Source organism: Physella acuta, unplaced genomic scaffold (genome assembly GCF_028476545.2).
Source record: "Physella acuta isolate Inbredline_101_S28 unplaced genomic scaffold, ASM2847654v3 ptg001770l, whole genome shotgun sequence".
Taxonomy (NCBI): domain Eukaryota; kingdom Metazoa; phylum Mollusca; class Gastropoda; family Physidae; genus Physella; species Physella acuta.
The window spans coordinates 1-72,089 of NW_026733280.1; the positions used below are offsets into that span (position 1 = coordinate 1).

Sequence of the window (72,089 nt, forward strand, 5' to 3'; positions counted from 1 at the left end):
AATCCATATTAAAATTAGATTACCGTTTGAAATGTTCGAAATTTAAATTACGAACTTATTTAATCGTTTTCTACATCAATTATGTGACACCAAATTAAAAAGGCATAGTGACTGGTAAAAAGCGCCCATACCTTTCCAAATTAGGTAGGTGGGGTTGCATTTTCACCAACGCGAACAAATATAGACCTATATAGACCTAATATTGGGGGTGGTGGCGCAAAATTGGTAGTTCGTCCTGAGCGCCGAAATATATCGCTACTCCTTTATAAAAGTTATTAATTATTACTTTTTGATAATAGCGATTAAACATTTTGCGCATCCCTAGGGATGGCGCCCTAGGCGACAGTCGAGTTCGCCTTATAGGTAGCGCCGGCTCTGGATATCGTCGTTCTAGTATTTCATGTAATTACCTGTATATAAAAGTGTAAGGTTTCCATTTTTATATGTTTATCGAAAAGGGTATGGTTTTACGTTGTATATGTGTATAGAACAGTACAAGGTTTCAAGTTCCATAACTCACCAGAAAAGTTCATGGTTTCAAGTTCCATAACGCACCAGAAAAGTTCATGGTTTTAAGTTCCATAACTCACCAGAAAAGTTCATGGTTTCAAATTTTGAAACGAATTCTGTAAGCTATACTCATCGATTATTTCTACCATGTGGTATTCTGGCTTAAGAGTCGGATTAGAATTAGGATTATATTCAGATTTAGAGTTTGTGTTTAGTTGGGATTCCATTGCACAGCTGTCACTGTATCGTGATGTAATCTGTGTTAAATTGCGATTAAGATTAGTACGTGTAAGTTTTATTTTTTGTTTACTTTTTGTGACGCTAGTTGTAGTAAATTAGGGTATGTGTAATTGAAATATTTTCTGGTTTTTGGGATTTAGTGAGTTTAAACGTGGGTGTGTCTATTTGATAGGCACTACAACGTGAATTAGGTGTGACCGTAGGTGACGTTTTTTTCCTTGAGGGGAGGGGGGGTGGGTGGGGGGAAATGTGAAATATTATGCTTTAATTAAACAAATACTTTTAAAATTAAATTTGATTTTTTTACATGATATATACTTTTTTTTTTACATAGACGATTAATATCAATATAACCTTAACCAAGCTAAAATAATATCGTGGTATTACATAATTGTTGCACTAAACAAGATTTTATTTAGGGAAGGAGAAAATAGGCTGAATTGTAAAGTCAAAATGGGTTTCTACCAATGCGATAAAGGGTTGGGGATAAAAAGTCAGTAAAAATGCAGGACTTCATTTAAGGACGACCCCATTTTTACAATCTCAGTCTTTGTTTGGCTGAGAAAATAATGCACTCCACTTCACATACCCGCGTATAGCAGTAATCTAGCGCAGTCTGTGCGTCCTTGGATAGCGGCCTTCATGAGCGCCGTCATCCCCAGCCTGTTGGGCTGATCTATGCGGATTCCCTTGAAGTCTTGCAGCAGTATGCGGACAGCGTCAGTGTGACCTGATGATGAAAACTTGGATTGGAACATTTTTGAAAAATTGTGATTTAAAATTAGAATACAAAGGAAGTGACCTGATGATTAAAAATTGGATTGGAACATTTGTGACGACGTGATTTAAAATTAGAATACAAAGGAAGTGACCTGATGATTAAAAATTGGATTGGAACATTTTTGACTTCGTGATTTAAAATTAGAATACAAAGGAAGTGACCTGATGATTAAAACTTGGATTGGAATATTTTCGACTTCGTGATTTAAAATTAGAATACAAAGGAAGTGACCTTAAGATTAAAACTTGGATTGGAACATTTTTTGAGGTCGGTATTCAAATTAGAATACAAAAAAGTAGAAGAAAGTGACCTGAATATCAAAACTTGGATTGGAAGTTGAACTGGTTTTTAAATATGAAACACAAAGATTAAAAATTAGTTGGGAAACTGAAGTGGTTAAATAAAATAAAATACAAAGAAGTGACCTGAAGATTAAAAATTGAATTGGAAAGTCGCGTTGTTATTTAATTTAGAGAAAATTGAAAGTGATCCGAATTTTTTTTAAAACTTGGTTTGGAAAATGAGGTTGCTATTTAAATATAAAATACAAAGAAGGTGAATCGAAGATCAAAACTTGGATTGGAAATTGACGTGGTTATTTGAATTAGAATACAAGGAAGGTGACCTTCTTGATAACTTGGATTGGGATCGTTAATGTGGTTTTAGTTAGGAGACAAGGTTCGGTATTTAAAGAAACATAAAAGCCTTTTTGTTATTTTGAGTTTGGTAAACTTTTTTTCCCGATGTCTAAATTTAGATACGAATCGATATTTTGTATTTTTAGGTTATTGTTTTTATTGTTTTAAGAATCTGGTCAATTTTTGTATAACTTTATCGATCAGTTTGTTTATGGAATTCAAACAGAAATACGCATAGTTTTTAATGCATTTTTAAATATTAACTCTAAAAAAGTGCTCTGAAATATATTTTGTATTTAAAAGTTGTCTCTTTCCCTTAAAATGAACTTTACAATGGAAAAATAGTTCTATGATTTCAGCCTTGAAAGTGATTGTACGGTCGGTACTAAGCCCAACCACGTTTAACATACACAATGTATGTCTTTTCCCCATCTAGACTCATGTGAATATAAATTCAACTGGGTGACACTAAAAAAATTACTAACCTAACTAATTCAACCTGTGATGAACCCAAAAAGTTAGGTTTATACAGCTGCTTGATATATAATAAACATAACCCTAACTTATTCAACCTATAATATTATTTGAAAGTTAGGTTTAAGAAGCTACTTGTAACGTCTACCGTTACCAGAAAGATAAGTTGATACATATATATGTAACCTCTGCCGTTGCCAGAAAGGTTAAAAAATAAAACGCTAACTTTTTCAAACTATGATCAAATCAGAAAGTGAGGTTTACATAGCTACTTGATAATATACAATAAACATCACCCTAACTCATCCAACCTATGATATTACCAGCCAGTTAGGTTTAAGTAGCTACTTGTATCCTCTACCGTTACCAGAAAGGTAAGTTGATACATATATATGTAACCTCTGCCGTTGCCAGAAAGATATGTTGATACAGATATATGTAACCCCTGCCTTTACCAGAAAGATAAGTTGATACAGATATATGTAACTCCTGCCGTTACCAGAAAGGTAAGTTGATACAGATATATGTAACATCTGCCGTTGCCAGAAAGGTAAGTTGATACAGATATATGTGACCTCTGCCATTACCAGAAAGTTAAGTTGATATATATATATATATATATATATATATATATATATATATATATATATATATATATATATATATATATATATATATGTATATATATATATATATATATATATATATATATATATATATATATATATATATATATATATATATATATATATATATATATGTGTAATCTGCCGTTACCAGAAAGGTATGTAGAAACAGATATATGTAACCCCTGCCATTACCAGAAAGGTAAGACCTACTCTAGAACCCACCTGCCTGTGCCGCCAAGATCAATGGCGTGTTTCCCTCCTTGTCAGGTAAGTTCACATCTAGCTCAGGTACGTCAATCAATAGTTCCAGAGCGGGGGTCAGGCCGGTGGAACACAGGTGAGATAAGCCAGTCTGCGCAGGAAAGAAACAAGGTAATTACAGGTGTTTCTCGTCATTTACATCCATTAGTCTTAATTAGCTTGTATGCAGGTATAGGGCAAAAAAAAAAATCAATAACGATGAAGAGAAAAAAGAAGAGTGATGCATGATGATGTATTAAAAGGGAATTTGTTTTTGTTTGCCTATTTGATTGCCTGTGTCTGGCTTTGTTTGAAGGTTGAAAAAATGAAGAGGTAGCTCGGAAAATAAAGATATTTGACACCATTGAATTTTTTAAAACAAACAGATAAGAATCCGTAAATGCCTGGAGTTAAAACATTCACCGAAAACAGATATTCAGCATTTCAGAAAACGTTGACAGTCATTGCAGTAGAAATTTTAATGTCAAGAAAGGTTATCAGAGCTCCCAGTAAATCTAGCGAGACAACACCCACTCTCCTCCGGAAAAAAAGTCGAGTGTGAGTTCACTCCCTTACCTAGAAATATCCAGCATGATTTCTCTCCCATATTTAGAAAATCTAACATCTTCCCTCCCTTACCAGGAAAATCTATGACTGCCTCTTTTACACGGAAAAAATCTAGCTAGACTTCTATCTCCTATCCGGAGCAATCGAGCATGACTTTCCTCATTTAATCGGAAAACAAATCTAGCTACAACACCCACCACGTGCATATACCCCTAACTCCCTCCCCCCCACCCTTCACACACTGCCCAAAAAGTTCTCAGGTCACCCACCCCGGCGTCTTGTGACCTATACGCTTTCTTAGAGATGTCCTACATTTCACAGCCAGTGTTTCTTCCAGACTTTTTTTCTCCGGCAGGGCGGGGGGGGGGGGGGGGCACTTAATATTTTCGTGTGGGGGGGGACATTTTCCCGTGGTGGGGGGGGGGGGGACGGGGACACTGGTAAAATTAAATTTTCTATATAAATTCCATTTCGTTCTCAGGGAGGGGGCGCTTTATCCCCCCCCCCCCCCCCCGAGAGATGCCTGGAAGAAACTTTCTTCACAATTTACCCAATAACTTGCACAACATCTGATAAAAACCGCCATAACAAAACCACTCGTAAAATAACCGCATCATTATAAAAACTATATTAGTAACGCTTCTAAAACAAATATCTTTCTTTTCCGTAGAAAAAAAAAATTAAAAAAAAAGAAAAACAAAATCCCTAATCTGATTGTGAAGTCTCATCATTCATGGAGCTTAACTTTACCTCTACTCTTAACATTTATCACTTAATGTAAGGACAACTATTAGCTTAATGCAACTTTTGCAATAAACGTATTTTGCATTACAGCACACATTAACACTCTTATTTCCCCTACTGTGATTAATTTAGAAAGTTGGAATAGAAAACAAAACTACGCAAACCACATTCAGTAAAATTAAAATTATAGACTAGAAGAAAATCAACAAACCTACCAATCACTTTACAATCAACAAACCACCCATCTCTTCAATGAACCACCTAGCCCCCCCCCCTACAATCGACAAACCTACCACCCACTCTATAACTAAAAAACTTACCCCCCACCATTACAATCGACAAACCTACCAACAACTCTATAACTAAAAAAAACTTACCTCCCCCCATTACAATCGACAAACCTACCAACCACTCTATAACTAAAAAACTTACCCCCCCCCCACCATTACAATCGACAAACCTACCAACAACTCTATAACTAAAAAAAACTTACCTCCCCCCATTACAATCGACAAACCTACCAACCACTCTATAACTAAAAAACTTACCCCCCCCCCACCATTACAATCGACAAACCTACCAACAACTCTATAACTAAAAAAAACTTACCTCCCCCCATTACAATCGACAAACCTACCAAACACTCTATAACTAAAAAACTTACTCCCCCTTACAATAAACCAACCTACCAACCACTTTACAATTAAAACACCATCCCCTACCCTTACAATCGACAACCACCCCCCTCCCCCTTACAACCATCCAACCTACCCGACCACAGCGATCCCTCTCATTAATCTCCTCATCCGTCGGGCTGTCCTCCACTATGGATGCTATAGCATCCAGGTCGTTATCCATACAGGCCTCCAGGAAGGTCAGGTCCTCGTATCCATACTCAGGCTCCAGGAAGTAATCGTCGTCATCGGTCTCCATGATCATGCGACCTCTGGGATACAAAGGTCAAAGGTCAAACGTTGGTAAGGTACATGCTTAAGTTTCTTATCTATTATGATTCATATATATATATATATATATATATATATATATATATATATATATATATATATATATATATATATATATATATATATATATATATGTCGTGCATGGCGAACCAAAGCCCTGTGTTAGCTAAGTAGCGTTATTTTAGATTTGTATTAGGGGGGTCGTCCATAAATGACGTCACATTCGTAGGGGGGGGGGGGGAGGAAGGGGTTCGAAATTTGTGGCGGTGTGTGATTAGGGAGGGGGGGGGGGTTCAGAACGTGCGACGTCACACTTTTGCATTATAAAAAAGCAATGTTAGAAAACTAGTTTAGCCCTTATTTCGCGTTTTAGAAAACTGTTTTAATAAATGGTAACAGGAATTGATTAAAATACTCTATTTTGACAGAGTTCAGACAAGATTTTGGAAAAACATCGATGTTTTAAGAAAAATTCAACCGCAATTTTAGGGGGGTTGTAGACTGAGATGTGACGTCATTTTAGGGGTGGGGGGTCTGGCTTTTTGTGACGATGTATCACTTAGGGGAGGGGGGGAGGTAAAAAATCGTCAAAAAAGCGTGGAAAAAACATCTGGATGACGCCCTTAAAGTGAGATTTTCAAATCTTTTTACCAGGCGTTATCAATCTAACGTTGACACTAATGTTCGAAATGTAAGATTATATTGATGTAAAAATAATGTTAATGCAAAAATATTTGACTTTCACGTCGTTAGCTTTAGGAAACTGACTGGGATTTTTTTTAAATTTCAAGTTGTGTCATTGCATACTCAATACATAAATCAAAACAGTTCTGACTGATGTTGAAATGTGCATTAAACTGGATGTGAACATATAAAAAAAATCCTTGCCCCATCAAGACGTCAAATAGTAAAAACAACCCGGACAAATAGCCACTGACATGTTAGTCTTCGACAAAAGGAAACGGTCTAAATAGCCCCACCACTCCCCCCCCCCTTCACCGACAAAATAAGCTTAAGTGAAAATGTCGGTTGTATAAGTGATTGTAGGGGTGCGTAAGAAAAGATAGTGTAAGCTGACATACAATGTATGCAAGGTTCTCTGCCCGACATTTCCCCTGGGGAGTGTGTGGGGGGGGGGGGCTATATTTTTCCCCGAGGGAGGGGGAAAATAAAACAAGGGGGAGGGGGTAGGACACTGGTTAATTTCAATTTAAGTAAGCTATTTTTGTTTTTTTCTATTTCGCCCCATTGGTGGGGGGGGGGGGGGTGGTTGCTCCCCTCCGGTAGATATGCCTCAAACTGAATGTTAGGACACTTCAGTTACACGGAGCAAAGTGAACACAAGGGCCTCATAAAGACTCGAACCCTCGGTCTAATCCCAAGCCTAATGAGATAGCAGGGGGTCTATGACTCAACCACGTCTTAAAAATATTTTTAGCGAATTAATATTTAATATATTTTTTATTAATTTCTGTTATCCTTAATTAACCCAATTACACACACACACACTTCAACCATCAATTACGAATTAAAATAATGTTCCATTTTATTTTTAAAAATATATCCTTCTCCCTCAGACGATTTCTAATATAAAAACAACATTCAAGTTTAGATCCTTATGTCGAGGGCCCTAACATCAGAACTTGCTCAGGCCGAAGCTGCCCAGCGAGTGGTTAAAATTATTAGCCAGTAATGATTCCATTAACCCCTGATGGGCTGCCTAATGCCGTGAAATATTTCCTCTGGAGCATACAGGAAATGACAATGACGTCATCACGACAAAAAATGTCCGCAGCTGAACTATGAATGTTCCATTTCAAGTGTAAAAAAATATTTAATTAATAATATGGCGTTTTCTGGAAGTTAAATAAAAAAGACAATGCTAGCTAGGCTATTTATAGAAATATTTTTTTTTTTTTACATTTTTTTTCTTGAAACATTGTGTAACTGATAAAAATGAAGTATTTTTTGCATTTAATATGTTGTTATTATCGTAAAAATATAGTAGATATGCTCCATCATTAGCTGAGGTGTTCAAATTGTTGATTCAATTCACCGAATTTTTAATCCCCATTTTTTAAAAGTATATGATAGTCAATTACTGTATTACTATGTGATAAAATATGACGTTGTTAATTGTATGACAGTACACACAGTCGCTGATTTTAACATTATAACAGGGTAAAATTATTGCGTCATAAAAGATTATTCACTCGGGGGAGGGGGTGCGCACTGGTTGGTAAAAGTTTATATTTTCTATATAATTTACATTTCGTTCAGGGTAAAGGGGGGGGGGGGCGATAGACGTTCATTCACAACGACTGAGCTGTTTACTCAATACCATCTAGCCAACCAACCCCCTCCAGCCTCCCCATTCTTCGAGCTTAATTTAAGTAAGAAAAGTTAAATTTACGAACTTGGCGGTTTATAGGGCATGTAAAGTAGAGTCAATCTTTTTTTTACCTCGGCTTAAGAAAGGATAATGTCATCAGCAGAATACCCAGCCTTAATTTAAAGATAACTTTAATTACCGCAACTCGTACGAGCCACCTATCTTTCAACTTGTAAACAACTTCTACTAATCAAAGGGAAATTCCGATTGTCTCCGAGTGTGATTAGCAAAGATTAACTCTATAGATCCCAGGTAAGGATTTTAAACCTGGCATAGAAATCCCAGTCTAGTACAGGGTAATGGAAGGTTAACATAGTCGTACCATAAAAACTGGGATATTTATTTTCGACTTGCTTTCAATTGAGAGAGATTTATTGGACAAAGTTCAAGATGACGTAATTAAAATCGTGTGCTTATAAAAATAACAGTGAGCTTAGTGTCACTATATACATAATTTGTATGTCATTTTGCACCTTCTTTTCAATCAATACCTATTTTCATAACCTGCTCAGTTTAAAAAAATATTTGTATGATTTATTATAGATCACCAATACTCAATCCTATCTGATAGTATTCCTCTAGGTCAGTGATTTTTAACCTATTAGCGCGCCTAAATATGTGCTTATGTATAATAATGAAAATTGTAACAGAGAAATATCACACCAAAAACACGAAAATAAATACGTTCAGTTTTGCTCTACATCTGAAATAAAAAACCAATCTCCACTGTAGATAAAGTAGGCAGATGTTAAACGGCAAAAACTGTTGAAATTTCATTTTTTTTTTTGCACGATTGCAATACTTTCTATATAGGCCTACTCTGTATAAGAGAAAGTAATTTTTAAAAAAAAAAGCAACATAAAAATACATACAAAGGAGAAAGCTTTACAAAAAAGAAATAATCAGAAATGCCAAAAAAAAATTAAATGACAAAACGGGCTTCCATAACACAGCCACAGAATCTGACGGGGTAAACAAGTACACAATATTACCCCAGATCAGAAAAGGGTCTGACGTCATCCGCATAACGATGGATCAACAACTAGATTCTACATAAAATAAGATTTTTTTTTTCTTCATAGACACCCCATGAAAAAATGTTTTCTAAATTTACGTGCTGTATAGCTTCGCTTAATTGCGTGGTTCGTTAAGAAAATGTATTCGTAATGCTGGTAAAGTTGATGTGTTCGTAAAAACTAGAAGAGAGGAATGTATAAAATATGTTGATGGGGGTTTACAAAGACATTATACAATACTGGTGTTGCTTTTCTGCAAGATTTATTTTTTGTTAATTTAATTTTCGATATCTTTGTATGAAGTAAGTTTTTAGTATGGTGGTTTGGTTTGTTGAGTGTGGTTAATGCCCGATACAGAGGCGTAGGTAAGGGATAGCGGGTGGGGCGGCCGCCCCGGGCGCCGAGCATAACGGGGAAGGGGGGGGGGGCGCAAACGGGGTAGAAAGAAAAATAAAAAGCTTTAAAAACAATAGACTGCGCATGGCTATACATACTTATTTAACTGTATCTGTTATGTAACACTAATATAATAACTGTTGAGGGGGGTGTCTTTCCAGCCAACGTGATTAACTATTTATAAATTGTGTTTAGTGCGCACAAAATGATAGTTCACCATGGGCGTCGGAATGGACCGATGGTGTTTAAATATGGTTTAATTACACGTTAATTACCATAGAAAGCGTATTGTTGCTCACGTCTTGTGAAAAAGTTTATTCTTGTACAAAAAATGAGTTAGGGAGCATTAGGGGCTAGCTTGAAAGTAGCGTCAAAATGCGAAATATAGTAAACGAGTGCTAGCTCAAAAGCCTCTAGTTCGGATCCCAGGGCTTCGTTTGTATGCCATCCAGAGGCGTAGCGACGGGGAGGGGGGGGGGGGGTACATATGTCCCCGGTCGCCAACCCTAGGGTCGCCAAAATGGGTTGTGAAAAAAAATTAAAAGCTCATTTTAGCTACAGTTTTGAATTATAAATATTAAGAAAACATATAGGGGGGCGCCAATTTGAAAGTATGTCCCCGGGCGCCGGGAGGGGTCGCTACGCCTCTGATGCCGTCCCAGATTACACCCAGCTGAGACAGATAAATTGCTCTTATTAGGAAAACTCGGTTAGGCATAGTGATAACCACACTATTCATATGTATACACACGTTTTTTGAAACACACGAACTCTACTTCATCTGTCTGGCACTCACACGGGAACAGATGATGATAAAAAATAAACCGGGAGTGATCTCCCCTAAACTTTCTCGAATATTCTTATATAAAATAACAGGGGATGGGAACTCGGGCTATAGACATGATTTTTATTCCATTTTAAATACTTAAAGTTTTAAAAATAGAATAAAATCTCGTAGACAAATTAATTGCACACCAAGTGAACGCCAAATAAAAAAGCGCATAATAGTGCGCAATATTATTAGTACTTCTAAAATTTACATTAGTTTTTTGAGAAATCGAAAGTAGCGTAAATTACTACTTCCAGTCAACGGAAATTACTCAAAATTTAACAGAAGGTAGAGAATTAGATCTTTTACTTACATGTGAAATTTCATGTATCTATCTGAAATAGTACTCAAGTTATAGGCTTTTGAAAAATTCAAAGTAGGAAAAGTACCACTTCCGGTTATCGAAAATCGCTCAAAAGTTGATACGGATCTACGATTTTGATAAAATACTTATATATGAAATTTCATCAACCTAGCTGTAACGGTACTCAAGTAATCGTGTTTACACACGGACACACAGACACACACACACACAGACATACGGACAAGATTGCAAAATTATGTTTTTCCGTATCAGTGAGGTGTAAAACGTCGAGATTTGTAAAAATCTCGATTTTTTTTTGTGCACGATTACAATACTTTCTCTATACTTCGTATATACGAGAAAGTAAAAAAGCAGGTTGAATAGGATAACTGTCAGGTACTTTTTACAGTAAATAATAAAACGTCTTATTTTGTATGGGAGAGCCATTATATTAAAGAATCTACATGATTATATGATTCTGTCATAGATTTTAGCAAAATGATTTGTTATATATTAGCAGAAGAAATGAATACAACAAGGAAAAAGTTAAATATACATGTAAGAAGTTATAGATAGTATATGTATTATATATATATATATATATATATGGATGTGGGTGTGTATGTATGTGTGTATAATATACCGATTTTAATGCGTGTAAATAACGCAGTTTCCTTCAAAAACTTACATGCAACAAGCGAAGTCCATTCCTTAGCTACATTTAATGGAAATACACATCAACAATGTGTCCAGTCTTATGTTGTACTAGCGATTTACGATTGACGTCCATTGAAATCAATTGAAAAAAAAATGTCAATAGAAATCGCCCATGCAAATGTCTATAAAAGTATGCAAAGGAATGCCCATCACAGCGTTGTAAAGATTCGTCCGTGTATTGTCCAGCCCTCGCCGATATGAATGCTCGTCAACTTTGTTGGGATACTTGACAACGCGAGAACGGTGGACACACGCCCCCCCCCCCCCCCAACTCCCCCGGGCCGGACACCATTGCGAGACATGTAAACAACGGGGTGTGGGTGGGTGGGGGGGGGGGGGGTCTACCAGGGGAAGGAACTAACTCTTTTAGCGGGAGTTGTCTTTGTCGGGTGATGTCTTTCTTAGATCCAAGGTGGGGGTTGAGGGGGAGGGGTAATGGTTTGATAACGGGGTAGGGGAGGGTTAATGGACTGATAATGGGGGAGGGGAGGGTTAATGGTCTGATAATGATATATGAGTCTGCCAGTGCCGGCTAAGTAACCTGATAGTGTTTTGTTTAGAGATTAAATGCGTTTTTGAGTAAAAAAGGAAGTACTCTCTAAGAATTACCTGAAGGTCTACTCGTGTTTTAAATCATGCACTTCTAAATCACTAAAGTACGTATGTATAACGGGAACCATTACGTTGAAGCATAAACCATAAACCAAGCTCAATTCAATGACTGAAGAACTAATGTATATACTGAAGTGTATAAGTGTATACGTGTAACCGTTACGTATAAACCATAAACCATAACTTAAATTGTTACGTCTTAAACCAAAATATTCTGATTGGAACAAATACAAATGGAATTATTTTCTCTAATTCCCTTTTCTTTTAACCTGATTGTTCATGGGGGCAAATGAAGTAGAGTACTCTTGTTTCTGCGACCTCGACATATTATGGGATAGTTTTGTTAGCCCTTAGCCCGCCAATACTTTCCGTAAAGTGAGTTAGGTACTCATCAGAGTTGGGTGGACTCAGAGACGGTCTGCTGACTTTAACCCGGATTCGAATTCGAGACTTACGGGCTAGCAATCCAGCTATCTACCGTTAGGCCACTCCGTCTCTTTAAATACTTAAAAAAAAACAATTTTAAGTTTTTAAAATGATGTTGAAATATGTATTATTTTAGTATTTTTAATAGTTTTATGAAATTGAACTACTTGGCTACTTTTTCCAGGCAGGGTTAAGTGGGTATACTCAGATACTATGCAAGTCTTAACTCATTTTTCGGAAAAAAAGTGTAACTCAAGTACTTGAGTTTTTCAAATAGAGTTCAGTTTTAATTAATATTTCAACAACATCCTCACGGTTCAAATGTTAACTGCACATATAAATTCACTTCAACCTTAACATTATTTCTAGGACATCCGCACTTCTTTTCTCAACCAGGAAATCAAATATTAAAACAAAAATACATCTTTAAAAAATCCTCTGAAAACGTAACTGTATACTTTTAACATGGAATCCTATTTCTAAATCATTTAGTAACCCTAAACCAGCTTGTTTTTTTTTATTATTATTATTTTACACTGTTTTGCTTATCAATCAAAACAAAACAGAAAATGTTAGAAAGCAAAGGGATATAAAAGTTATAGAACACCCTTGATGGCTTCTCTCCCTTGTCAGTATCAGGGGAGATAAAGAAACAAACCCGGGCCAAAATTCGACAATGTTGACGTCCCACCACCCCTCTGGGAGGGGAGGACGCACTCGCACACCATTCTCTGTGTAATCTCGTTTTGTTTCTCTACTTCCTCGTGTTTTCAAATCTCGTAAGCAAGGAATGTCTCAAAAATATTTTTAATGCACTTGAAACTTCTTGAGTTCCGGGTACCTTCTTCTACATAATTAAAATGTTTGTATGAAATAACGCTTTTGACAAAAGTACGCTTAGAATATATATATATATATATATATATATATATATATATATATATATATATATATATATATATATATATATATATATATGAAGCTAAGCATTATGCCAATCTCCACATACTTTTACAAAAAAAAAGATACAGAGACAATAATACTAATCACATCTAATAACCCAACTTATAACATATATTAGAGAGAGAGAGAGAGAGAGAGAGAGAGAGAGAGAGAGAGAGAGAGAGAGAGAGAGAGAGAGGGTGGGGGAGGGAGGGGGAGACATAAACTTGAGATTCAAATCACGTATTATTTATTAAGATTAAAGGAAATAAATTGAAAAAAAAATTAATCCGCTTTTCTCGCTTTAAAAAAGTGTAGAAACTGTTAAATATAATTGTAAAAGACGCAGCCAAGAATAGTCTTGAATGGTTTATAAATATTTTGAATATCGTGTGCGGTGTTATATAAATAAATGTTGTTATAAAAAAATTAATCTGAGGTATTTGTCGGACATTTTTTGCTAAACACTGGATGTATTCGTTGTTTTTAGTATTTATTTTAGTAACTAAACTTTTGTTTTAGAAAACAGAAAAACAATTGTTTTGTTTTTATTGTGGCAATTATTATGAAATTACACGACAGAAATAGGTCAGGTGGTTTTAAAAAACGTATAATGTATTTTTAATTACGGCAAAATTTTGAGTACAAATTATTACAAAGTTGGGTTTTCGGGAGATAGGTCACGTGATTCCCGTACCGCTAATTAATGTTTGTCTTACGATAGTGAAACATCAGGCTATAAATTAGGCTTAAATCAATAATTAGAAATGTAGCCTTAAACAGAAAAAAAAATATTTTCAAGTTCTTTGCATCTGCAACTTTTATAACATTAATTCTAAAAACATGAAATCTTAGAATTTTTGTCAAGCTTAAATTGTTTTTTTTTCGGACTTTATGGCGGTAAAATCGAAAATTATTTTTTAAATTAATGTTATTAATGTCAACAATAATGATGGAACCAATCTCGTCAACTCCCCCCCCCCCCCACACACATCTTTTTCAAAATGTATAATTTTCCTGGGGTATGCATGTATTCATAACAGATTAAACATTACAATAGGCTATGACATTTTTAGATAAACCCGGGATGGTGGCCTATCCTGATTGCCAAAGTTTTGAAAATTGACATTTCCTCAGCCACATTACCAGCGAATGAATTTTAAAACAGCCGTGTAAAGATTGTGTTGCAGGGTAGTAGAGCGTACTAAACTCTCCCTATTTCTGATGGGTGCCTAACCCACTTTGTGGAAGATGAAAACTACTGAGCTTAAAAGTGACCACACTACCCCTTCTAAAACACGGTCATCAGGTGAACTCTACTTCACCTACTGTATAGACCGAAAGGTTCAAAGCGTATATTTCCTTACATTTTTTTTCTCTTTACAAACATTGTTGACGTATTATTCGAAATTCCTAAAAATAAGACGTTGTTCTGGTTGATTATTAACAGAAAAAATTGCAATGTAGCTGATAATTACAAAATTCCTGAAGGGATATAAATGCTAAGATATCTGGGATACCCCAAAGTTTTAATGAAAACGAAAGAAAAGCTAGTTATTAGTTTTGAGACCTGAGATTCGTTAGAGTCTTTTTTTTTTTAAAATCTTTTTGGAAAATAAAAAAATCTTGTACAATAGCATCAAGGATCTTGTGTTGATTAGCTCCGGATATTTCGAAATGTAGGAAACAAACATTTTTCTATTTCTGGAAATCTGCACATCTTAATTTCTAAATTGACAAAAAACCCAAGGGATTAAGGGGGAAAAAAGTTTTGTTGAGTTTTATAATGCGGCTTGGTATGATTTGAGACAACGTTCATATTGTGAATGATAGAATAATATTAATGTTTTCTTTATGTTCCGGACTTGGCAACAATTTTAACCAAACTGGGAATTGATTTTTTTTTCTGTTTCAAAATTAGCAGGATTTACATGGATTTGTGATTCGGATCACATTTCGAACAACACATTTAATCATTTGTTAAATATATTTATTTTGTTGTGAGTTAATGTAAAGGACCCTCAAAGATTTCATATACCTAGGCGAGTTTTCAAAACACAGTCAGTTCCTTCATTACCTTATACAACTCAAACCTTTTCAACTAGACAGACAACCGAATGTAAAATAGTAAAAAATTTAAAAAATATTTAGAATTACAGTTTTTAAATAATCAAAAATAAGAGAGAAAAAACTAATATAATCTTAATTAAAGCGCTGGTTGCTAAAATATTTCCAGATAATATTGTTACAAAAAAAAAGAATATATCATTTTTAATCTAGTTAAATATTAAATTAGTTATTAAAAATAAGTTTTAAAATCATTACACTTAAAAACAAAACGAGAAAATATTTTTTTTACTTCGTTTGTTCTTAATAAAATTGACACGTATCAGATTTAAAAAAAAAAGTTTTGCTATTAAAAAACAGATTAGGAGTTAACAATCTTAACTACATATTTTCTACTATAATTTTTTGACGGTAGTCGCTTCATTAAGGTAAAGACCACTCTCATATCTCAATTTGATCATCTGGCTAGTCAAGCGATCTCAAGGATATGGTCCCATTATATTTCGTTTTGTTATTGAATACAAGAATTTGTTATAATTTAATTATAATCTATATATATAATTCTCTTCTTGGAGACGTTAGAAAACAAGCTGTAAGCGCGCCTAGCAGTCCCCTCTCCTCATCCCTAGGCATATCGCAACCTCCCCCACCCCCACATGATCTGGTGAGCTGTGGTTCACGCTAAATGTTTACAACAGAAAAGCCGGGTTTAGTGACGCCTATTAGGGGCAGATAATTTAGTTTAAAACTATTTTAAACTTATGGGAGGTAACTAAGAGGAGGCTGATTTCACGGGGGTGGGGGGTGTAGGGCAGGGGTTGGGGTTGGGAGAAAGGAGGGGGGGGGGGGTATCGTCCTTAGCGGCCTACTGATAGTGTTTTAAAGCAAATATTTTCAATGGCAGCGTTGATACTGTCGAATTCACACATTATGAATGACTGAAAAGTAGAAAATAAAACAACTAAATATCAGCGTATGATACGCCGCGGGTCGGCTCGTTTAATTTAATTTAGGAGGTCGGCCTGGTAGGGTCGGTTAAGCTCATGGTTGCTGAACCTTAATTAGTCCCGATTTCGTAACCCGGGCAGATGAGACTCGATAGCTGTGGACAGCAACTCATCTAGGGGAGACAAATTCATAAGCTAACAACTGCTGCTGTGGAAGCAAATCAAAAAAGGAAAGCAGGCTGAAATCGAAGTCCTATAAGGCGCACAACAAGTTGACACGTAATACTTAATTGCGCATGAGGGAATCGATTGCAGCACTAAAAGAAAGAAGAAGAAAAAGAAGACAGCAATAGAATTTTTCAATGTTAAATAAGATTTTAAAAATATATATTCTTTCATTGTCATCGAAAATGGAATTTGTTTGGAGAGTTTGAAAAAAAACCTCTCTCCATCAAAAGTAGGTCAAAACTGAGTTAGAAAATTTGCCCCTGAACTCAAAAACACATGATGTATTTCAGAAATATCTTAAAGTTATAAACAACTTTTTTTGTTGGGATTTTTTTTTTGAATTCACACTGGCCAATGAATGTCCTGTTAGATATGTAGGCTCATATTCAAATCAGGTAACAACAAAATCAATCGACTCCGGGGGGGGGGGGGGGTATCGAACTCATGAATTTCGTGTTTGCAAAACTATGAATCATACAACTGGACTACGCGTTGATGTGGGTATTCTTTAATAAGATTTATAATAAGAAATTTTTCCGTGAATAATAAAATTACAATACGCCAGTCCTTCCAGAGTTAAGCTTGCCCGCGCGTGTTTACTTTCACGAGAGACAACGGACAGACAAACAAATATACTGGTGAACAAACTTCCATTACATAGCATAATAGGTTTTGGGGCCGGCCATTAGGGGCGTCGGCCTTCCCTTAATTCTATCATGTCAGAAAATAGTTTTTTTACTTGCCAGATTTCTTCGCTGTTGAAGGCTATTTTTTTTGGACACTTTCGTGGCTAGTACTGCTGCTTGGTGTGAGGGAAGGGTTGAGTCGAGGGAGGGGGTTGTGAAATTACAGAGACGTAAGAAAAACAAAGCCCACTCTGTAGTGTTAGGAAAAAAAATAGAGTTTGGACAAAATGGTTTGGAGGGGATTGTCGCTGGCGGATAAGCTTAGCGTGGGCTGTTAGTGGATTTGTGTGGGGATTTTTTGGGTAAGGAAAGGTCTTGTCTAGGTAGGGTTGGGTCTTATCGGTTTTTTTTAGAAGACCGACTTTCTAATTGGAACTTTCGCGAACTTAATTGTTTGGTTGAATGAGTTTCTATGTTCTATGTTCTAGGTTCTAGCGTTAATATGTCTAAAGAAAAATTGGATATTGCAAGATTACAAACAAGTGCTACTCAGGGGCGGAACTACCATACCGCCAGACCCCGCAGTGCGGGGGGGCCCAGGACGTTTAGGGGCCCATTTCCGACCAAAAAACAATGAATTTTTTTTTCAAAAATTATGTTTTCCATGCATCTTAAAAGTGGTTTTGTAAAAAAAAAAAAAAAAAAAAAAAAAAAAAACAGGTCTACTATAGCAGAGATTGTTGCGTAGAAAAATATTTTGAAATCTCCAAGGACTATAGTCTGAAAGGTAGGCAAACATTCACACAACTTCCATGACTTACTGCCCTTCTTTAAAATAGGGATGCCCACGAATCTCATTTACATAGTTTTGTACTATGTATAGTAAAAAGCAAATGATTCTCGGAATTGTTATTTAAATAAGACGTACTAAACAATGGTATAGATATAAAAATCAATGTTTTCAAAATTGATATTATAAAAGCCAAAAATGAAAAAAATAAACATAACGCGAGAAACCATTCACGAATTAAGCTTACGTCTTTATATATTTTTGACCAGTTGAAAATGAAGGATAAAAGAAAAAATAATGTGTCTAGTTTGTTCTCTCAGAATGGTTATATATTGCAATGAAGTAGACTAAATTACTCTGTTTAGATACAGATTATATTTATATATATATATATATATATATATATATATATATATATATATATATATATATATATATATATATATTAGTTTCGTCACTGGCAACTTGATAGTGGTTTTGTAAGTAACAAACAGAATACAGATCTAATACAGTAGTGATGAAATATAGATAGTAGCTAAGACATGCTGTTGCGTAAAAAAAAATAAAAAAATAATAAACACAGCTGTAGTGTGAAAGATAGGCAAACGTTCAAACCATTTCCATAAATTATTTCCCTTTTTCAAATAGTCAAATAGGGGTGCTCAAAAGCTCTTTTTAATAGATTTGTAATAATCAAATTAAAAAGCAATTACTTATCTTAATTATTATTTAAAAAGAAATAAGTACTAAAGAATGGTATAGTATAAAAATGAAACGTAGTTAAAGTTAATAATATAAATACAAAAAAATAACATAACAATAAACATAACACGAGACACCATTACTTATACAAAGCTTCATATACTTTTAACCGACTTAATGATTAGAAGTATTATTCATACATACAAACAGATTTTCAAAACAGACCAATGCACTCATACACATGACATGCTGTTGTGATTAGATTTAATTGAATTTTTTTTTCAAAACCCGATCAGGCTAGAAAGGAGTATCCTATATTCGTATTGTGTTTGTGTGTGTGTGTGTATGTATATATATATATATATATATATATATATATATATATATATATATATATATATATATATATATATATATATATATATATATATATATATATATATATATACATATATACATATATATACATATATACATATATATATATATATATATATATATATATATATATATATATATATATATATATATATATATATATATATATATATATATACATAATAGGGGGGGGGCCCAAAAAATTTTTTGCGGGGTGGCCCATTTTTTCTAGTTCCGCCACTGGTGCTACTAGTGTTTTGGTGCTTAGGGGTTAAATATTGCTGTGATAGGTTCAAGGCATTTAAGAAATTGGAAAAGGATTGGCAATTTCAACACGTATAAACGCGTGTTTGGCTCGCCATTAAGAAAGAGTTTGAATCGTGTTTTATTAAAAACAATTCCTCGTTAACTGTAGTGGGGACGGTGTGGTCGAGCGGGAGAGCTTATGATTGCTAACTAGGAAAGTGTCGAGTTCGAACCCTTAGGGCAGAGGAGGCTCGTTATCTATGGACTCTTACCTATATATGTATTAAAATAAATCATGAATAAAAAGCAGGCTGAAGTACACGACAAATACACACTCTAACATGTTGACATGTACTACTTTAATTCAATGCGAGGACACACTCGAATGCTAAAGTTGAGAATAATGAAAATAACAGCAGTGACTGATCTATACACGCCATAGTGATATGTAAACACGCAATAACTTATCTTGAATTATAACTTTAGTGAAACACATAAAACAGCCGACCTTGGGTGAATCTATTGGAACACCGGTATTGACATTAAATTAAGGGGCAGCAACTCTGGCAAACTATTGCCCAATGTTTACTTAACGAGTTATTCAGCTTTTTAAAATTCCCGTGACCGTTTACTACGTGCTTTATCTTCACAACATTAAGCTTTTAATTCGTTGAAATGTTTATTTTAGGATTAGTGTCAGTCTCGTCGCGTTTTTTTCTGTTATCATTTTGGAAAGTCTGTCTCATTGCTGTAAATTTAGCAAGATATCACTTAAATGGAATGGTGTGATCGAATGATAGAGACTTCGGCTACTAGTCCAGAGGTCTTGTGTTCAGATCTCGGTCCCGACTCGAGACTGTAGCACGTCCGTGAGTCCACCTGATGGGTACCGAAGTCAGATTGGGGACGACACTATCCATTCATTAGTGAGGTCACGAAAAAAAACATGAACTACTACTATGGGTATTTTTAGTCTGAAAGGTGGAGCCTAACTTTAAGATACCAATCATAAGAAAATTATTCTTATATGAATTTGTTATATATATATATATATATATATATATATATATATATATATATATATATATATATATATATATATGTATATATATATATATATGTATATATATATATATATATATATATATATATATATATATATATATATATATATATATATATATATATATATATATATATATATATATATACATTATTTAATAGAATCCGACAATTGATAATTTCATCTTCTTGTGTCAACCGCCATCACGCCTACATAGAAGACAATATTCTATAATGAAAGCAGTTGCCATGTGTTTCGCTCTGTAACCCTCCCTTCCGTCGTGTGCGTCAGGTCGCTGGATGCAGATTTAATCTGGCCCAGACTAGCCATAGACACGTTTGGTGTCACAAGTTGGGACAGTGGCAGCTGAGGTGATTTGGAGACATGGGCTAATGAAGACAGGTCAATGGGTCAGTCTGAGGTTAAGTGACCTGGGCTAATGAAGACAGCTAAATGGGCCAGTGTGTTGTTAAGTGACCTGGGCTAATGAACACAGGTCAATGGTCTGAGGTTAAGTGACCTGGGCTAATGAACACAGGTCAATGGTCTGAGGTTAAGTGACCTGGGCTAATGACGACAGGTCAATGGGACAGTCTGAGGTTAAGTGACCTGGGCTAACGAAGACAGGTCAATGATCTAGTCTACGGTTAAGTGACCTGTGTTAGTAGGCCATCTGTAGTTAAGTGACCTGTGTTAGTGGGAAATGGTTAAAGAATATTTTTCCTATATAAATTATGTTTTTTTTTTCTAATTCAGTCCGGGGCTGGGGAGGGGTTGGTAGTGTTACGTGACAGCGAGCTCGCTACCAAGGCTTCCAGTCAGAGAAATTGTTTCAGCGCCATCGTCGTCAAGGGCTTCACGTCCGTAAACTTGATCCCACGGAGAAAGTTGACAACAGCGTGGCGATGAATAAACGTCATGTTTATTGCGGGGAAAAGTGCGAGTAAAATTTAGAAAATGGACGTTAAGAATTTGCGTTCCATAAATGTTGTGATTATACATTGCATGTTAATAGTTCTGTTTACGTAAAAGCTCTTGTTTTTTTGTTTTTTTTTTTACAAGCTTTTATTTAACTCACTTCCTCTGTTGACAGTCTGTCGACATTCTGTCGACAGTCTGTCGTCAGTCTAGATGGAAACGCAGGAGTGAAAATTCGGACAGTTCTACTTGACCGATACGATTCACAGTTGGCACGTGGGTCAAGACATGAAGACAATGCAATCTGAATCTAAATTTGACTTAATTGGATGCCTAATTAATTTTTTATGAATTAATTAAAATTTGGACCGAATTAGTAGGCATGTCTATCCAACTACACCACATACGTCATCACGTTCAATCAGGTTTAATAGCTGCGCTATCACGTTCAATAGACGCGCAATGGTTTTTAGTCTTGTAACACTATTGCAAATAAAACATGTAAAGTACTGAAAAAAAAATTCATAAAAAACGTTTTAATAACAAGCTTTTATGTAATGATGCACTAAAAAGTAGAAAATAAATTATACACTACTATTAAAATTACTATAAAGAAAAGCGTGGGTCTCTTCTCAAATATTAGTAAAGGTATCCAATAGAAACTAAAGTACTAAAGTGACCCACGATTTTCTTTATAGTAATTTAAATAGTAGTGTATAATTAATTGTCTACTTTTTAGTGCATCATTACATAAAAGCTTGTTATTAAAACGTTTTCTATGAATTTTTTTTAAAAATGTGCGTCTTTACTATTTTATGACCAGAATGTGCGTCAATGAAACAGAAATGGCCGCCTTAAAGTACGTCGCCTGCGGGTTTCTATTTTTATGAAAACTTCAGCTCATTAGCAATTATTTCAAGGCTTTATTAATACCGCCATTTAATGAATGCAGATGCCAAATGAATTATGAATTAAACTGATGTTAATCAAAATAGCACTTTTGTTTTCAATTTTTTTTATTTCATGATTGTTGACCAACCACCAATGGCTAAAATAAATTTCAGACGTTTTTTTTTTTTTAAAGACTCAAACTGGTTTATTTTAGGGGGGTGGACAGACCACAAAAAGGCTCAAAAATGAAAAAAAAAAAACAAATTTATTTTTTTACGGGGGGGGGGGGGGGGGGGGAGAATAATGACAAAAATATAAACATTAATAATAATGACGAATTTGGATGGAGATAAAGACAGTTAAAACAGAGTTTTCCAGTTCAACTACAACAATTAATTTTACAAATAAAGTGTATTTCGTGACTTTCCTGTTAATGTACCAATCGAATTCCGTATACTTCCTGAACCGTTTAATTCACGTCTTTAATAAAGATTTTTTTTACAAGAGTATTAGACACCAAAACAGTTATTAAGTCTGTACGACCCTCTGTCTGTTTCAATGGTTTTTAAATTTTTTGGAAGTACCAAACCCAACCTTTTTCATTTGCGCATTCACCGAACCCTTCTTAATAGTTCCATCGTCCGCACTGACAAAATCCAAGTGTATGTCGGATGTGTGTCTTGACCTCCACCGAACCCCTGAGACTGGCTCACCGAACCCCTTAGACTGACTCACCGAACCCTAGGACTGACTCACCGAACCCTAGGACTGACTCACCGAACCCTAGGACTAACTCACCGAACCCATTGAGACTAACTCACCGAACCCCTGAGACTGACTCACCGAACCCATGAGACTGACTCACTGAACCCCAAGACCGACTCACCGAACCCTGAGACTGACTCACCGAACCCTTGAGGCTGACTCACCGAACCCCTTAGACTGACTCACCAAACCCTTGAGACTAACTCACCGAACCCCTAGGACTGATCACCGAACCCTAGAACTGAATCACCGAACCCCTATGACTGATCACCGAACCCCTGAGACTGACTCACCGAACCCTTGAGACTGACTCACCGAACCCCTGAGACTGACTCACCGAACCCTTGAGGCTGACTCACCGAACCCCTTAGACTGACTCACCAAACCCTTGAGACTAACTCACCGAACCCCTAGGTCTGATCACCGAACCCTAGAACTGAATCACCGAACCCCTATGACTGATCACCGAACCCCTGAGACTGACTCACCGAACCCCTGAGACTGACTCACCGAACCCCTGAGACTGACTCACCGAACCCTTGAGGCTGACTCACCGAACCCCTTAGACTGACTCACCAAACCCTTGAGACTAACTCACCGAACCCCTAGGACTGATCACCGAACCCTAGAACTGAATCACCAAACCCCTATGACTGACTCACCGAACCCCTGAGACTGACTCACCGAACCTCTGAGACTGACTCACCGAACCCCTGAGACTGACTCACCGAACTCTAAGACTGACTCACCGAACCCTGAGACAGACTCACCGAACCCTAGGACTGACTCACCAAACCCTTGAGATTAACTCACCGAACCCTTGAGACTAACTCACCGAACCCCTAGGACTAACTCACCGAACCCCTAAAGTTCGATGGAACCCAGATCTATTTGTCTGAAATCGATCACCTACTTAGTTGTAAGGAAGGGAATTAAAATAATTCGGCCATTCGGGTACAGCCTTGTTAAGTCAAATAAAAATTAGTCTGAAGACAGTTCAAATCGGTTATTTGAAAGTAACTACACAATCTCTCGTGGAAAGAATAAGTGGCCAGTGTATTTATTTTTAATTTTTTGGGGAATTTTTTTCAAATCAAGATTTAAAATAAAAAATATAATTGGTTTTCAAATTTTTGAAGACTTTAATTTTTATTCTTGTTCCGAATTATGGACACGTCGTTAAAATGTGGACGGGGTGGGGGGGGGGAGGATATAGTTTTATTTTCATGACGTCAGCGAGTCGTCTGGAACTCAACAATGCTCAACGTCTGAAGTATTCGCATGAAGATAACACAAAAAGACACTTAAAAATTAATTCTGGAATGTTCTCTCTTGGTCACGATCTGTCCCTGGTGACAATGAGCCTCATCCTCCCTCTCTCCCCTCCCGATCTTAAATGCCCGCAATCTCGATTCTCCCCTCCCCCCAAACCCCATCACATGGTACATTGACTTAACAATCCAAACCCTCACCCTTGTATTTCACTAAAACAAGTGTCGCATTTTGATATTAGTGGTTGCGAACCAAAAAAAGTCTTGTGTTTGAACCCCCAGGCCGATGAGGCTCCATAGCTGAGGACGGCAACTCATCTAGGAGAGACAACTCTAAAAGCAAAACAACTGCTGCCTTGTAGTTTGTTCTTGGTTTAACATAGGCTATGTAAGCAAATCCCAAAAGAAAAGCAGGTTGAAATCAGCGTCAACAGCTTATATGTTGACACGTGATACTTAACTGTGTTGGAGGTGATCTCTTCCATCAATAAAATTGAGAACGAAGAAGAAAAAATAACTGGTCGAACTCTACCCCCCCCTCCTCAATTCACGTGGTATAATGACTTAACTATTTCAAACCGCCAATCAATTACACCCCCTCCCGTAAACATATATCTCATGTTAACTTTAATGTCAACCCTCAATCCCTCCTTCACATGGTAATATTGGCTTAACTGCCCAAACCGCAATCCCCCTTACACACAACGTTCTCTCTCAGGGCCAAGGGATAAGGGTAGTGTGTAACGTGTATTGTGTGTCTTATACAAGGACATGTGTATTGTATAAAATGACTGCGCGCAGTTTCAAAACTACAGAGCGACTGCGCAACTCAAAGGGAATATTGCTTTTATCCCATCTCCTGTAAAAATATAATGAAAGCTGACTTTACTGTCCGAAAACACCCACCCACCCCCCTCACCCCACAGCCACACACTCACACACACAGTGCTCAAAGACTAGACTGAACAAACTGAACTATACCCTATGTAACACACCTACACTGCAAGTTGATGCCACTGAACAAGCCTCTCCCCTCCCCCTTTACCCCTATCTTATTTTAACTACGCACCCTTCATTCCTCATAAAAATATCAATTTAACCTAACTGCCCTCACTCCTCTCCCCTACCCCCCTCCATCCAAATTTCTCACCACCCCGCTATCCATTTTATACCGTTGGGGAGACGGGTGTGATAATAGCCACTATTTGCGACTCGCTTAGTGTGTAAATTAACCAGTCCACAGTGTAATAATTCCCCATCTGCGTCATCGGCAACCAATGAACGTTTTTTCTTCATCGCGTCACGTCCCCTCTGTTACTTTATTGGATCAACAAGCCGCAGGATAAATATAGACTTTGACCTAGATTACACACGAGACTAGACGTCACATAAAAAAAAGGAACCAGAAAAAAATGTACTCTAAATTGAATTTGGGAATGTTTGAGTTGCCATGATGGATTGATGAAGCCAAACTTATATGTTTTGATTACGCGCGTTTGATAAATCGGCTCACTAAATCATATCGATTGTAGCTTTATGATAATCTTGTCTAAAACATCGGAACAGTTTACCTAAATTATGAGCTTAGGGAGGAAGATCACATGAATTAAAAAATGTTTAGAGAAGATTTGGCTAATAGATTGAATACGTTTAAGTGCTTATAGAATATGAAGGCTCGTATATTGTCAACGTGCTTAAACAGATTTTGGCAAATATATTGCCTGCGTTTAAATTCTTAGAAAATATTTAGACTGGTAGATTGCCTAAATTTAAGTGCTTAGAAAAGATATAGGCTAATAGGTTGCCTACGTTTTACATATAGTCAATTGGTTTTCTTAAAATGGATTATGAGAAGATTGTGAAACTTTTAAAATTTCTAGACTTGGTTCATCTGAGAGATATATGAATAGTTTAACTAACAAATCTGATCCGGTACCCCAAAAGCTGAGTGGACTCAAGGACGTTCTGTGGTCAGGTACTCCCGTTTGAGCAGGGTGGAGTCGGGGACGAAGTACTGTTGGGTACCCCATCTGAGCTGGATGAACTCAGGAATATATTCTGTCTGGCACTGATATATCCAGTAGGGCACATGAACTTGTAAGGAAATCATTTGCTAAAACTTGATAAACTACTGATTGATCAGATCTTTGATAAATTACTGATGATCAGACCTTCCTTCTAAAACTTGATAAGCTATCGATTGATCAGATCTTCCTACAAAAAATTAATAAACATCTGATAGATCAAATCTTCCAACTAAAACTTGATAAACTACTTATAGACCTTATAAAACTTGATAAACTGCCAATGATCAGATCTTCCTACTAAAACTTGAAAAACTAAAGACTGATCATAATTTCTACTAAAACTTGATAAACTACTGATTGATCAGACCTTCCTACGAAAACTTGATAAACTCCCGATGATCAGACCTTCCTCCTTAAACTTGATAAACTGCCGATGATCAGATCTTCCAACTAAAACTTGATAAACTTATCAGATCTTCCTCCTAAAACTTGATAAACTGCCAATGATCATGTCTCCCCACTAATTATTCTGGTCAAGTGTTATGTCTAGACTTAAGCACGTGACTGGAGAAATCGTGACTTATCTCAAATGTGAGACGCTTCTTCAAAACCCCTTGGCCAGGTGGCCGATTGGCCAGTTGGCCAGCTGTAGCTTTCTGTGACATGAAACTAGGCCAAGATTTTGGCCATAAAACTGGCCCTGGCCCTGGCCCAATACGAGTTGTTAAGAAAAAAGCAGAAGTTCAGTCCGGATTTGCGGACAGGGTAGTTGTATGGTACAGCGCACGACTGCTAAACCCGCAGTATCATGTATGGATTACGGTAAGACGTCCCAGAGTCCACTCAGCTCTGATGGGTACCTGGCTCATGTTAGTGGAAGTATTGGCGGTTAGACTTTGTATTAACAACACTAACACTATTCGTTCAATTTGCCGAAGTCATATAAAAAAATTATACTTCGTCTACACCAGTTATCGAAACGGTTATTTTTGCAGCAGATATGTAGGTTTTAAATTTAAATGAACGTTATTAATGTACACGTTGCATGAAGTAGACAAAAGAATTGCAATTGGCATTACTCTTAGATTCCCATTGAAACCCACTGTAGGGTTAAACTTTTATTTTTATAATTATAAAAATTAAACTTACTTATTTGTTTTGATAGAGTCTTTAATCGTCGGTTTATTAAGATAAAACTATTGTTTAAATGGTTTTAAAGCATGTTAAAGAAAATTGTAGTAAAATGTGAACAAACAAAGCTCTAGAATAAATAGTTGTAATAAAAATTAATGCGTTAACATGCTATAGACTTCAATGTTAACTAAATTTTACTATTTACAAAATTAAAAAAAAAATTAAATACTTTTAAAAGTGTTTTACAAATTTGTTTAATTTTTTTTTCAACAACATAACAGAAATACATACTAGGCTGGATCTACAGGCGAAATAAATAAAAGTTTTTAACCCATCTTTTCGGACCTCCGTCCAAACAGTGTTTCTTCCAGACTTTTTTCTCCGGGGGGCACTTGAAATTTTCGGGGGGGGGGGGGGGGGGACACTGTTAAAAGTATTTATTTTCTATATAAATTATATAAATTTCATTTCGTTCGGGGGGGGGGGGGGGCGGTAATGCCTGGAAGAAACTATGCGTCCAAAAATCCCCGCCTATCTCCCTTAACCACACCCCCCTCCCCCTCACGAACTCTGCCAGTTTTTTTTAGGTCTTCTAAAACCCGTACTTAACTCTTGAACTTTCAGTTAATTTAACCCTCATTACACCAGGCCCCAGGGACTTCCGGGGCAGTGACGTAGCGGGTTTTCGTATCTCATATTTAAATTATATTACCTCACCCTACCTCACCCTACCTCAACCTACCTCAATGTCTGCAAGAATCTTTAGTTTTTTTAAAATAAAAAGTATTTTTTATCAGCGGTGATGCGGACTTTCGAACTAGAATGTAAATAGTCTATATTCACGTGCGGATTTAAGTGTAGGTGTGGAGTGTGTGTGTTGGGGGGGGGGGGGGGGGAAGATGTGTGAGTGTCTTACCCACGCCCACACGTAACAGATTGGGATTACAGACACAGTTAGATATGTGTGTGTATTTATAAGTCGCTATTATTTCAGAGAAATAACTTTTTTTTTTAAATCTGTATAACATTTACTACAAGGATTGGAGTGTGTGTGTTGGGGGGGGGGGGGGGGGTGAAGATGTGTGAGTGTCTTACCCACGCCCACACGTAACAGATTGGGATTACAGACACAGTTAGATATGTGTGTGTATGTATAAGTCGCTATTATTTCAGAGAAATAACTTTTTTTTTTAAATCTGTATCACATTTACTACAAGGATTAGAGTTAAGTTTAGATTTAGCGGTAGAGATTTGGAATGTTGACCCGTAAGTCTCGAGTTCGAATCCAGGTTCAAGTCAGTAGACTGTCCCTGAGTCCACCCAGCTCTGATGGGTACCTGACTCACGTTAAGGAAACACAGTATCTCTTCATATACCGACTTCATAGAAACAAGTTAACTCTATTTCACCTGCACTATGGACCTCTATGTTCTAAAAATTAAGTTTATATTGTCCGAGTATAGCATTTGAATTATAATTAGCAGAAATGTTAAAACTTATAATACAATCAAATGTGTTCTCTCGAAGTTCCATTTTCTCAGTCTATAATAGAGATAAAACACTTGTAATATTTAACAATACATTTGTAACTTATGCTAATCAATTAGGTAATTGTATTAACATTGTTAACAAACAACAGAACATTCAATGCGGGACGTGTTTATAATGCAGAACGTTAATGTTACCGATAACATTTTAACACATTTAGAAATCTTCCTACAAGCAGCTGCAGTGTTTAAAAAAATTTCTGCTAATTTGATAAAAGCGAATTCTCTCCGTTATCTGAGAAGGGACAAAATAGTTTTTCATCAAACACAGCCGAAAACAAATTAAATATTCAGAAGTTGTAGTGAGAACGGAACATTGAGTCTGACATTTCAGTTTGTGTCTTAAAGGTTTGGCTTTTTTTTTTTAAACTTCAGTTTAACGTGTCGCCCAAAAGAATGAACAGAGGCGTCGTAGGCGGAGGGGAGGGGGGCGGACCGCACCGCGTGACACCATTTAGGGGGATGACACCAAGACAAAACACTTGCGAAATATATAGAATAAATATGGTGGGTTTTTTTTGGCCTGTTCAATGGATGGTTAATTGGAGTTAAAAATATTTTTTAAGTACGTAATGACACACCAGACAAGGGAGGGGAGGGTGTGGGTGGTAGGGGTGTGAACTATGACGTAAAGATAAAAACTATAGAGACAACAATGCTACCTCCAGGTGTATTAACAATCGACTATAAAAAAAAAAACATCATTAGTATTAAATTTATTAATTGTGAACACTTCAAAGCTTTTACCGGGGAAGGGGGAGGGATTGACACCAGCTGCAAAATGTACAGAGAAAAAATAGATAGGGGGCGGTGGCACCACAAGATTGGTGACATCCGACCTCACGATGCCACTGAAAATTTGTTTTAATAAACTATTAGAACATACTGCATTGTATCTAATTCGTAATGAATGCAATGAATAGCTATTATAAGACAATGAAACTAGCCCACACCTATATCCCTCTAATATTTTTGTTTGTATTGTACTCGAGAAGGCCAGGTCTATGATGCTTGGATTCCAATTGCTATTTAATTCATAATATATATATATATATATATATATATATATATATATATATATATATATATATATATATATATATTTGAGTATGTGTTAAAATGGCTTGGTGGTTATCACAATAAAATCAGTATACAGTACTGTTAGAAAACAAATGCGAATACAGTTATATCAGTACCATAAAAGTCTTATCTTCGGATTTTCGGTTATCGGTAAACTGACATCCTTATCCTTATATTAAATACCTATCTAAAACGTCTTACCTTCTGATTTTGAGGTAATCGACAAATTGCCTTCCCCCTTTGTTTTCCTTGTTGTCCAGGCTTGCGATGGGTCCTCTCCGATTTAAAAAAAAAAAAAAAAAATCCGTTTAAAAAAAACCGTCCTCCGTTGATGACGATATCACAATGGAGCCTGCAGACGATCACATCTTAGTATGATTGTAGCCCAAACCCCATAACTCTTGCATCACGGGCTGGAGAAATACACACTTCCGAGTGGAGCTATTTCTTTTAATGGGAGATAATCCACCAGAATTTTAGTTTCTTTTTTTTATTCTTCAACACTCTAATATCTACTGTTTTCTTGTTTTATTTTTTTTCTTCAAAAAGAATTTATTTTTTATACGTCTAAAATGAAATCAAACCGTGATATCGTTCAACAGCTTAGTGATTAGAAATCACAATTTTTAAAATAAAAAAATCACCACAAAATCTTGTCTATAATAAAATAATTTGCCAAAAAGGTATAAAAATATCTTTAAATAAATTCACTTTTCCAAACCAGAAGAGGAAAAATAAACTTATTTTTCCAAAATACAATGATTCTCTAGTAATCCTTTAGAAAAACACTCCAGTTCGTCTGAATACACACGATTTTGTCTGAAAATTCTTCAGAAGTCTTCCGAAACGTCTGGAAAAAAAAAGTCTTTAGGCTGAAGTAAATTTGGAAGAGAGGAAAAAAAAAACACCCAACTTCGGTGGCTTCGTTTGTAATATTTAATTGTTCTCTCCCCTCGTCGCCGGGGTATATTTAGAAAAGTGCTTGAAGATTTGTCTCCCCTGACGCCCGTGCTGAACGCGTCTCCTGTTCCGTGGGACTTGAGATATCAGAACCAGATCTGGAAGCGTGTCAGCTATTGGAACAAAAAAAAAAACGTTGGGACGGTTATATGTCTGAATAAATTAATTCTTTAGTCACATGGGATTGAACATTAAATAGCAATCAGTCTTTTTTTTTTTTTTTAAATATATATATCCAGAAGTATACATGAATAAATGTGATTTATGTGTATATCTAAATGAATTATATAAATTGTGTGTGTACTTGTGTGCCTATGTGCAAGTCAGTGTGTGTGTGTGTGTATTTGCGTGTGTGTTTGTGTGTGTTTTGCAAGTAGCCTATACAAGTCTTTTAAAAAAAAACAATTAAAGCGGTCTTGAAAAACAAAAGAAATTAAAAAGAAATGAAACAAATTTCCATTTTAATTAAAACTGAAGTCAAGTATTTTGTGTATAACTGAGCTCGCAGTATATCAACTCCTTAATTATTAAATTAACGTAACCTTAAGCAGTAAAAAAAAGTATAGTTCCCTTTTTGAACCTGACGGTCCATATGGCAAATGAAGTAGAGTTCACCTGTTTCTGTGACCTCGTCATATGAAAGTGTGGTCGGTACTATGCCACCATAAGCGTAGACACGTCAAGATTATTTAGATTTTTAAAATATAAATTTCCTTACAGCAAGTATTTTTGTTATGTGACACCTAATTTTTTAATGAAGTTTCAAAGACCTTGAAGTACGATTGGATGAGGCAATACGGGGAAAAATTTAATAAATGCAAGACATGGGATTTATCTAGTATTAAGATATTGGAACATGTTTAGTTGTCGCTCTTATGAAGTTAAAGCAACAATGTTAATGGAAATAATGTCATACTTTTAATAAAGATGTATATAAGTTAGAAATTAGTCGCATGGTCGAGTCGGTAAGGCTCATGGTTGCTAAACCTTCTTCTTCTTCGTTCTTAATTGTGAATATGGTGGAGGATTCAGACAACAAGTCCAACTTCGTGGACAAACCGGACTGTGGTCTCCAGTTTGGCAGGTGCCCCATATAATTTTTCCCTGAGTGGGGTGGGCAGGGGCCAGTGTCTGACTCGTGCCTGGCTATACAAAGTACATTCCTGGAGTACGTGCTCCGTATTTTCCGGGGCCTTGCCACAAGGGCACATTTCGCCACACCCAACCTTCAGTTTTCTGTGCATGTGTTGATTTAGTCTGTTGTGGCCTGTTCTAAGTCGAAAGATTATGTATTGTTGTTTTCGTGTCAGATTATAACAGCCGTCGTCTTTATTGTAGTGAGGGTGTGTGACAGACCACATTAGCGTTTGTTTGTTTTTTATTATTCTTTTTATTTCTTTTTGGTGTAGCGAAATTTCCGGTTGTGGTTTCTTTCCCCCAATTTTTGCCAGCTGGTCTGCGATCTCGTTACCCTGGATCTGGCAGTGGCCCGGGATCCACTGCAGCACAATTCTGCTGCAGGTATTTTTTAGCCTCTCTAGTGCTGTCGTGTTTGAATATAGGACTCTGGATTTTTTAGGGATTGCAGGACAGATTTGGCATATGTAAGAAATACAATCTGACTATTCGGTGATTCAGGGTGTTCTGACAGGAGGTTTGCTGCATGTTCTAAAGCTTCTTTTTCTGCCCTAAAATTGTCGGATAGGCTGCCTGTGGCTATTGCCTTTTCCAGGCTTTCTCCGCTTGGCCATTCAATAAGGATGCCAGCCCCGCCATTGTTTGTGGCATCTTCAGCTGAGCCATCTGTGAAAACTCTAATCCAGGTATTGCTGGGGTACTGATCCTTAATGTGTTTATTTGTTATTTTCTTAAGTTCTTCTAGATCATAGTCAGATTTTTTTTCTATGGTGTCTATTGAGTCAATAATGGTTAAATGACAGTGGGAGATCCAAGGCGGGGAGAGGTTTTGAGTTTTTATTGCTTCAGGAATGATATTTTCGATTTCATATTTCTTTTTCAGATTTTTTGCTTCTTTGATGAAACTTGTTCTTTGTAGTCTGGTTGATGGACTGGGTTTCTGGAGTTTTTGTTTTAGGTTATGGTTTTCCAGTGCCTCTAGCTTTGTGTATTGAGTGAGGATTTTTGATTCTCTTCTTTCTTCTATTGAGCTAAGAGCGGCTATTTCCTCCATAGCTTTTATGGGTGTTGTTTTCATGGCTCCTGTCATTATTTTCAAACCAATGTTCTGAACTTTGTCAATTTTGCTAATATTTGTTTTTGCTGCTGAGCCCCAAGCCGAAGCACCATATTCTAACGTAGGTCTCACATAGCTGGTGTAGGTTTTTTTCAGGATGTGGTGATTTGCTCCCCAGTCTGTTCCTGCCAGTTTCCTCATTAGATAAAGTCTTTTGATCCCTTAACTTTGCGTGTTTTCTATTTGTTTTCTCCAGGTAAGTCGAGTGTCAAAAGTGACTCCTAGGTATTTGTGGTGGTCATTTTTTTCTTGCTCTTGGTTTTCTAGGGTTAGTTTCATTTTTTGATGTTTAGTTGATAAGGTGAAGATTGAATAAGTTGTTTTCTTGGTATTGATGGATAAGCCCCAGTTTTTTGTGTTGCTAAACCGAAAAGTCTCGAGTTTGAACGCTCGGGCAGATGAGGTTCGTTAGCTGGGGACAGCCACTCTTCTAGGAGAGACAACTCCAAAATCAAACAACTGCTGCCTTGTAGTTTGTTCTTGGTTGGACAAAGGCTATGGAAGCAAATCCAAAAAGAAAAGCAGGCTGAAATCAGAGTCAATGGCCTCAATGCCAAATCAATAGTTGACACGTATACTTAATTGTGTTGGAGGGGATACCTTCCAACACTAAAATTTAGAACGAAGAAGAAGAAGATCTAATATGCATCGTTAATTGAATCAGGATACGGTTTAACATGGTTTCGCAATTAATGTTTAAATTTACGATACGGAAGACAATAAGAAACACTACTCATACATGATCAAGTCAAATATAATTTAAGTAAGTATATGCGTTTGAAAGTTATTTTCTTCAATAATATTTTTGTACTATGAGGGTCCTTTTGATTTGGATATACCAGGAAAAATTATATTTTACTTCTCGCATTCTGCCTAGCAAGCAAAAATTGCGTTTTAAAACTGGTTTGAAATCTTGCTTTTTTTTTTTTTAGGGTCTAGCTAGACACGCTCATGTGGTAGGGTTATGCTAGACACGCCCATGTGGTAGTCCAGCTAGACACGCCCATGTGGTAGGGTTTTTTTTTTTTTTTTTTTTTTTTTTTTTTTTGAATTTATATTTATTGAAACAAGTTTTAAAGCAATTTTTAGTATGATGTTGGTATTTCAGCAATCTTTGCCTTACATTCCTCAAACAGATCTTTAAAGGCGTCATGGTGTTTAATTAGCACCACACATGCTTGTCGTTTTGTGCCGTAAGATTCACCAAGTTCAGATTTTGAAGGTGTGTAGCAATATGGAATTTCCCCTTCCTCACAGACTATGGGAATATGTGAAATGATGTCATATGGACTCACATCCCCAGCTAAAATGACAATTTCCTTATCTCCCTTTCGTAAACGCTTTTGGACATCTTTGATTCCTTTGTGTAGGGCATTATTTGCCTTGGCTTTACTTATCATTTTGTAAAGTCTTTTTGTTAATTTCTTGGAGGCCAATGGGCTGGCGATTGGACTTAAATGTTTGACTTTCTCCTCCCAGCTGATTTTGGGTTGCTTAGTGATGCTCACATCATTTTCACTTTCGTCAATAGATTGGTCCACATCGGATCTCTTGCGTTTGCCCATGACTTGTTGTTTTGCGACTCTTGTTCGATGGACTACAACACTCGGAAATAGAGAGCGTTTGATTTTGCGTACGATTATAACAAAAAAGTTGTTCGAGCTTTGACTAAAAGTAACTACTGTTTAGACCTTTTTTAGAAGAATCACAAGAAAAAAAGTTTGTGTTCTGCGGTGAGAATTTTGTTCCAAGAAGTTTTTCTCTTCGAGATATTAATTTAGTCAAATATCTCTTCTGTTCTAATCATTTCTTATGTAAGCATATTACAAACATATTAAAAATTTTAAAATATATTTAATAAACCTATTTACACGGTTACTAAAATGTATGTACACGTTTAAAAAGATTCCGACTTACTTCCCTTTTTTTAGAACAAAAAAGCGGCAAATTCGACACAAGTTCTGATTTAGTATAGAAGCTAAGGAAATTCTTAATATTTTTTTCCATTTAATGTTAACCACAGACACACTATTACCCAATGGATTACCACAAAGTTTAGTATATATTAAAATAGATCTATTTTATTAAAATATTCATATATGAGATAGTATGTAAAACATGGATAAAATATGACATGAGAGCTATACGACATCACACTTTTTCTATTAATAATATCATCATTTAACATTTATAAAATATAATTCGATATCACTACATCTAATAGTATCATCATTTAACGTTTATAAAATATAATTCGATAGCACTATATCTTATAGTATCAACATTTATAAAATATAATTCTATACCACTACATCTTATAGTATCACCATTAACGTTTATAAAATGTAATTTAATAGCACTACAACTTATAGTATCATCAATTAACGTTTATAAAATATACTTCGATAGCACGACGGCATATTATAGTATCACCATTAACGTTTATAAAATATAATGTGATAGCACTACAACTTATAATATCATTAATTAACGTTTATAAAATATAATTCCCTAGCATTACGACATCTTATAGTATCAACATTAATGTTTATAAAATATAACTCGATAGCACTACATCACAATGTTTCTAATAGTATCACCATTAACGTTAATACAATATAATGTGATAGCACTACAACTTATAATATCATCAATTAACGTTTATAAAATAAAATTCGATAGCACTACATCACACTGTTTCTAATAGTTTCACCATTAACGTTCGAACCTAGCTAAATCCGCTGGTCTGTAATAATTCCAGAATCCGAACACCTCCTCGAATGAACACGAAACAGACGTCAGCTTGAGATAAAAGTGTTGACCGGAAACAGTCGAGGGGCGGTGGTCTTATACAGAACGTCTGGCTGAAATTAAGAATGGCTGACACCCACTCGTCACCTCTCACCCCCCGTTAAAAAATCCGAAAATAGATTTCCCTCCCTCCCTTCCACCCCAAATATCCCACCACCCACCCCCACACCCGTCGTTACATTGAGGGGAATGTCAGCACTAAATTTCTGCGAGAGTTGGAGAGATTGTGAGCTTTAAAATAATGCATTTCTTAATAAGGAAACGCTAAGCTAAAGGGAGAGAAGAAGCACTTTGCTGCGAGACGACACGTAAAATGGCGGACAGGATGGGAGTTAACCCAGAAAATTAGGCCAAACTTGTGATAATAAAGATGTTTTAAATTTAATGGTTGTATGGAAAATTTCAATGCAAGATATTGTAATATTAAATTTTTTTTTCAAAAGGAAAGTTTTGACATGCATGAAAGAAATGAAAACTATTTAAAGTAACAGCAACCTTTCAACCATAAACCTTAGTTAAAACATGGTTAACAAGTAAATATAATAAAACAATTATCTTTGACAGTGGATTATAACTTAATGGGTTTGAGGTATTTTTACAAGCTTTTATTTAACTCACTTCCTCTGTCTGTCGTAAGTCGTCAGTCGTCAGTCTAGACGGAAACGCAGGAGTGAAAATTCGGACAGTTCTACTTGACCGACACGATTCACAGTTGGCACGTGGGTCAAGACATGAAGACAATGCAATCTGAAACTAAATTTGACTTAATTGGATGCCTAATTGATTTTTTATGAATTAATTAAAATTTGGACCGAATTAGTAGGCATGTCTAGCCAACCACACCACACGCGTCATCAATAGCTGCGCCATTACGACCACGTAATGGCTGCGTTCAAAAACCATTGCGCGCCTACTGAACGTGATATTCAGTAGGCGCGCAATGGTTTTTAGTCATGTAACTCTATTGTAGATAAAACATGCAAAGTACTGAAAAAAAAATTCATAAAAAACGTTTTAATAACAAGCTTTTATGTAATGATGCACTAAAAAGTAGAAAATAAATTATAGACTACTATTTAAATAACTATAAAGAAAAGCGTGGGTGTCTTCCTTAACATTAGTAAAGGTATCCAATAGATACTAAAGTGACCCACGCTTTTCTTTATAGTTATTTAAATAGTAGTCTATAATTTATTTTCTACTTTTTAGTGCATCATTACATAAAAGCTTGTTATTAAAACGTTTTTTATGAATTTTTTTTTTTCTGATCTCATTGTTTTTTGTTGTTAAACAAGCTGTACTACAATGAAAGCTGTTACAGTTAGAAAATGTTACATACCGCACTGACTCTGCCATATAACTCTGGTACAAAACAGACACTGAATGTTAAATCTATACTCAATGAATAAAATATCACAATTAGAATCATTCATGTTAGATTTTTGTTTTATTTGATGTGTATCGAAATAAATAAATAAATGGCTTCAAATAAAAAAAAAATTGTTTTTTGTTGTTGCACACCTTATTTTAGTCTAGTTCTTATGCCATTTTATTTTCTCCCTTTGATTATTATATATGCAATTGATCTTCATGTCTTTGATGCTGTGTAAAATCTATCAAATAAATTATTATTACTTATTTAAATGTTTAAAACAATTGAATTAATAAACAAAACAAAAAATATATTTTAAAAAATGTTTGAGGACTGTATAGATATAGATGTTTGAAAGGGAAGAATGTTTGCTTTGATGTGTCTCATTGTAATAACATAACTTTTCCGATTGCTTAAAATTTGTATCATTTTAATTCTCTGTAATCCCAAATTTATTACAGGTCTACTTAAAAACACAAATTCCACTCTCTCTTCATCCCCCCTCCCCCCCCCCCCCCCCGTCCCCTCAGCCCACCACGCCGAGAAAAAAATCCCTTGAATCATCATTTAATTACACATTTGCATTTTCAGTTTCAGGTTGGTTTTTTTTTTATATATATTTAGACGTTTTGTATTAGATTTATGTATAAGTAAACCTTCTTAAATGAATGAAAGCAGGCTACAAGTAAGAAAGAAATATTACTATTGTAAATCTGTATCAGTCCTCACAAGCCGATGATGAAAACTGTAATACTAAAGCGAACACACAGCTGACGCTATAAATTACGTGTCTGAGGCCAAAAAAAAAATTGTTTTTGTTGAAAAACAAAAAAAAAAAAATGGTTAGATCAAATTTTTATTTTTTCGAAAAAAAAAATCCAACCAGTCTTATTTTCTCTATTTAAACACAAATTCTCCATACAAACATCACCGTAGTATTGTTATGTTATTAAAACGGTAAATGAAAATTGAAAAAAAAATGTTTACAGTAATTTTGCTAAATGTCAACAAGGCACCCAAGACGAAAGACCTAGCAGCCAAACCAGTAGCAGCTCCGGCACCTAAGGCTAAAAAAGTTAAAATAAACCGGGAGTGATCTCCCCTAAACTTTCTAGAATATTCTTATATAACTTGGAATATAGACATGATTTTTAATTACTTAAACTTTTAAAAATGGAATAGAATCTCATAGAAAAAAGAATTGCGCACCAAGCGAACAGCAAAACAAAATGTGCATAATAGTGCGGAATATTATTAGTACTTTATAAATTTACATGCTTTTTTTGAGAAATCTGAAATAGCGTAAATTAGTACTTCCGGTCAACGGAAATTACTCAAAATTTTACAGAAGATAGAGACTTAGATTTTTCACTAACATGTGAAATTTCATTTATCTATCTGAAATAGTACTCAAGTTATAGGCTTTTGAAAAATTTAAAGTAGAAAAATAGCTCAAAAGTTAATACGAATCTACGATTTTGATAAAATACTTATATATGAAATTTCATCAACCTAGCTGTAAAGGTTATCGTGTTTACACACAGACAGACAGACAGACACACACACACACAGACATACGGACAAGATTGCAAAATTATGTTTTTATCGTATCAGAGAGGTGTAAAACGTCGTGATTTGTAAAAATCTCGATTTTTTTTTTTGCACGATTACAAGACTTTCTCTATACTTCGTATATACGAGAAAGTAAAAAGACGAGAAAAAGACTTCGCCACCTCCCTAAGTTGATGCAGAAGTAGTGAAAGCTAAAGAAAAAGCACTTAAAGCAAAGAAGACAGTTGTTCGCGGTAAACATGACAAAAGAAACCGCAAAATAAGGACATCTGTACATTTCCGTCGTCCAAAAACCCTTAAGCTGCCCAGGGCTCCCAAGTATCAACGCAAGAGTGTGAACAAGAGTAACAAACTTGATCAGAATGCATTGATTAAGTACCCTCTGACCACTAAGTGTGAACAAGAGTAATAAACTTGATCAGTATGCATTGATTAAGTACCCTCTGACCACTAAGTGTGAACAAGAGTAATAAACTTGATCAGTATGCATTGATTAAGTACCCTCTGACCACTGAGTGTGAACAAGAGTAATAAACTTGATCAGTATGCATTGATTAAGTACCCTCTGACCACTTAGTGTGAACAAGAGTAATAAACTTGATCAGAATGCATTGATTAAGTACTCTCTGACCACTGAGTGTGAACAAGAGTAATAAACTTGATCAGTATGCATTGATTAAGTACCCTCTGACCACTTAGTGTGAACAAGAGTAATAAACTTGATCAGTATGCATTGATTAAGTACCCTCTGACCACTTAGTGTGAACAAGAGTAATAAACTTGATCAGTATGCATTGATTAAGTACCCTCTGACCACTAAGTGTGAACAAGAGTAATAAACTTGATCAGTATGCATTGATTAAGTCCCCTCTAACTCTGAGTGTGAACAAGAGTAATAAACTTGATCAGTATGCATTGATTAAGTACCCTCTGACTACTGAATGTGAACAAGAGTAATAAACTTGATCAGAATGCATTGATTAAGTACTCTCTGACCACTGAGTGTGAACAAGAGTAATAAACTTGATCAGTATGCATTGATTAAGTACCCTCTGACCACTTAGTGTGAACAAGAGTAATAAACTTGATCAGTATGCATTGATTAAGTACCCTCTGACCACTTAGTGTGAACAAGAGTAATAAACTTGATCAGAATGCATTGATTAAGTCCCCTCTAACTCTGAGTGTGAACAAGAGTAATAAACTTGATCAGTATGCATTGATTAAGTACCCTCTGACCACTTAGTGTGAACAAGAGTAATAAACTTGATCAGAATGCATTGATTAAGTACTCTCTGACCACTGAGTGTGAACAAGAGTAATAAACTTGATCAGTATGCATTGATTAAGTACCCTCTGACCACTTAGTGTGAACAAGAGTAATAAACTTGATCAGTATGCATTGATTAAGTACCCTCTGACCACTTAGTGTGAACAAGAGTAATAAACTTGATCAGTATGCATTGATTAAGTACCCTCTGACCACTAAGTGTGAACAAGAGTAATAAACTTGATCAGTATGCATTGATTAAGTCCCCTCTAACTCTGAGTGTGAACAAGAGTAATAAACTTGATCAGTATGCATTGATTAAGTACCCTCTGACCACTTAGTGTGAACAAGAGTAATAAACTTGATCAGTATGCATTGATTAAGTACCCTCTGACCACTAAGTGTTAACAAGAGTAATAAACTTGATCAGTATGCATTGATTAAGTCCCCTCTAACTCTGAGTGTGAACAAGAGTAATAAACTTGATCAGTATGCATTGATTAAGTACCCTCTGACTACTGAATGTGAACAAGAGTAATAAACTTGATCAGAATGCATTGATTAAGTACTCTCTGACCACTGAGTGTGAACAAGAGTAATAAACTTGATCAGTATGCATTGATTAAGTACCCTCTGACCACTTAGTGTGAACAAGAGTAATAAACTTGATCAGTATGCATTGATTAAGTACCCTCTGACCACTTAGTGTGAACAAGAGTAATAAACTTGATCAGAATGCATTGATTAAGTCCCCTCTAACTCTGAGTGTGAACAAGAGTAATAAACTTGATCAGTATGCATTGATTAAGTACCCTCTGACCACTTAGTGTGAACAAGAGTAATAAACTTGATCAGAATGCATTGATTAAGTACTCTCTGACCACTGAGTGTGAACAAGAGTAATAAACTTGATCAGTATGCATTGATTAAGTACCCTCTGACCACTAAGTGTGAACAAGAGTAATAAACTTGATCAGTATGCATTGATTAAGTACCCTCTGACCACTTAGTGTGAACAAGAGTAATAAACTTGATCAGTATGCATTGATTAAGTACCCTCTGACCACTAAGTGTGAACAAGAGTAATAAACTTGATCAGTATGCATTGATTAAGTCCCCTCTAACTCTGAGTGTTAACAAGAGTAATAAACTTGATCAGTATGCATTGATTAAGTACCCACTGACTACTGAATGTGAACAAGAGTAATAAACTTGATCAGAATGCATTGATTAAGTACTCTCTGACCACTGAGTGTGAACAAGAGTAATAAACTTGATCAGTATGCATTGATTAAGTACCCTCTGACCACTTAGTGTGAACAAGAGTAATAAACTTGATCAGTATGCATTGATTAAGTACCCTCTGACCACTTAGTGTGAACAAGAGTAATAAACTTGATCAGAATGCATTGATTAAGTCCCCTCTAACTCTGAGTGTGAACAAGAGTAATAAACTTGATCAGTATGCATTGATTAAGTACCCTCTGACCACTTAGTGTGAACAAGAGTAATAAACTTGATCAGAATGCATTGATTAAGTACCCTCTAACTCTGAGTGTGAACAAGAGTAATAAACTTGATCAGAATGCATTGATTAAGTACCCTCTGACCACTGAGTGTGAACATAAGTAACAAACTTGATCAGTATGCATTGATTAAGTACCCTCTGACCACTTAGTGTGAACAAGAGTAATAAACTTGATCAGTATGCATTGATTAAGTACCCTCTGACCAATGAGTCTGCCATAAAAATATATTGATTACAACAATGCTATTGTATTTATTGTCGACAAGCGTGCTAACAAGCCCATGATAAAGATGGCTGTCAAGAAACTGTACGATATTGAAGAATCAAAGGTTAATACATTAATTAGGCCTGATTGTGAAAAGAAAACCTATGTGCATTTGGCCCCAGATTATGATGCCTTAGATGTTGCCAATAAGATTGGAATCATCTAAAGTGGAGTATAACTGCATTAAAATGTGTTCTAAATGTAAAATAAAATGTTTTTAGTAATTTGCTAATTGTACATGTTTCATCAGCACATTTTTTAAAATTTTTATTTCTACTTGTCTATGAGGATCACTCATTTCTGTATATAAGTAAAGTTCCCTTTCGAACCTGATGGTTCATTGGACAAGTGAAGCAGAGTTCACTTGTTTCTGTGACCTCAGCATATGTAAATACAGTATGGTCAGCTGCCTTTACTTTCCCTAATATGAGTCAGGTACTTATCAGAGCTGGGTGGACTCAGCTACATTCCACGGACTTGAACAGGGATTCAAACTCTTGACTTTCAGGTTAGCAGTCGTATGCTCTACCCTTGGACCACCACATCCCATTTTCTGATAATAGATTGCTAAAATACGTATTTAATAATATTTGAACATTGGTTCAAACAATTAAAAAGCATAATATGATTAAGAATTAAAGATTGTGATCAAAATATGCAATTTTTAAAACGCATTACATTTTCATTAGTAATTTTAATGTGTTTTTAATGTTTTACAAGCATTTTATTCACGATCATTTATTCCATTAAAAAAAGCACTAGCTATGGACCAGTTTTACTCAAACGTAAATCTTTATGTCTTAAATGTACAACCAGAAAAACGCATTCCAAACTACAAAGAGGCAAATGTCTTTCCCGGTAATCGATTTCATTCTCACGTGTTCGATATCATGTCTCGCTAGCGTAAAAAATCTTCCACGCCGGCAATGATAAATCGATTACCGCTTTAGTTAACAATATTCGATTATTCACGCGCAACCGGGTTGTTTTGTTTCGATTTGCAATCAACTTGAGGCAGTTGATAGAATAAAAACCAACACTGTTAACAAACGCTTGTTGACTGGGTGTTAGCTTCGGTTGACCAATAAATTCGAACCTCATCTGATACGGTTTATGTTTAAAAAAAATTGTTGTGTTTCTGTTTGGTTTATAATGGTAAGGCCTGAATTGTGTATTGGGGGTAGGTTCTCTTTGAGATATTAGGTTCGTTGTGTGAAGAGATTTTGTCTTTGAGGCATGTTTTCTGTGATATTGTATTATGATAATTGTATCTATGGTAATTGTGTCTATGATAATTGTATGTATTGCAATAAAACCTGCATGAGCCATAGAACTGTTTATTGACCTACTTACCAGCCCTATTGTATATATTATAATTGTATCTGTGATGATTGTATCTATGTAATTGTATCTATGATAAATTTATCTATAATAATTTATTTATAATATGTTGAACTTGTCTGACATAAATTGCTTTGCAATATTATGTATCTATGATAAATTTATCTATAATAATTTATTTATAATATGTTGAACTTGTCTGACATAAATTGCTTTACAATATTATGTAATACATGTACAGCTCAATTGTTTTCAAAAAACGGTTCTGAAATGTTACATAAAACTAGAGGACCACCTGATAACTGAAAATATTTGTAGATAGTGTCGATATACTTACATTACTTGGGTATACAACTGGGGTATATGCCCAGTTAGGACGTAGTGGCCTAGTGGTAGAGAGCTAACCCGTAAGTCTCGAGTTCGAATCCGGGTTCAACTCAATAGTGTAAGTAAAGGCGGCTGGGCATAGTGCTGAGTACACTATCCCTTCATATGCCGAGGTCACAGAAACAAGTGAACTCTACTTCACTCGCCCGTACACCTTCAAGTTTGAAAGGGAACTTTACTTATATGCCCAGTAATGCGCCGATTATAAGTCAATATACAAAGAAAAGTCCATCTGATTACATTATTGAGTGCTGTTATCGTTAGACGTAATGCAAGCAAATGTCCGGGAACTGATCTCTAGACATATTGGTAATCTAACGTTGGCTCTATTACTCGGCCACACCATCGTACAGATCGAGAAAAAAAGTTTAATTATTTCGTTTGAAATGTTTAGACATCCATACTTATTGTCTACTATCACTTTTGTTTTTGAATGTTTTCTACGATCTCTATGCTTAATGGAATTCAAAATTGATTAGTATGTTATTTATTTTCCATTGAAAATGAAATCTTGAAATTATTCGGAGGGGAGGGAAGATGGTGTCAGAGTGTCGCTTTCAATGCTCTCATGAAGGTTCTTCAATTCGTGATATTTTATATATATATATATATATATATATATATATATATATATATATATATATATATATATATATATATATATATATATATATATGTTTGTGTGTGTGTGATATAGAGATTGAGATAGAGATCCAAATTGTTCAACTTCCCTCCCGCATTATCCCCTCCGTAGCCCTGGTACTGCGGTATTTTCATTCAATTTGTCAAAAATAAGATACTCCATTCTCTAAGCCTGGCCATTCATATTTCTTCTTTCACTGAAACTTTGCTGCCATCTATCAGCCCCTCCCACTCGCTATTGACACAATACATTTGACTTAGCCGAATGGCAACAATAGACCCACGTGCCACTATTTTTAGCTACATTGTGTAGGCTAGTTAGCATTACTAGATACAAGATGAGGCCAACGTTCTCGAATTCAGTCTGTTATACATTAAGCTATATTTTTATTTTATTTTTTTTATTGTGTTTCGTTTTTAGGAAGATTATGAAATTCTAAGAAAGTATCTTTTTTTTTACTTTCTCTACTATACGAAGTATAGAGAAAGTATTGTAACCGTGCAAAAAAAATCGAGATTTGTACAAATCTCGACGTTTTACAGCTCACTGATACGGAAAAACATAATTTTGCAATCTTGTCCGTATGTCTGTGTGTCTGTGTGTGTGTGTGTGTCTGTGTGTAAACACGATTACTTGAGTACCGTTACAGGTAGGTTGATGAAATTTCATATATAAGTATTTTATCAAAATCGTAGATCCGTATCAACTTTTGAGCGATTTCCGATAACTGGACGTGGTACTTTTTCTACTTTGAATTTTTCAAAAGCCTATAACGTGAGGACTATTTCAGATAGGTAAATGAAATTTCACATGTAAGTAAAAGATCTAATTTTCTACCTTCTGTCAAATTTTGAGTATTTTCCGTTGACCGGAAAATACTAATTTATGCTATTTCCGATTTCTCAAAAAAACGCACGTAAATTTATACGTAGTGTTATATTAGAATATTCGAGAAAGTTTAGGGGAGATCACTCCCGGTTTATTTTGTTTTTTATTGCTACATATTTATTGATCAAAAAATATTACCCTACTCTACGACTTGCTAGGTTTTTTTGGTTTTTTTTTTTTTTATGTACCCAGCGGTTGAGAGATAAAGTGCGTTAAAAATCAAAATCAAATAGTTCTCAGTAGTCTTCAAGGCTGACAGTCCGTAGATAAAATAGAGTTGATCTGTTTGTCTGAGGTTGTGTGGTGAGTATTATGTCCATCTCTCCTTAATATCCAAATAATCAACACAGTTAGGTGGAGTCTAGGTCATTGTACGGAGCTAAGAGTAGGAGTCGAACTAATTCGGTTTAACTTTAGAGTCTACAACTACTTGTCCACTTAAAATATTATGTTGGAGTATAAAGCGTTGATGCTAAGCTTTAAAAAAGCATTAGGTAAAAAGTATGGATAAAAAGTCTTTGAGTCCACCCAGCTCTGATGGGTACCCAACAGATTATAAAATATCGGCACAGTAGAAGTTGAGCACACGACCAGATCATTCGCCGAATCTTACACAGCAACTAAACTCTACTTCACCAGCAGACAGACCGTGTTGTTTACAACCTGGATCACTTTCATTACTCATTAAAGTGCTCATAATCAATAGAATTAATTAATATAATTTCTAAGGGCTACACCTAAACCTAAGCAGCGTAACCCTTATATACATACTAACCAGGATACAGTGGCGTCACCAAGGTGGGGTGTCACACGATGCGGTAAATGGGGATATCACCCTACCCCCCTTCAACAATTTGCATAATCAAGTGGATATCATCCTTCTCCGAACTTTTTTAAAATTATCTATTAAAATTATCTTAACTAGGTCAAATTTTGATTTGACTGTAAAATCTTGCGATTTTAAATTTGGAGTTGTCCCATAAAATTTAAAACAAATATAAAAAATATTTTGTAACAACAAGGTTTTTGTTCGCCCATGTGATCTATCACATATTTTAGCAAAAAAAAAACGCTTTTATTATTTAAAGCAAATTACATTTATTTTCTTATTTTCAGTACATTTAAAAGCTTATTATCAAGCATTTTTTATATTTGTACTATTTTCTACTTTTTAGTGCAATTCATTGACCACGACTAAAATGTTTTTTCTAAAACACAATCAGTAGCTCTCAATCTCTGAAAGACAATTATCTGCCCCTTCTCAACGCCCGTGGCCATTCTCCGTTCTGGGACAGTTCACAAACGACAGCAAGCCGATCCAGTGAGTTATTAATCTTGTTATCTCCCCTTACTATCGAAAATGCATAATTAATTTTTGAAGATTAATTTGTCATCTGATTAATTTAAAAAAATAGATATTCATGAAGAGCAAATGAAGACAAATATATCTGTAAAGTTTGAACGAAATTGTTGCATTGGAAACGGGTCGAAATAGAATTACAAGATTTGCCACAAACCCACAAACGGACTTCGTAATGTAAACTAAATAAAACGCTTGTAATCAAACAATTAATTTCCATCATTACTTTCCCCTATTTTGCGTTTCAACGTAGACTGTTGAATTTTAGCCTTCTCCAAATTTTCTCCACATTAATTTAACATTAAACAAAATTAACGTGGTTTCATCGCTGAGCTATTTATATTCAGCCCGTTGATGTTTCTTTCAATCAAATCATCCCGTTAAAACAAATTAAATAAATGTATCGTCTCCCACGCAAGCCCTCGAACGGTAATTCCCGCAGGATAAAAAAAAAACGGGAAAACCCCGACGTCTGTTCGTATTGAGACGGCCGTTCCGGACCTACCTTATTAAATTACAATCCATTACTTTCCTTATCGGATGTAGCATGTGGTCTTATTGTTGAACGGCTGAAATTATGCCGTCACATTAGTGGTGATCAACGGGTAAGTGGTGACACGTCGATTCGTCTAAATTAACATCGTATCGTGAAGGGGATGCGGTGGTGGGGGGGAAAGATAAGTTTAAAGGGAAATAAATGCGTGAAAAAATTCAAGGGAGATAACATTTTATTTTAGTTTTATTTTTAAAAAGTGCGGATAGTAGAAAGAGATGAGGCCTGCCACGACTAGATACTAAAAGACATATTAAACAGAACTGACACAATGCACCGACGGGAGGGGGTGGGGGGTGGGGGGGGGGGGATGGGGTCCAACCATTTAGAGGGTGACGCCAAGCTGAAAACCGTTACATTTAGTATGAAAACGATACTTTATTAAGTAATAAAATAATAGGGGATGGGATGAAACTGAACCGAAAATCGTTCCATTTAGTGTGAAAACAATGTATTTGTTAAGCAATAAAATAATAGGGCAGGGGTCAGCAACCTGCGGCTCGCGAGCCGCATGCGGCTCTTTTGATATCTAGATGCGGCTCTCCAGCTCCTTGAACAAATACTAATACTCTTAATAAAAAAATAAAATATTTGAAATAAAAAAATGTTAGTGGCTCTTTAAAACGAGGGAAATTTTGAAAATTGTAACTTTTGGCTCTTTCGCTTCAAAAGGTTGCCGACCCCTGTAATAGGGGGATTGGGTGACACTTAACCAAAAATCTTATTTTTTTTAAGGGGTTTGAGTTGACACTATTAATTACCACACCGAGCGATATCCGATCTAATGACGCCACTAATTATAAAGATGCGTTAATTTAATTCAAATCTTTAGATTAATCATACTAATATTATAGATAAAGATAAAATGTGTACGTATATCTCAGATGACCAGGTCATGAAGAGGTCAGCTTAGGACGTGAATTTCAACATTCCTACAAGATACTCCCCCCCCCCCGGGGGTCAGGGAATGTAGAGTTATCCTCCACCCACTACTTCTGCGTCATACAATATCGACTGACATAGACCTATCTCTTTTTTTCGGAGAAAAAAAAAACAGTTTAAATAATAGTTATTAGAATTTGTTATCTTCTGATTGATCTACTTTTTAAAAATTTAGTAGTATAAAAGTCGAGTACTTAGTTAATACTGCCGGTATTGGGGTCGGGTATACTGAACTAAACAGTTACGCAAAAATGTCGGACCGTGCGTCACACTTTGCGTCACATTTTTGGACTAGATTGCGTAGTATGTGCTACGTCATAAACTAAATTGAATCATTTAATTTTTGCGATAGTTATTGTTAAATGTTCCATTTTGTTACAAGAAATATATAACATATTTATTTCCAAAATATTTGATTCATTATTTTTAAGATGTATGAGATATTCAATTTGGAAATAGATATTTTTTTTAGAAAATAATAAATGTTAATTTGAAACTTTTAGTACATTGAGTAAAGGATGTTTTACTCTGTATTAGGAGTTGTAAATTAAAAAATCACAACTTTTGACAAAAAGTTCATTAGCCCAGCACTTATCATAGGAATGAGTTGAAGACTAAGTTTTATTTTTAAGTGATCTCGTACATGCATCACATTTTTTCAACGAGAAATATTAATTGGAAATATTATCTTTATTTTATAGATATACATGTAATATCCACAATGCAATATCACACACAACTCTATATCACTCCTCCACACCCACAGAAACCCCATCCCCATAACACTACCTTACACCCCTCACACACAGCATCGTACCTCCCCAACCCTCAAAGCTCCCACACCTCCAAAGCTAGCCCACCCCACAACATTTTCCCCACATAACACTCCCTCACACCAACCACCATTTAATATTATCCCCAACCCCCATAGCCCCCACACTTCCAAACCTTCCCATAACACCCCCACTGCCATAACACCCCCACCCCCAAAACATCCCCTACAACAATAAACACTACACCCCCATCACTATGAAAACACCTACCCCCCATAACATCCCCACCACAAAAACACTACAACCCATTAACACCCTCATCACTTTGAACACCCCCACCCTAAAAAACACCCAACCTATAAACATCCCCCACCCTCTAAACCCCCTTACCTCCTAAACCCACCATGGTTCCTTAAACCCTTGATTAAAAACCCCCAACGCACCGGAAGTAAACATTTCAGCTTGAGCCCACCACGCCCCCTTGGGCCAGGGGCAAACGCAGGACTTATCTTATTGATTGTATGTCATTTAATTATTTCCCAATTAAGTCGGGGCGCGTGGCAGTGACGCCATAATTGGATCATTAAAGAGAGTTGTTTGTATGTGTGTGTGTGTGAGAGAGAGAGAGAGGGAGAGAGAGAGTGAAAGAAAGAGAGAAACAAAGAGAAACGATTGTGAAGAAATGTAGTGAAGTCTAACAAATGAGGACGTAGATTCACTCACGTAGTACTTAAGTGCAAAACGAAATGTTTTTTCTTCTCCCTTTTCTTAACAGAACACAGTAAGACCTATTGTCTTTTCATACTTTTTTCTCCGAAAGAGGGAAGGGGGGGGGCACTTGAAACTATCAGAGGGGTAGAGGACTAAATTTTACCGGGGGGAGGGGGGGCGGTGGGAACACGGATAAAATTAAATATTTTCTAAATAAATTATATTTTCTTCGGGGGAAGGGCGATAGACCTGCTTCGTAGGGAGGGTGGGGGGGGGGGAGGCTCTCGACCATTCCCACACACATCTCCCAGCATTGGGGTAACTTGGCCTTCGACCACCTGTTTGTAATGTAAACCCAAATGGGGCCTGAAAGAAACACTAGTAGGATTGTGATCTAGCATTCCCACACACATCTCCTAGCATTGGGGTAACTTGGCCTTCAAGCACTAGTTGTCAATGAAATCCCAATCACGTGTGCTGATGAAGACGGAATGTCGAAACGTTCGATATAAATATCATTTGTGGTATTGTATAGCATAATCTGCTTGTATATGTTTTGTTTGTTACTTTTAATAAAAATATCAGAAAAACTTTAAACCAGTAGTCTCTCAACTACACCGTGTCCTTTTAATAACATTTTAAACGACAAGTATTGATATTTTATTAAGTTTTACTATTTTAAATGTGTTTTAAAAATTTCTGAATTAGCCTATACAATTGTAATACATAATGTGTTAGTTATTATTAAGTGAAGTTTTTTACTAAAAAAATCATTAAAATTTGAGGTGAAAATTATAAATCCAATACACTAAAAGTATAACCAACCTCATAAAGAATAAACGTAAATCAATAAAAGGCGAGCCTTATATATACAAGATGAATGGCATTAATGGTTGGAAGCTTAAAGAGGATGTTACATAAAAAATGTGTTAAAAACGTTAATGAAATACTTCAAGTCGTACATCAAAAGTCGAGAGACACTGAGGGTCGGCTATTTAAAGTCTAAATTATTTTTTTTTTAAGTTTCGATTTAAAATTAAGTAATATGACAGTCAAGGTCATAGCTTTGGGAATTTTTTATATAAAATTCACTTGCTGAAACTGAATTTATGTAACGGGATTTTGTGGTCAACATTATTCACACTCGTAAAAAGTTTTCTCTACAGTGGTGTTTATGGAGAAGTTAAGATATTCCCGATTTTCAAGAGAGGTGCAATGATCAGAGACGTAGCGGTGGGGGGGGGGGGGGGTACATATGTCCCCGGGCGCCGACCGTAGGGGGCGCCAAAATGTGTAGAAAAAAAAATTATAAGCTCATTTTAGCTGCAATTATGGGGAGGGGGTTGGCGTCAAATTGAAAGTTTGTCCCCGGGCGCCGGGAAGGGTCGCTACGCCTCTGGCAATGATAGAAGGTTTAGGGTTATGTCTTGGGTTAGGTATTAGTTAAGGGCATTGGTTAGGGCTTGGTTTGGGTCTGAGGTATTATGTGTTTCCAATATGCTTTTACAACAGTAAAAAATTAATATTTTTGTAAATAATAGACCAACTTGGTTTTTATATTCATGCCTCATTTATGGTTGTTTTTTTTAAATTTAATTTAGAAAGCTATTTTTTTCCATAGCTATAAGATATGTTTTTGTCTCTTTTTAAAAACAAATCAAATCCTCAGCGAACAATGACCTTTTGACCCCTATCTGTCGATTCCCCAATGATGGTCTATTTGTTTTTTTACCCACAGTCCAGTCTATAACTCAATTATTCACTAGATTTGATGGACGCTAGTCACGGGCGGCGGATGTTGACACCAGACGCGGCTATTTGCTCGCGAAGATTTAGGCGGACCTAAAAGTAGTCCCGAGCAATTATGTTTAATGTGTTTATACCGTAGACACAGGTAAACAAATTCTCGCTGACCTCGACCTTGGGATTATTGAGTACAGACTTGCCACGTAGGTATACTCGACTGACACAATTTTCACTTGGTCTAGAAAAAATGTTCAGTTCGACGTTTTTTAATGTTATTAAGTAGGCCTACAGATTTGCCAAGTAGGTATAGGCTTACTAGACTGACACAATTTTTACTTTGTCTAGAAAAATGTTCAGTTCTACTTTTTTAAATATTATTTTCAGGCTGACTTATTCAAATATAAAACGACGGACGATTGAAGAAACCGAACTCCGTTAATAGACTTCCAAAAATAGGTGTGTTAGGTTGTTAGTAGTTTTGTAATATCGACTAGTTTTATGGTTAGAAATAAGGGTTAGGTGTATGGTAGGATTTGGGGTGAGGGTTAGGGATTGGGTTAGCATTGACATTAGCAAACCATGTAGGTGTTTGAGTTAACTACCAGTAACCTAAAACCCCCCTTTTTTACAAGCTTTTATTTAACTCACTTCCTTGTGAGTCTGTCGTCAGTCGTCAGTCTAGATCGAAACGCTGGAGTGAAAATTCGGTCACTTTTACTTGACCGATACAATTCACATTTGACACGTGGGTCAAGACATGAAGACAATGCAATCTGAAATTAAATTTGACTTAATTGGATGCCTAATTAATTTTTTATGAATTAATTAAAATTTGGACCGAATTAGTAGGCATGTCTTTCCAACCACACCACACGCGTCATCACGTTCAATAGCTGCGCCATCACGTTCAATGGCTGCGACATCACGTTCGGTAGCTAGGCGCGCAATGGTTTTTAGTCATGTTACTCTATTGTAAAAAAAACATGTAAAAATACTGAAACAAAATTAATAAAAAACGTTTTCATAACTAACCAATGGTTTTACTAACCCTGCTCTTGATTTACGCTACGACAGAGCTATTTTTAGATAACATAAGGAAATTGCGCTAAAATTGTCACTAGACTTTTTTTAATTACTTGTTTGTGAAAAAATCCCCAGGCATGGGGTAGAGTAATACAAGAATGGGGCTTTACAATTATCCAAGGGGCAGAAAGTAATAGAGTGTTGTCGTAGTTTTAGTCCTATGGTAGTGAAGTGCTGCTATTGGGCCCGCAGGCAGCTCTTCCAATGATTCGATGCGGCTCTTTGACTGAATTATTACGGCCTGTGGGCTAAATAAATGTGGCTCTGTGAAAAATACTGTTCGGATATTTACAGTACTTTTAAGAAATAAACATATTTTTCTCAGAGTACATGGCGCTCGTTTCATTTATAATTGAAGTAGACTTCTGAAATAAATTCGTAAAAGTTGTTTATTTTGACATTTTGTAAATAAACGGGCTCACTCAAAATTACTTAAAAGCATAATTTCAAATGAAATACGTTTATAAAGTTTAATTAGTCACATTAATTTGATTAAAATACTTTTAAGAAATTGCATTGACACAATGCAATTATTATTTTCGCCTTTCAAAGTTAATGAAGCGTCCGTTGACGCATATAATATGCATGATTCCCATGAATTAAGTTCAAGTTTAGCCGAAAAAGCATCGCATTTTTTCTTCAAAAGTTAACTTTGTGTATTCTACGTAAAGTAGCGATTTCCTTCCTAATGCGTTTTGGAATAATATTACAGAATACACCATAAAAATGTAAAGTTCCCCTTTCAAACCTGACGGTCTATAGGGCAAGTGAAGTAGAGTTCACTTGTTTCTGTGACCTCGGCATATGAAGAGATAGTGTGGTCAGAATACACCATACAACCAGCTTAAAGATTCGATTCCATTTTATCACAAGCATTGCTTTCGTTAATGGGCGCATAACTTTACGGAAAACAATGTTATAGAGGAAAAGATACCAAAAAAATGACGATGAAATAAATTAAATTTTAAACTTCTATTTAAACACCAAGTTCAAGTTGAAATTTAATTTTTTTTTAAACAATTCGGACTAAATAAAGGTCTTTGGCCTCTGTGTAGGCAGTCTCTGGTGAGACACTAAGCTCAACTAATCGGATTACACTGCAGCAGATAACGTCTTTCTAATCCGCTTTTTGTGCGGTTTGCAAAGGATTACACTGTATGTTATGTTTCTTTGGGACACAGTTTAAAGTACAGATAGCCGCTGAAACTGTTAACACTATATAAATTTAACAGTGCTTTTGTTTTAGATCTTCACTAGTTAAAGCCCACTTGATTACATTTATGTCTTACTTGTATATACTTATTACGCTACATATGGAAGGCAACCTCAAAGACATTTTTTTATTGGTGCACAATCATAATATCGCACCACGAGATTATGGTTGTGGTCTTATATTGAAGTATAGTCATGCAAAATAGTCTAGCTTTAGCTTGACATATATAATAATATACACACATACATAAACATATAAAGATTTTATATATATATATATATATATATATATATATATATATATATATATTCAGATACATACATATAGGGCCTTTATACACACATATACAGACACATATAAAGATATTCAGATATTCATATATACACAAATATACAGACACATCTAAAGACATACAGATATATATATACATAAGTAAACACAATTACAGACACATATAAAGATATACAGATGTAAACATATATGCATTCATGTATCCACAAATGAAAATATACACTTATATTAATGGATACATATATACATATACATGTTTATTAATATATAAGTAGAATAATTACATAGAGAGACAACGTCTTTGCAAATTAACAGTAATGATCTTTTGGTGGAAACCAGATCTAAATATAGCATCCCAGCCTTCCTTTGCCCCAAGCGCTGCTCTTTTAGTAGAGAGAACAAAACAAACATATTATTATCCAAGGACCAGTATAGCGTTATATCATTCGTATTGCTAGTAGGTCTCGGAGCTTCGGCTTCTTCCGGGTGCCTATGTCACATCAGAGAAGATGTCATTACCGGTTAAGTATAGTTTACAACAGCTGAGTTATGAAACCTAAAAGTTATTTTTTGCGATGGCGAAGGTTCAGAAGAGATAGATAGCGGCGGGGGGGGACGAAAAATGGTTTATAAATGGTTTGTATATATATATATATATATATATATATATATATATATATATATATATATATATATATATATATATATATATATATATATATATATATATATATATATATATATATATATATATATATATATTTATATATATATATATATATATATATATAGGGATTTAACTTCCAAATAAAAGATGATTTTTTACGTGATGTCGTTAAACTATGTAAAACGTAAAACTATTATGTATTAACCAAGTTATGATGGGTATTTATAGAGCAGCTTACAAGTAACTGAAAATCTTTACGTCACTCATATATATATATATATATATATATATATATATATATATATATATATATATATATATATATATATATATATAAACACACACATATAGATAGATGTAGATATATATATATATATATATATATATATATATGTAGTTGTAGAACGAGAGGTTTATTCAACGCTCGTTAACCAGATACAACCCCCCCCCATCCACTATATCGCGACATTGCACCCTAGCTACAATTCTTTTTTTTAAATGACAGTCTGTAAGACGTTTTGATCTATGTTGGGTTTCTGAGCTTGTAAGTAAGGGCGGGGGGGGGGGGGGGGTGTGGAGCGGGCAGCAAGAGAGAGATTAATCTTCACATCACAAACTAACAATGTTTTTTGGTCTTCTTCCGTTCTTCCTCTGGAAGCAGAAGATTCCTCTTTTCAAAACCGGAATTACGTGACTCATAGACTGCGATAAGAGTTGTCTATTCCTTTTGAAAAAAAAAGCTATATTTGTTTCCCTTTTCGTGTGTTTATTACGAGTTTATTCAACTCTTGTGAACTATATCTGAACGTATGTTTATTAAAGCAGTATCATAATCATGGTTTAAACAAATGTCAGGGTTACGTCACAATTTTTCTTGCTTAAGAATTACGTCGCATTCAATGTAAAGCTTGGTCAAAATAAAAGATGAATATATATATATATATCGAAAGTTCAATATTATTTATGATACCAAAGAAATGAGATTTTTTTTTAGAGAAATTAGTATTATAAGCTAATAAGTGAAGTATTTCTAAGAAAGTAGTCAATTAATAAAATAATTTTAATCATCATTACCTATCAAATGTAATTAAAAGCAAAGTCAAAATAGATTTATTTTTAGAAAGCGTTTTTAAAAAGGGGTTTTAATGTTGTTTTTTTTTTGTTTTTTTTTTAAATAACAGTTTGATACGAAAGATGTTTGTTTATTATGACAAAATGTTATAGTTTCTTATGAATAAAGTTGGTGGTATATTAAAAAATCTGTCAAAAATCTGGTAGTTTCCTTAGACAAAAAATAGTGGTATATATAAATATATAATATAGTGATCTATATATAACACAAACTTGATAGTTTCTTATAAAAGAATGTGACTGATAAAGCTCAAAGTAAACTAGGTGTACTAATAGTTTTTGAGTATATCCTCTCCTTCCTTCTAAAAATCTGACGTATATTTAATTACCCATCTTTAAAGTACGAACGAAATTAGTCCTTTTTTAAAATCCATGGAGAATAACTTGCCCCAAACCCTACCCCCCCCCCCCCCCCCCCCAAAAAAAAATCCCAACAGCTCAAGGTCAGACAAACAGGAAAATGTCTTTTCATTCCTTCCCCTATTTCTGTACCCCCCCCCCCCCCACCCCCGTCACAACACCACCCTTGAGAATGAACAAAAATCTGGCAACATTTAAGCGGATTGCCCCATATGTGTGCACAGTGCTGAGATCTGCTTAAGACGCTCTAAGACTCGAGCAAGCGGCGAGGGGTGATTAAGTCCAGCAGAGTTCCAGATGAGCTTCTTTAGCCTGTCAATACTTGCTTTTTTTTTTTTTTTTTTTTTTGGGCAGAAAATAGCGAACTTTTACAGCTGCTTTTTTTAACGAAATGAACTATTATAAGCTCTAATTTTTATTTATTTTATTTTTTTTTAACATTGGCTGACATGTGAATGTAGTCTATGCACGATACACACATTTACCTTTATTTTTTTTTATTAAAAAGAACAATTAATTAGGAAATGAGAATTAAGATCATGATATCATGAGATAGATTAGACTTCATCTCACAACCAGAAAATGGTGTGGATCAAATCTAAACGTCCACGCTGTTTCCAGGCAGAGTTTCTTTCAGACATTTTTTTCCAAGGTAGCAGGGGCAAGGAATGAATTAAATATTTGATACTTTTCGGGGAGGCAGACTAATTTTTCCGAGTGGGAAAGAGGGTGGACACTGGTAAAGTATATATGTTCTATAAAAATTCCATTTTGTTTGGGGGGGGGGGGTGGCGGTGGACTTTCTTCAGGAGGGGAGGGGTGGAAGGTAGACACTGGTAAAGTATATATGTTCTATAAAAATTCCATTTAGTTTGGGGGGGGGGGGGGGTGGACTTTCTTCGGGAGGGGGGGAGGGTGGACACTGGTAAAGTATATATGTTCTATAAAAATTCCATTTAGTTTGGGGGGTGGGGGGTGGTGGACTTTCTTCGGGAGGGGGGGGGGGCAACATGAAGAGATGCCTGGAAGAATCTCTGCCCCCCAAGGCATTCCATTTTTCCCATTTTTCCCTGTGATCTTTAACGTGTAGCACGCCCGTCATTTAGCTGGAGACTTATTATCAGGATATTTCTTTTGCTTCGCTGGTCAATGTTGTTTTCTTTTACTTTTACTCTAGCTCTTCTCTCATAGAGTCTCTAAAAGTCGGTCTTGAAAAGAGAGGCAGACATACACATACTAAAGAGAGAGGCAGACACACACAAACAGAAAAAGAGAGACAGAACATCCATGAATGGCAGAGCCGGATAATGGGAAGGGATAATCCCAGGAAATGTGTGTATCAATAATGCAGTTTTTTTTTTTATTTCTGCTAGAAATCTGATTGAAAAGAGCTAAAAATGTACAAATGTAATGATTGTGAAAAAATAAGTGTAAGCTTACTGAATTCCAGACATAATGAAAAATCGGAATGTGCGACTCGGTTATATATATATATATATATATATATATATATATATATATATATATATATATATATATATATATATATATATATATATATATATATATATATAATTTATATATAGATGACTGTGTATATGTATATCATATTAAGTTCCTTTGTTTCAATAAATGTTTATTTCACTTTTTATTAGGTGAAAGAGATTGAGGTATTGACGCAAGTTTCCATTGCAAGTTCATTTAATTTACTTTGATATAGAAACACTTGGTTTTAACAGCAGAATGGAGGTTTCAAAAATCACAAAAGGAAAATTTTGCTACGGATTTACGGATTTGGGAAAAAGGAAGACAAGATATAAATCGTATCACAAGACAATTTGACCCCTGAACTCTTTTGTACATGTGACCTTTGACATCAGAAAAGTGAGTTGTTCTCTTGCTCACACGACTGTACCCCCAAAACGCATTCATACACGTACCCCATCTAACTGTCAGAAGTTGTTTTTTTTTTTCAAACATTTTCAAACTTCCTGTACACGACAATGCTCTTATATAACTGATATATATATATATATATATATATACAATTACACAAAAAATGTAATAAAATACGTATTAGCTTTGATCTGAATGTAGCATTTGTAAACGTAGCCAACACAATACCATTACTAAAATAGGAAACACCATCAAAATACCCGTACCACCCTCAAACATAAATAACTGCCCCTAGCTTTCAAACACATTTAATCTCCATATTTATGATTCACAAGCCACTACAACCGAAACGTTTTGTCGTGCTCGTATCGAATATGCATATAAATATCGACCCCCGGGTTGCGTACAATCTCACTTGAAGGTAATTACAAGATTACAATTGATCTACCGTCGTGTTTAAGTGTATCACTTCTAGATCTATTTGGGTAATTGCTTGTTAGTTTTATAGTTACGCTCTAGCTTGAGGAGAAGAAACCGCATGTATTACTTCCAAATATACCACACATAACTAGTTTGCACTCAGTGAAGCACCATTCGATTATATATATATATATATATATATATATATATATATATATATATATATATATATATATATACGAAGTTGGACTTGTTGTCTGAACCCTCCACCATATTCTCAATTAAGAACGAAGAAGAAGAAGAAGAAGTATACATACATATATATATATATATATATATATATATATATATATATATATATATATATATATATATATATATATATATATATACATACATATATATATATACATACATATATACATATATATATATATATATATACAAATATATATATGTATATATATATATATATATATATATATATATATATATATATATATATATATATATATATACATATACATATACATATATATAAATATAATCTATGACATTATTCAGCCAGGTAGTGTGCCAGTCCGTTATCAGTATAGTTACTTTTTCTTCGTACAGAGCTACATGTTACACGATGATGGATGCTGATCTATGCGGACATCCATGAGAACATCGCGTTATTCTGTTACAATAGCAACGCGCGGATATGTACCACGTAAATATAGACTACAACTGTGTACTTACGTTGATAAAATGCTGTTTTAAGCAAAAATTAACTAAAACCATTTCCTAATGCTCTACTTCTTAAAAATCTCATAAACAGCGTTTGTATTTTTCAATATTTAATGTATGTCGTACTTTTGCTGTCTTTACATCTTGATGTTTGAAAGCATAACAAAAACCCAAGCCTTAGGCAGAATTCGGGTAATTATTTCGTATTAGCGGCGTATTCGTTCCTTTTAAATTTCATGTTTTGTAAAGTCACCTCTTTCATATTTCAGTAGCTGCCTCTTTCAGTTTACAGAATCGGAAGAAATAGAGAAAGAAATGTTGACATTGTGAGATTAAAATAAGAGCAACGCTTTGTTAGAAATGGGAAAAAAAGTTGGAACGGAGTTAGATGCGTACAGTAAAGGCAGAGGTTTTACTAACAAAATATTTTTTATGTTCTTTTTTTTTTTGATAAAATTTTAGACTTTTTAACAAGAAACTGATGTAGGTACAATTGCAATTTTAGATACAGTACAAGGAATATGCTGCATTTTTAGGACATTGAATTTAATGAGGAAGTCGAAGTAGAGCACATCTACTGCCCTGTAATTCAACGGCCTATATGGCGCATATTGATTTAGTTGACACGTAATACTTAGTCGTGTTGGAGGAAATCCCATCCAACAATACAAATTGAACAAAGAACGAAGAAGAAGACAGAAACCGGCACTTCATAGAACAATATTCCTTAAAACACCACCAATTTTAAGGTAAGATAGTATTATGATTGTTACAATCTAAGTTGGTACCGGGATATAGTCTGTAGAACGTCCCTGAGTCCACCTAGCTCGAATGGGTACCTGATCCAGGAAAGGGAAACTAAGGCGGCTGGGCAAAATACTTGTATGCCCAGGTCGTTGAATCAGATGAACTCTACTTCATTTGCTCCATGTGTTTTTGACAAGAACAGGAAAATACTATGAAAATTGATTTTTTAGAGCTATATATCTGATCAGATTACACCTGTACTCTATCTACCCTATGAACCACTAGGTTCCGAAACTTACCGTACAAATTGTTACATAAAACGAGAGAAAAAGCTTCAACAAAAGCTTAGCTGTAGTTCTAAATTAATGTATGGCTTGTTACTTAGATTAACGTAATACAATTAATATTAATCTATTTAATGTTCGTTAACAAAAGAAACGAAGTTAACAACTTGAATTAACAGGGTGAATTTTAACAACCCGTAACATTACCGTGCCGTTTGTTTTTTGTTTAAAATTAAAATCCTTCCTTCGCAGCTAAAACAATTACCCAAAAGGGTAACAGCGACCAAGCCATTTAATCGGCCCATTTTCACCGCCCCACCCTCCCCTTCTCATCCCTCGTCTCAGCCTCCTCCGCCCACCCTCCCCTCTTTACCTCCCAGTCCCACCCTCCCCATGTGACACTGTCAATAACAAACTTCACCTAGCTTGATTAGAAGAATTATCTTGGTCCGAAAGATTTTTTGCCTCCCAGGGGAAACTACTGCTCTGACAACATAAGTACTAGAGAAAACGCATTAGGGTTGTCTTTCCTAAAAAAGCTATTTTTTTTTCTTTTCCCTTCTGTAAGTTAAAAGACAAAAATGACGTAGAAGCTAGAAATATACCGTAATTTTTGCTAGTTGACGTCATAGGTAGTTGGAGTCTTAATTCGATTGATCTTAGTCTTAGCTTTCTTGAGTACTTTATTTTTTTTTTTTTGGTTTTGTTTTGATGTTGCGTTTGATGACCAATGTGTTTCTAGTCTAGTAATTCAATTTTTCTTCCTCAATTATTCCTTGGCTCGATCTTGGCCTGTGTGAGACATCGGTACAGTTCTAGTGGATGGGTGTCTGCCTGTTGGTGTAGGGCGTCTAAGGTAATTTAATAATAGTTTCCAAAAATAAAACTGAATGAATTCGATTTTTCAACAAACATATATTATATATATATATATATATATATATATATATATATATATATATATATATATATATATATATATATATATATGTATATATATATATATATATATATGCAGTTATACAGCTATATAAATATATATTTATGTGTGTGTGGATATATGTAAAAAAACTGTTTTTTTTAAAAATTAGTTTTACAAATCAAAGAGTATCTATTTATTTATTAAGCTTAGTATAATGAAATCAACGCTATATAATGAAAACTTTTTTTCTAAAATTTGTAAGATTTTTAATACAAGATTTAAAAAATATATATATCTTATGTATTTTAAGAGAAATCACTAAGCAGGCTACATCAGAATATATTTCAACATCTTAGAGTTAAAATCGATGCTTTGTAAAAGGTTTAAATGTAAAAAAATACATTTACATCCTTCACTCCTTAAGGCTAAATAGATAATTAGGAGGTTGTTTTTTTATTCTTGAGCGTTCTAAGGTATAAGATATGTATGATGGATGTCGACAGTATATTCCCTGTGGATGTTCCTGTGCAATGCCAAGTTAGCCCATTAATATAACCTGCACTGATTTATGAAGACATCTTAAGGCTTGTTAAAAACATAATTTTGTCGAAAAAACAAACTCTAAGAAAACAAACAACCTTGGAGCTTGGAAATATTTGTTTGATAAATAAAACACGATTACGCAAGAAGAGAGTTAAAATATATAGGCAGTCTAAGAAAACATAAGGAAGGGTACTTTTCCATTTGACCAGATAAAAATACGGTGTATGAAGCCAAACTATGTAGCATAAAAAGCTTGCATAGAATGTATTTAACACGCTCACTTAAGTACAAAATCATCGCAATTCTGTCATACTAGGCCTACATTTTAGTTTTCCTTTTATTAAACATTCATCGCAGCAATGGTAGATCAACATTTGTATATTTGTAATCGTTTAATGGGCTAACAGATTCATTCAACTAATTATTTATGTTTGTATCTAATCTGCTGTAGACTTTGAAGATATGATCAGGATTCTAACGTATGGTAGCATTGAACTGTTAACCTAAATAAATGGTCTGACCTATAAACTCTAATGAGCAAATAACCTCTGAACTCAAATGACCATTTGATATATGAACTTAGATCACCATCTGAACTGTGATCTAAGCAGTAGCGTAGCGAAGGGGGGGGGGGGGCGGGACATATGTCCCCGGGCGCCGACCTTAGGGGGCGCCAAAATGGGTTGGAAAGATAAATTGAAAGGTTGAGGGTGGTGTAAATCGAAAGTTTGAGGGGGGGGGGTGCAAATGGAAAATCTCGAAGGGGGTGGGGGTGAAAATCGAAAGTTTGAGGGGGGGGGTGCAAATCGAAATCTCGGGGGGGGGGTGCAAATCGAAAAGTTTGTCCCCGGGCGCCGGGAAGGGTCGCTACTTAGATCATCTAAGTTGATCATCTGACCTCTGAACTTAAATGACCATCTGACCAGTGAACTCAGATGAACGTCTAGCCTCTAAGCTCACATGAGCGTCTAAACTCTAAAAAACTCACAAGCTCCTGATCCTAAATCTCAGATAAGCTCCTGAACTCAGTTGAACGTCTAAACTCTATGATGATGAGCATGCGACCGAATTACACCGAAAATCCTGTTGTGTATAATGCGCTGAAGAAAACCTCTATACAAAGTTATGATAGACATACGGATATATTCAGTTTTTAATTCTAACTATCAATCGTCCTTGCTTTTACTTACAGTAAATATAGTCATCGACTGAGAAAATTAAAACGATTTAACAAATAGTAACTTTAACGCGTTTTCCAAGTAAGACACAGTTAATTTATAATAAAGTTAGTTTCAAATTAAGTCTGAGAGATGTGTTGATTCAAGCATAATGGAAGGACACAATTTTTTTTTAGAAAATGATGGACTCTATGTTGAATAGACACATTTAATTAAATTATGCCGAATGGGCGGAAAGACAGACACACCTCATTCAGCATATGTTGTATTGAGATACTTATTCAGATAATGAACAATTTTTGAAGCACATAATTATTTAGATAATAATTAACAATATTTTAACACATAATTATTCACAAAATAATGGACACAATTTTAGAAACACACAGTTATTCACAAAATAGTGAACACTATTTTCAACACACATAATTATTCGCAAAATAATGCACAATATTTTAGACACATACTTTGCTAGATAATGATGCACAATATTTTAGACACATACTTTCCCCAGATACTGATGCAACATATTTTAGACACATACTTTCCCAGATAATGATGCACAATATTTTAGACACATACTTTGCTAGATAATGATGCACAATATTTTAGACACATACTTTCCCCAGATAATGATGCAACATATTTTAGACACATACTTTGCGAGATAATGATGCACAATATTTTGACAGATACTTTCCCAGATAATGATGCACAATATTTTAGACACATACTTTCCCAGATAATTATTGACAATATTTTAGACACATACTTTCCCAGATAATGATGCACAATATTTTAGACACATACTTTGCCAGATAATGATGGACAATATTTTAGACACATACTTTGCCAGATAATGATGGACAATATTTTAGACACACGCCGTTACCAGATCATATTTAACAAGGTGCTTGTCATACAATTATTCCCATCCATTTGCCCTGAACGTAACAGAGCTATCCATGTTCTACACGACAGACAGTATTATTCAGCTATCACGTAAATCAATAAAACCGTTTAAAGATTTCCTCAAGCTGTTTTAAACAGGCCAACAAGATCCATCGACCCAACAAGCTATTTTTAGACACCATCATGAAAAAAAAATATCGCGTCAAAGTTTTACACCGAACTCAAAATCCCACTGTTGTAGGTTCGAAAAATTATGTAATGCGTTGCTGTGTTTAAAATGTGTCTTTGAAATGGATTATCTATTTAGATATTGTAATATATACATAAAAAACGTATTAATTGAAAATAAAATAATTCCATTTATGCGTAATATTATTTCTGTAATTGTCATTGATTTGAAAATAATGGCAGAGCATTTAGCTCAGCGCTTGGGGATAATTTTTCTCTAATGGGAAATAAATTACAATTTTTGTATCAGTACATGCTAATTATATGTCTGGAGATGTTATGTACACGTTCGTTTTTAGTTTAGTGTTTTTTTTGTACTTTGAATTTTCGATGGGTGTAATTGAACCTGTTTTGTGTTTTATGTGTTTTAAATCATGTCTTTTCACACACACACACACACACACACATACACACACACATATACACACGCACTAACATTATATATATATATATATATATATATATATATATATATATATATATATATATGTGTGTGTGTGTGTGTGTGTGTGTGTACATATATAAATATATAAATATATAAATATATAAATATATATATATATATATATATATATATATATATATATATATATATATATATATATATATATATCGATTTATGTTCCGTTGTAGTATTCGGGTGACGCAATAACAAATTGAGTTAATAATAAAATCTGTGGTTCATTTCCCATATTGACCTTCTAATTTCAGAGACAGTCTATAAAAATGTTTTCATTTTTAACACGATATTTTTTTACTCCATTGTATCATTAATATAATGATGGAATACTGAAATGTATTTTTAGAAATATTTTTTGTACGTAGAATAATTAAAAAAAAAATGATAAACGAATTAATTTGTAAACGACCGTATTCAGAAATTACTTTTTTTTTCAGTTGAACACTATAAAATATCAGCTTATGTCATATATTATAATTAACTTAGCTCTCATAATACAGAAGTGTTTGTTTTGTGTTTGTATTAAAGTGCAATTGAAAATTAAATTTTTGTGCTCTAGTCACTGATTCTAGACCTAACCAAAATTCTGACTCTTAACTTAGGGCTGACTTTAAAAATTGTCTCTATTATCAGCATCATATATTTATTTCATTTCGAAGGTAATGTGTTGTTATAATTTCATTACAAACGGATTTTTCAGTATGCAGCGTATATGCTCGGAATTAAATTCTAATAAAATACATGTGTATAGTCATTGCAATGATATTTAAACACTTCGCCGCCCCCCCCCCACCTCTACTAGAAACACTATTCAACTCAGGGGCGTAGCGAGGGGGGGGGCGGGGGGGGGGGGGGGGGGTGCGGACCGCACCGGGTGACACTATTTAGGGGGGTGAACCAAGGCAAAAAATAGCAAAATATAGAGAGAAAAACTTAAGGGGGGGGGGTGCAAATCGAAAACTTGAGGGGGGTGCAAATCGAAAATTTGAGGGGGGGGGTGCAAATCGAAAATTTGAGGGGGGGGGGGTGCAAATCGAAAATTTGAGGGGGGGGGGGTGCAAATCGAAAATTTGAAAGTTTGTCCCCGGGAAGGGTCGCAACGCCTCTGGGCGGGGGGGGTGACACCATTAAGTGCCGCACCGGGTGACACCCGACCTCGCTACGCCACTGATTCAACTGATATCATTCTGATTATAATAATAGAATGCCAGAATTTCAGTATGTTATTTACATGTATTTCATTTTTCTTGAATCGTTTCAACGAAATCGCAGCATTAGAAATGGGTCTAAATCGAGCTACAAGATTTGCGACAAACACACAGACAACAGTGCTTCCAGACTTTTTTCTCCGGGGGGGGGGCACTTGAAATGTTCGGGGGGGGGGCGGTAGACTTTCTTCGGGGCGGGGGGGGGGGCGGTCACTGTTAAAAGTATATATTTTCTATATAGATTATATAAATTTAATTTCGTTCGGGGGGGGGGGGGGGCGGTAAAAAAATTTCGGGGGGGGGGGCGAAATGCCTGGAAGAAACTCTGATAGACAAACACAATTGAAGTAAAACGAAAGCTTACAATATAAGGACTGAGGTTTAAAAAACGAATTTTTCTAAAATACAGCTAAAATCGAAAATAAAACACGTATTCAAATTTAAAAATATATCTTGCTTATTATGTCAGTCTTTTAAAAGAACAATGTTTAAAATCGCATGCAATACACCCCTTAGACAATAAAGCTCCATAATAAAAAAAACTACAGAAAAAAATAATATTAAAAAATATTAAAATTAATTCTTCCATTTCAGATATGTATTTTTTTCTGTCTTCACTTTTAGCTTGTCTAATTATCTTGTAAAATAAAACATCTCTGGCCAGATAATTGCCTCTATTGGCAGACGAACGGCATCATTACCCAACAGCATACCGTTTCTGCAGGAATTTCGTTCCGAATTAGACTTTCTCATTTACGTTACATTTTTAATTTTATTTTCAAAATTCCACGTCAGATAAATATGACGTCATATCTTTTGAGTGCGAATATTTTTTCTTGTAAAAGGGCCATAAAAATCTCATCTAACTTCAGAAGTTTTCAAAACGCAATTTGGGATGCGCATTTATTAATGGAACAGCTAAAATTAAAACGAACGGCCTTTAATTTCGGTTCCGTATGGGAAAGATAATTACTTTCTAAGTATTTCAGATAGAAATTTTGTGCAAGAATGAGTGGTTTAAAAATAAATCAACGACGTCAAAGATAATAATATGAATTTGAATTGCATGATTATTTTTGTAATCAAAATTTTTAATGATTTATATTATATCGCTTTCTCGTTTAATTTCATATTTTAATCATGTCTAAACAAGTTAATTTTAATTATAGTAATATGGCATGATATAAGACAACAAAAACCATCCGACTGATAAAGTAAGGTGTATCTATTTTTGTGGCCACCATTAATACAGCAATGCTGTGGCTTGTCTTCTAATTTTGTTTGACTTATTTGATGTGAAGTAACTGGGGAGCGAAGGGCTATAGCCACACCTCTCCATCGGACTCTGTTTTGGGCAGCTCTCTTTAGTTAAGCCCATGTAAGCCCAGTAGCCCTTCTCTAGGATTAATTTAGTCGGCCTACGTTTCTTTTCTTCTAGGACAGAGGTGGGCAATTGTTCGCTCTGGCCTATGTGAAAAGCCTATCTGTAAAGGACCATAGCTTGTGTGTTTATTTAAGTCGTGACTGACATATTCTATAACGTTTTCCTCATTCAACTTTTGGAGTCACGCTTTGTAGAAGAAAAATGATCGTGAAATGTTAAAAACATTTCAACGGATGTCGTAATCAAAAATATTTTTTTAAAATCCGGCAAAATATTTAATGACTTGGAAATCTGGAAAAAAATAGTTAATTAGCTATTTTTTTTTTCATCACAGGAAAATGTCCTCATAAGTTTAGCTTATTAACCAAGTGCAGTAACTCTGGTCAACTCTAAAACTTGCGTGTGTCAAGGAGAAGTAAATATATAAGTACACGACATGCGTGTATACAGGAGAAGTAATTATATAACTACCTGTCTTGATGCAACAAGGGGAAAAAATATATACGTACACAAAAGCAGAAATGTGAAATATTATTTTCAAAAATGGTTTCGATGCGTATTTGAGCACCGTTGAATTCATAATAACCTATAGGACATTTCATCAGCGTTGAAAAATGTTGGTTATTTATACGGCGTTAGACAAATGTACGACATTTTACAACGACATACGTAGGGTATTTCCTCAGCGACAAAACATGTAGGACATCCCTACGTCGTTGGGCAAACATATAATATTCTAGAACAACAGATTTAGGACGTGTCCTCGGTGTAAAAAATGTAGGACACTCCTACGGCGTCAAAAAAAAATGTAGAACATACCTACGGCTTCGAAACTTGTAGGACAATCCTAATGTGCCAAAACATGTAGGACATTCCTAATGTGCCAAAATATGTAGGATATTCCTACGGCGTCAAAACATGTAGGACATTCCTACTGTGCCAAAACATGTAGGACATTCCTACGGCGTCAAAACATGTAGGACATTCCTACTGTGCCAAAATATGTAAGACATTCTTACGGCGTCAACATATGTAGGACATTCGTCGAGCGTCAAGCAAATATAGAGCATTCCTATAACGTCATAAATAGAGGATATTTTTAAAAACGCTCATTACAGAACAAGACAGCCCTTTATTAACCTCATAAATCAGCACTCTATTTAAGTATCGTGGCCCGGTGATTGGTGATTTTAATAACCACAATCATCCAATCATACGTCACGTGAGCTGGTAACGTTCATGTGACTAGACTTAAAGTACGGCTATTCCTGTATTGGTAGTTTTACAGTAGATGGTACTGTGTCTGTTGGATCCAGTGTTTCTTCCAGCCTTTTTTTCTCCGGGGGGGCACTTGAAATTTCCGGGAGGGTGGGGGGCGGTAGACTTTCTTCGGGGGGCGGACACTGTTAAAAGTATATATTTTCTATATAAATTATATAAATTTCATTTCGTTCTGGGGGGCGGTAAAAAAATTTCGGGGGGGGGGGCTGGAAGAAACTCTGGTTGGATAAGGTATGAAAATTTTAAGTAAACAACTAATTTTCGGTATAGCTGATTATCATATTTGGTGGCGTGGGCAAGCGGTAGAGCGGACGGTTGATTACCACAATGTCCCAGGTTTGTATGACCTTCCTGGGATTATCCAGCTCTAATAGATACCTGTCATTACTAATGACGGCTTGACATAATACTACCTCATTACCCTTTTAAAATGGAGAGATTATAGTAACATGAAAATGTACTTTATTGAATTTAGTTTAAGAATTAAGATTTGTTAAAGTGTTATTAGTGGGACGGAGTAATCAAATGGTAGACTGCTAACCCGAAAGTCTCGAGTTCGAATCCAGGTTCAAGTACGTAGAACTTCCCTGAGTCCGCCCAGCTCTGAAGTGTGCCTAACTCGCGTTAGGGAAAGTACATATATAATGCTGACCACACCATCCCATCATATGTCAAGGTCAAAGAAACAGGTGAACTCTACTTCACTTGCCCTATGGAATTTTACTTACTTATAGTATTATTAGTAAAGATTTCTCTTTAGACCTAACGATCCATTGGGCAGTTGAAGTGGAGTTCATATGTTTCTTGATCTCGGCATATAAAGTAATAATGTGGTTAGCACTATGCCTAGCCGCCTTTACATTCCTTAACGTGAGTAAGGTACTCATCAGAGTTGGGTGGACTCAGGGACTTTCCACTAACTAGAACCCGGATTCGAACTTGAAACTGTCGGGTTAGCAGTCTAGCGCTCTACCCATAGTCCACGCTGTGCCATATTGTGTTATTTAAGCTGACGATAAAAAGTTGGGAAACGAAACGACTAAAATATTTTACACGCGATTGATTAGGTGAAGATTAAATATAACGTGGTTTGATGAGGAAGCTCACATAGATGTAGGGGAACGACATGACAAATCTCTCAGTTGAGTTTAATATTCGGTAAGGGATGGTGTGAAATGATCGAACGCAGTTTTTTTTTTCTCTGGGGTCGGGCACTTGATATTTTAGGGGGTGGGGGCGAACACTTGTAAAAGTATGTATTTTCTATATAAATTCCACTTTGTTCGGGAGGGGGGTGGGGGGGGGGGGCGTGGGTGGTAGACTTTCTTCAAAGAAATGCCTGGAAGAAACTCTGATCGACCATAGGTTGAGGAAACTAGCTTAAAGTATTACCAGACAAGGAGTATCTTGAAGTTTACAGGAATCAAGAGAACTACGGTAGGCCCAAAGAGCTGACGTAAATAGAATAAGACTTGAAAATTATTTGAAAGGATTGGGAATAAATGGAAATAATAGCACAACTTAGAACAGCATGGAAGGATGTTGTAAATAACTTTTGCTCCGCTGAACGTTCTAAAAAGAAAAAGTAGAAAGAAGATTATTTTATTTATAACCAGTTTGAGGTATTTTATAATAGAAAAAACAACAATCAGTCATAGATGTTTGTTTTCCATTAGTATAAGAAAACGAAATGCATTAATAAAAAACTGAATTGTCATACGCTTCGTTTACTAAACACAAACAACGTTTGTATTTTCAGTGTTGGAAATTCAAGACATCTCGTTATTGATTGGTTATCGATCGGTTGTTTGGTACCTGGTTAGTTTCATCCTCCCATAGTGCCAGATCGGGAAGTTCCACACGCCTCTTCCAGTTTCTGGTTCCTGTTCATTCAAACATCGTTGTCTAGTGTGTCGCTCAACCTCCCCCCCCCGCCCCACCCCAGACACATCGCCACACCCGGGCGAAAGGGCACCGGCGATTGATTTGACTGATGATCAATCACCGCATACAATCAATAGTACCGTGATCAACTCAAGCGAACCAAGTGTTCGTGTTTTAGAAGTTTTATTGGTGGTTTGAACTGCGTGAGTGCATGTGTGTGTCTTGAAGTGCATGTGTGTGTCTGTTTGTATGTGTGCGTGTGTATGTTTGTGTGGGAATGCGTGTGTGTGTGTAGGCACGTGTGTGAATATATGTGTGTTTGTGTTTCTGCGTGTAAGTATGCGAGTGTATGTTAGTGTGTAAGTGGGTGTGTGTGTGGGTGTGTGCTCACGTGTATGCATGCATATGTGTGTGTTTATAGGTCTTATTGAAATGTTTCATGTGTGGTCGAGTTGCTAAACTGAAAAGTCTCGAGTTCGAACCTTCGGGCAGTTGAGGCTCGTTAGCTGGGGACAGCCACTCTTCTAGGAGAGACAACTCCAAAATCAAACAACTGCAGCCTTGTAGTTTGTTCTTGGTTGGACAAAGGAAGCAAATCCAAAAAGAAAAGCAGGCTGAAATTGGAGTCAAAGGCGCATAATCAGTTGACACGTATACTTAACGATGCTGGAGGGAATCTCTTCCAACACTAAAATTAAGAACGAAGAAGAAGAAGAAACGTTTCATGTGGTGTTTGTTGAAGTTGTTTAGTCAAGTGACCGTGATTTATCTCGCGAGATGATATTACAAAGACGTATTTGCCTTACCGTTACGGAAACGATCGTTTGGTAAGCATTGAGAGGGCGTAGGTTTATAATGGCAGTCATATTTCACGTTTCTCTTCAAATATACTTTACTATATATTCGAATGGGATGACGCTAGTTTGCTAACCCGAAAGTCTCGAGTTCGAATCCGGGTCCAAGTCAGTTATACGTCCCTGAGTCCACCCAACTCTGATGGGTACCTATCTCAAGTTAGGGAAAGCAAAGGCGGCTGGGCATAGTGGGCATAGTGTTGACCACACATTCCCTTCATACGGAGAGGTCAAGAATCATTACACTATTTCGTCTGCTTCTTTACTTTTTTCTAATAATGTGCGAGCATGTATATATATATATATATATATATATATATATATATATATATATATATATATAAGCGCATATGTTTTGATTAGGTTTGTTAACACACTTCTGATTCACCTTTATATATCGATTTTAACATCTAGTCTACGCACAGACATTTATTTAAAAGTCACTATTGTATATATAAATCTAGACACTTTGCCATATAATAGTCACGTTGACATTTAAGCTAGTGTTAATCAATGCCTTCTTTCAAAAAATCTGGCCATCTAACAAACTTTTTATATACAACCTCGAGCGTCTAAACTCTTCACTAGGCTTACTGTATTGATGAAACATACAGTTTTAATACCTTTTACTTTTTTGTCTATTTTTTCAGATATGTTTTGAATGTTAAGTTGCTCTTGAATATTTGAGTTTTACGTTAACGATTTTTAGAATAAATGCATGTTTTATAAAAGGCTATTTCCGAATTTTTAACGTTGCATACATGTTTCTCAATTTTCGTTAAGTAGTCTTCGCTTCATATATTTTCACTTAGATTGTTTATAAATCTTGTTTTATTGTGTACGCTAAAATTTTAAAATCTTATTTTCATCAAATAGGCCTATATAAAGGAAAAAACACCGGATTTAAAATGAATTTTTTGTATCAATCAGAACTGT

At 35.3% G+C, this 72,089-nt stretch overlaps 2 protein-coding genes across 2 annotated transcripts; both read right to left on the reverse strand.

Annotated features, from left to right (window-relative positions):
* Positions 1-1,339: 1,339 nt before the first annotated feature.
* On the reverse strand, positions 1,340-30,389 carry LOC131930414 (ankyrin repeat domain-containing protein 33B; the record flags this gene model as incomplete). The annotated part of the gene is made up of 4 exons (XM_059286880.1): positions 30,304-30,389; positions 5,595-5,769; positions 3,495-3,624; positions 1,340-1,480 (listed from the first exon to the last, which is right to left on the reverse strand). Coding segments are annotated over exons 2-4 (439 nt in total), but the record flags the coding sequence as incomplete, so codon positions are not given.
* A 3,979-nt stretch (positions 30,390-34,368) lies between these two features.
* LOC131930415 (H/ACA ribonucleoprotein complex subunit 2-like protein) lies at positions 34,369-34,933 on the reverse strand. Its single transcript, XM_059286882.1, has one exon. The coding sequence runs from the start codon at positions 34,879-34,881 to the stop codon at positions 34,402-34,404; it is 480 nt and encodes a 159-aa protein (XP_059142865.1). The 5' UTR covers positions 34,882-34,933; the 3' UTR covers positions 34,369-34,401.
* Positions 34,934-72,089: the final 37,156 nt, after the last annotated feature.

Bases quoted from the DNA above. Each gene is read 5' to 3' on its own strand.
- LOC131930415 (XM_059286882.1), bottom strand. From the start codon at position 34,881: ATGGGCAAACGCAAGAGATCCGATGTGGACCAATCTATTGACGAAAGT.